This window comes from Cryptomeria japonica, chromosome 6 (assembly GCF_030272615.1).
Source record: "Cryptomeria japonica chromosome 6, Sugi_1.0, whole genome shotgun sequence".
In the NCBI taxonomy this organism is placed as follows: Eukaryota; Viridiplantae; Streptophyta; class Pinopsida; order Cupressales; family Cupressaceae; genus Cryptomeria; species Cryptomeria japonica.
This window is the reverse complement of record NC_081410.1, coordinates 35,052,832-35,124,920: the sequence shown is the minus strand read 5'-3', so window position 1 is coordinate 35,124,920 and position 72,089 is coordinate 35,052,832. Positions and strand designations below refer to the sequence as shown.

Here is a 72,089-nt window from a genome sequence, read left to right as displayed (position 1 = left end):
TATGGAACGGGCCTTGCTTTCTCTTAGCAGCCCTCTGCATGCACCGACAAATATACTATCCATCTTCATGCATCCAGAGGTAGATTACTATTCTAAAGGCGGGGTGGGGTAACCCCCGTTAGTGTGAACCGGGTTCACTAAAATAGTATTAAAGTAAGAGAATGTAATGTTGTATTCACCACCCAGAATGACCCAACCAATACCACCCCTACATGGAGATACTATCTCCTCCCACCGACCCTCAGCAAGGTGGGACTATAGTTTGCTAGAATAAGCTATATATATATATATATGTGAAATATGTTGAGAGATATTTTTCTCGAAGGTGTTTATTTGACTTTAGGGTGTAAAACAGGTTAGCAACCACGATGCAACATGGAAGACATTAAATATTTTAATATATAGTTATATTATTATATTATTATTATGATCCATACCATAATTTTACTCTAATCATATAAAATATATAATATTAGGACCATGGTTAGGTTTAGGCTTAGGGCTAGGGTTATTGTTAAGGTTATAGTTAGGTTTTAGGGTAACCTACCCATATGATTTAGGGTAACTATAATTGTAACCCTGACCTTACATTAAATCTAACCATATCAAGATTAGGGTTTGGGTTATAATTCAATTAGAATTAGAGTTAGGGTCCAATTTAGGGTTAGAGTTCAAGTTGTAGGTAGGGTTTAATTCTAGGGTTAGAGTTTAGCTTAGGTTAAGTTATGGTTAGGTTTCAATTGTGGTAAGATTATATTTAGGGTTAAGGTTACGCTACAATTAGGTTTTCTATTATAAAATAATGCTTGGATTCAATTATATTTAGATTAGTGGTAGGGTTAAGGTTAGATTAAATTAGGGTTAGGTTATGATTAAGGTTGTTACTATAGTATAAATCTTAGGATTATGGTTATGTTTATTGTTCATATGGTTTGAGTTATAGTTTAATTTACATTATGGTTCAAGCATAATTACAGTTTAAGTTAACATGAGGTCAGGGTCGAGTTAGGGCTATCCTACAATTAGGCTTACTATTATAGGCTAAATCTTGGGATCAATTATATTTAGACCAGGCTTAGGGTTAAGGTTAGCTTAAATTAGTGTTTGATTTAATGTTAGGTTACAATTAAGGTTATTATTGTAGGATAAATCTTAGGGTTATGGTTATGATTCAAGTTATATTCTGATTGAATTATGGCTAAAGCGTAATTTGGGTTAGGGTTAAGATTAAGTTAGGGTTGGGGTTCAATTAGAGGGAAATATTTGAGTTAGGGTAAAAGTTATAGTTAATTATAGTTAAGGTTTAATTATGGTTAGGTTTTGATATGGTGAGGTTTAATTATAGTTTGGGTTTGATTATGGTTAGGATGTAATTATAGTATGGATTATATTTCAATTAGGGTTAGAATTAGGTTAATGATTTAAATACATCAGGTTTAGGATTAAATTAGGATTAGGGTTCAAGTTGTAGTTAGGGTTGAATTCTACGCTTACATTTTATTTTAGGGTTAGGTTTGAATCAGGGTAAGGTTAGGTTTAGGATTAAGGTTGTGGTACAATAATAGTTACTATTCTAGGATAATGCTTGGGGTAAGGGTTGGGTTAAATTAGGGTTAGTGTTAATGTTATGTTATGATTAAGGTTTCTATCAAGTAGGATAAATTTTAGGGTTATGGTGAGGGTTAAAAATTGGTTTGAGTTATAATTTAATTTGCATTATGGTTCAAGAAAATAATTAAGGTTAGTGTTGACGTTAGGTTAGGGTTAAGGTTAGGCTCCAATTAGGGTCATTTTTGTAGCATAATGCTTGGGTTCATTTATATACAGATTAGGGATAGGGTTAAGGTTAGTATAAATTAGGGTTATAGTTAATGTCAAGTTATGATTAAGGTTTCTATTGTAAGATAAATCTTGGGGTTATGGTTAGTGGTTACTATTAGCGTTAGCATGATAATTATGGTTATGTTATAATTAGGGTGCAATATTAATATTGGTTAATATTTTGGTTAGGGATTGAGATAGGGTTAGTGATCAAATTATGGTTAGGGTTAGGTTTTGGACTATAATTATAATAAGGGTTAGAATTTGGATTATAATTATGATGAGGGTTAGCATTATGAATAGGGTTTTGGTTACTATTAGTTTACAATAAAGGTTTTTATTGTAGGATAAATCTTGGGGTTATGGTTTGGTTTAAAATATGGTTTTAGTTATAGTTTAACTAGCATTATGGTAAAATTGTAATTAGAGTTAGTGTTAAAATTAAGTTAGGGTTAAATTAGGGTTAAGCTACAATTAAGGTTACTATTGTAGGATAATGCTTGGGTTCAATTATATCTATATTATAATTAGTGTTAAAGTTATCATTAATTAGGGAAATGTTTAATATTAGGTTAAAATTAAGTTTATTATTCTACTTTAAATCTTCAGGTTATGGTGACCGTTTAAATATGGTTTGAAGTATAGTTTAGTTATCATTATGGCTAAAGTAGTATCAAGTTACACTTAATTATACGTTAGGTTTGGGGTTAAATTAGAGTGAAATATTTGAGTTAGGGTTGAAATTATAATTATTTATATATAGGTTTCAATTATGGTTAGGGTTTCATTATAGTAGCTATTTAATTATTGTCAAGTTTTGATTATAGTTAGGATTTAACCATAGTATGGATTAGGGTTCAATTAGGATTATAATTATAGTTATGATTCAATTAAATTATGGTTACGGTTAAATCTAGTATAACATTCAATTTAACCCTAATTCTAACCCTGTTTATAGCCTAATCTAAAATTAGTCCTAACCTTAACTAATTCCTAACTCTAACCACATAAGAAAATTATACAACAATGAAGATATTTTAATTTTTATAAGAAAATGATAATAAGTGTTATGAATGCATTATACTTACAATACTAACCCTAATTGTAGCCGAACCTTAACCCTAAATCTAATCTTACCTTAACTGAAACCTAGCCCCAAAAGTTAACTCTAAACAAAAATTATATCCTACCTAAAACTTGATGCCTAATTTAACCATAACTAAACCCTAATAATAAATTGAATCCTAACACTATTTTAATCCTAACACTAACCCTAACCCTCAATAAATTCCCATTGAATTATAATACTAACCCTATTCCTAATTGAACCCTAGCCCCAACCCTCACACTACTTCTAATTATAGCCTAAAACCCTAAATCTAATCTTACCATGACTGCAACCTAACCCTAAACTAAGTCTTAACCCTAATTGAACCTTAATCCTAATTTAATTCTTGCCCAAATGCTAAATCTAATTAAAATCTAATCCTTATTTAACCATAACCCTAATGTCATTGAATCATAAGCTTAATTCTAACCCTAATTTAAATCTAATTTTAGAACTAACTATATTAACACCTTTATCATAATCAAGCCATAACATTCATAATATCCCTAATCTAGACCTAATTAAACCCTAACCATAACCTAAACTTACTATAATTAAAACCTAACCATAACCTAACCCTAAAATTAACTATAACCCTAGAATTAAGTCCTAACCAAAACTTGAACCCTAATCTAACTATAATTGAACCCAAATCGTAATTCAATTCTATCCCAAACCTTAAACCCTAATTGAAATATAATCCTAATTTAACCCTGAAACTCATGTAATTGGATCATAACCCAAATTCTAAGCATAATTGAAATCTACTACTAATCCTAACTATAATTAAACCCTTATGATAAACAAAACCTAACCTTGACAGTATCCCTAATCTAGACCTAATTGAGCCTTCACCATAACCTAATCCACAGGGGCTTCACTTAGTCAACTTGATTTATATCAAGTGAATTCATGGCATATTAAAGAATCCCTCTATTTTAAAAAAATATTTTCCTAAACTCCTCTTTTGTCACCCCCTCCCAATACATAGCCTGCATTAAAAACACCTCTATTTTTACCAAATATTGCATTTTTTCATAGCCTGAATTGAAAAACCCTCTATTTTCACTAGATAGGCAATATATTAAGCTCATTTTTCAAGATATTAAACTCCCCAATATGAAAACACATGATATAATATTTCCTAGCCAGTGAAAACACCATGACCTAATCTAACCATAATTGAAACCTAAATATAACCTTATAATTAGGACCTAACTACAACTTGAACCCTAATCTAATCATAATTGAACTTGAGGCCTAAACTTAGTGCTAACCCTAAATTAACTCTTATCCTATTTAAAATCCAATCCCAATCTAACCCTAACCCTAATCTACTTGAAACCATCATCCTAATTCAACTCAAATTCTAATTTATCCATAACCCTAATATAATTGAATCATAAACATAATTTAACTCTTATCCTAACGATAAATATAACTAAACCATTATCATAATCAAACCCTAATCAAAATTGAACCTTAAATCTAAATAACTATAAGCTTAACCCTTAACCCTGATCCCTCTAATTGAATGTCAATTGTAACCTAGGCATAAACTTATCTCTAACCATATAATTAAACCCTAACAACATCATGAACCTTAATCTAACCCTAGTTAAACAATAAACCTAATATGAACATGAATCCTAACTGAACCCTAATCCTAATTGAATTTTAGCCCAAACCCTAACCCTACTTAAAGTTCAGTCCCAATTTATCTCTCTCCCTAGTGTAATTGAGTTGTAACCCTATTTTTAACTCCAATTGAACTCTAATACTAAACCTAACTATAATTAAAGCCCTTCCATAATAAAACCCTATCCTTGATAATATCCCTAATAAAGATCTAATTGAACCCTAGCACTAATTGAATCTTTTTGTTAACATAGCCATAGGCCTAATTAAACCTTAATCCTATCCTTAAAACCAAGCTTTATTATATAATCCTAACCCTTAGAACATGCTTTATCATTAAACCCTAACCATAATTGAATCCTAACACTAACTCTAACCTTAATTGAACTCAAATACTAATTTAACCCTGACCCTAATGTAATTGAATAATAAGCCTAATTGAACTATAGACCTAATTGTAGACACCTAAAAAATGTCTCATTAATCATATACTAATTTATGCATCTTATTAATTAAGTAATTCTTTAATTATTTATTTAAGCTAATATGTTCTTCTAAACTAATATGTTCTTCTAAACTAATTCAAATCATCACTTTCTGTGTGCTACTAATCATTCAATTTTTATCCTTTAATCAATTCATCATTAAAGTCTTTCTCAAATATTAATTATTTAATTAATTATGATTAATTTTGTTAATTAAATAATCCTGATTATTTAATTAATCCTATTTATAATGATTGAATAATTTTATTTAAATTGTTTAATTAATTAACTTATTCCTCCAATTTCCCAAATTTGAATTTTAACTCATTCCATCTAATTTCATTTTCTCAAATTCACATTTCATCAAATCTAAATTTCAATGAATTTTTGTTAATCTGATGTGCATTTCAGTATTCAAAAATCTAAATTCAAATTCAAATCAAAATCAAAATGAATTTCAATTCAATCTCCTACAGCTCATGTTGAAAGTCTTAATTGATTGATCAAATCAGTTAACTAATCAGTTAACTCTCCAATCCCCCCTTTTCACTCCAAATCACCTTTTTTGACTAATCAATCAATTTAGGCTTCTCCTCAATCAATCTAGTCAACTAGCTAATCAATTCAATTATCTCTCTAATCTATTCAGTCTATTGATCAATCAAATGAGTTAACAAATCAATCTATCTTGTTAACAGATCAATCAATCAAAATTAGTTGAACTATCAATTAGCACTTTAGTTCCCAATCTCACCTCATCTCACCTAAAAATCTATAAATTCAACCTCATTTCCTAATTTCAATCTAGAATCACAGAATTATATTCTTCAAAGCAATTGTCTATCTTATGCAGTAAATCCCAGTGCAACACTTGGGAGCCACCTACATACACAATTTAGAGAAGAGCAATGGTAGCATTGTTACATCAGTTTAGGGAGTTTAAATTAGATTTAATTTTTATTATTTAATTGATTTAACATTCTTTCATTGTCATTTAGGATTATTTCTTATTATATTAGAACTGTGATTCGCTCTTATAATCTAATAATGTTATTTATGACTGAATTTACCCCTAAGAAATAGTAACTATAACTAAACCCTTATGATAACCCAACCCTAAAATTTACCCTAACCATAATTAAACTATATCTTGAACATGAACCCTTATCCTAAGGTAGCTTTAACCCTAAACCCAACATAATCTCGACCCTATCCCTAATCTAAACCTAAATGAACCCAAACTATATTTGAATATTTATGCTGATGTATCCCATAACTCTCACTAAATCTTAACCCTAACCTTGAAACTCTGATGTATTTTTATTGTTTGAAATATTTTTCTATTTATTAAATAATTTTGAAGTAAAGAGAGTCATAAACATTGAATGATGTTTATTACTAATTTTTAATAGTATGAGTTATTTTTTAATTATTTTTTATAATATATCTAACCGATTTAGACATCATTGTCTACATGATTAAAAACTAATGATATTGTGATTAGTTTAGTTCCATTTATGGTGTCCATACGCTAGGGGTTTTAAAAGCCATAAGTTAACGATGATAAAAAACTATTACAAAATAATAAAGTAATACCTTCAACAAACTTCAGCATATATGAACTTTTCATGAATAGAATAATAACAAATTCATTCATTCAGGTCAACTAATGATGGACCTACAGATACATTCTTTCCTTAAAACACATAATTTTTGAAAAGCTAATTTTTTCCATCCTATAAAAAATATTTTTTATAATTTGGCATTAGAATAAACTACATATTTCACAACTAGAAACAAAATACTATAGTTCATATTTTTTACACCATGTTAATATTATATGTGCTAATGCTTCAAAATACTACTCCAATAATAAAAATCTTTGATTTTCAAGAAAAGACTTCCACTTTTGGTAATAAAATAACCCATTATCATGAACCTACTTGAAAGAGACTTTTTTCGCTCTTTCTCTTTCTCCATTATCAACTAGAGTATATATTTCTTGTGGTAGTTTACTTTTTGCATAGACAGAAACTTGCTACGAAGAAAGGTTACAAACACTCTAGCATCCTATTTAGTAGCTTGAGACACTTAACCAAAATATATTTTATATTGATGATGCAAGATACTTATGTATGCTAGTGATGTGTTCCTTCATTATAATAGGAAATTTCAAAATGCTAACAATAGATTTCAAAATTTTCATCATAAAATTATTAAATAAGAGAAGGGTGAATGTGAAAGAGCTTGCAAAACTATAGAATGAGAGTTTATTCTCATTTATCCATGAGTAAAAAATAATTATCAATTGGGCTTGCTTATAGATGCATGTATATATAAATAACTACAATTTACAAACATAAGCACCTTCACAATGCATGAGAGAAGAAACAAGGATATTTCACCAATGAGAAAATAACTATATTAAGATTCAATAAACTCTAAAAAAACTCTCTCTAGATATTTGGGGTGTGATGAGGTAGAGATAATTGGTATCTAATTACCAACTACAAATATTAGATGCATTGTTGAATTATTAAGTACTATGCAACTAATTTGTAATAAAGTGTTATGTCAGCTCCTATGTAAAAATTAAGCCTATGTAAATGGGATAAAAGAACATTTCTCCAACACCCCCCTTAAATGTAATATAGAGAGAAGACTCTTATGCAATATGTAAAGAAGATACAAGATGGGTCCTGACAAAATATCATTTTAGGTACCTACATGCAATGCAAACGAAATAAAATATTTCACGTTGAACTTGAGAAAATGAAAAAACCTAATGGGGCAAAAATCCTCGCTAAAATAAGAAATAAATAAATGATGATGCAAATTATGATCCATGGAGGAATCAATGATACTCCCCATCATGTATATACAATCATGTACCCCTCACAAGAAGTAAAAGGAGAGACATGATATTCCCCTCATGATGAAGAGGCTCCAATGCCAATGAAGTAAGCATGAAAAGAAAAGATGATCATATGACTACAAACAACACATCTCCCATTTGGAATAAATAATTCCACCAAATGATGAAGAAACCACTCAAAGTCCAACTAAAATAAGGAAAGAAGTCTCCAAATATAAATATCTAAAAATTTAGTAGAAGTCTTAAAGCTTGAATAAGCTACAACATAATCATTATGAAACTCAATCAAGAAATGTGGCAAATCAAATGAACGAGGAAAATATTGAAATTCAATCACCAAATTAAATTAATGTGAATCAACAATTGTATTGAAACTATCATTAAATATGAGAGAAAACACCTCAAATATGTTTCCAAAATATATAAGATCATACTCAGCAAATAGGTTTGAAATACCTACCAAATAGTCATCCGACAAAGAAAGATATTAAAAACTATGATCAACCTACTAATGAGTAGAGCTCAAAACTGAAAATAAAGAATGTGGAGGAGTACGAAACTCAACACTAAAATCAAGAGTACCAATATTCAAGTGACCAAAATTTTTGCGTGACAAACATGATTCACACTTGATGGAAGGGTGTGAACGTTAGCCAACAGAACATCGTCATGAAAAGAATAGTGAGTAAAGGAATGCAGTCAAGATGATTGATACACAAAGAACATTATGAAAAGATCACTCCCCCATGTGAAGATAAACTTTCCCTAAAATATTCATGTATGTATTGTCACCCATCAAAATGTTTGATTAATTACAAGGTTCAAAAGAAGAAAACATATCCATAGAAGATGTCATATGATGTGATACACTTGAATCAATGAGAAATCTCCCATTTTTCAGGAATAGTGGACTCCAAGAGTGTTTTACCTTTCACCCAATTATAAATCTTGTGTTCTTTGATAGTGTAGATGAATATGCTTTCGATTGAGAAGAATTAAAAAAAGGAAAAGCACTAATGAGATGTTTTTATTTTGAAGAAGGTGTGTTAGTTTATCAATATTCCTATTACATAACCTACATTCATAATATCCTCATATCTTGCAATAAGAAAATTTCATAGTCACCTTTTGTGATGATTCCTCTTTAGAAAATGTCTTGGACTAAGGGTATGTTGTGAAGGAGATTCCTTAACTTACTCATCTAACTTAGAATCCTTATTCTATTTGTTTCTCTTGCCACTTGAACCCTTTGGAGTTGGATATTTTGTAAGAAATGCTTGATACCTTGGTGGCATCAATGGCCCCATTTGTGCCAACTTTTCTTGTTCCCTTGTGAGTTGATCTATAAAACCTTCAAGAGAAGGCATTTTTTGTGCACTACTTAGAGCATCCATAATAGCCTTAAATATAGAAGAAAACACTAATAATCATGACCTAGCTAATATTGATGCACTTAGAATCCTATTCTACAAATAAAAGAAACCTTCAAAAATAAATAGAGAAGCTACAAAAGATAAGCTATTTTACCAGTCAAATGAAAAATTCATTCTTATCAATGAGATATCATACACTATATAGACCCCATGCATATAAAGTAGATTACGAGAGAGAAGAATACACATGTGATAAGGATAGTTGTCCAAATTAGGAAGAAGAGTAGGTATAACCACTCTTAGAAACAAAAAATGATATACTTAACTATATATAATGCTATACAACTAAATAGTATTTCCTAAGTAAACTTAAAAAATTGTGCATAGTTAATGTGCACACCAAAAAATAGGAGAGAATAGATAGATCCAACTATTCATCCACTTTACTAACCTTGTATTCTATCTAATTTTAAATAATTACACTTTTTGAAGAATTCCTTGATATTATCATAATATCTAGAATTAAGATTCATTAATTCATTCTCCAATCAAAATTTTCTCATCTTATATGGCCTTCCAAATAGTTCCTCTAAGATAAATTCCAAATATCATTGGGATGTGTACAAGATAAAACATGATAACAAATATTAGGAAAAATGGGTACAATAAGAGTACTAAAACCTTCATCTCTTCTATCAAACAATTTTCTCTCTTCTATAGCACTTATGGGTTCGGGATTGTGTTCTAATGTGATTCACTTTCATTTGAAATTTGAACACCAAAACTTCGATATCAAATTTCTACTTATGATAATTGTATGGAGTTAGAAGTTATACCATAGGAAAATCCATTGAAAAATAAGGGAGCATAGAAAAATATCACTCACAATAGAAACAATTAAACCCTTCATCAACAAGAAATTGGGCAAAACGAAATTCTAAATTCAACAAGTAAAAATCAGGATAAAGTAATAAAACCACTAAAAAATACCTGTACCAGTGTGAAATTAATGGAGTTGCCTTTCTATTGATACCTGGTTTATTCAAAATTCCCATCATATGCAAATGTTATGAAAAAATGAAAGAAATGCCCAAATTAGACACTTTTGAAGATCAATGAGGACAAATGAGGTCTTAAAAATTATTAGCTAGTCCCTCTATGCAATCATGTCCAAATGCATATTATTACATTGTGTATGTTAATGTGTGTGTAAGAGATAGATGGATTCAATGTTCTTCATTCTTATTTAAAAAAGTATAGGTATAATTTACTCAAAAAAAAGATATTTGAATTTTCCTAGGAACCCTAACTTGGATGATTGTGTTGTTACACTATCAAGTTGAGGAAACATAATGATCCAACAATAAGGTTATTCTTACATTTTTATGGGACACTATAGCATCGTGCAAACATCTATTCATGGTGCACCTTTTTAGGAAAAGTGAACTGAGAAACCAAGTTAACTTTTAATTTCTCTAGGGATTACTTATTTTGACTAGATCATAATGTAACTACAAAAGATATTCTCCTAATCTAAAGGGAGTTTTTACATAGCATTCAATTATAAGGTGAGAAGTGGGTCATTTAGGAGTAGCTATATAAAATTCTAAATTTATCCCTAAAGAATATTAGGAACAATTTCATCATTATCATCATTGTTAGAACTAGAAGAACAAAATTTGGCTCAAGAATCTATGGTTATTGATTTCAATCATCAATATCTAACAAATCTACAAAAGAAGTACAAATTTGAAGTATTTATTTGGAAGGACTTTCCTAAAACTTAACACTTCTCTTAATGAGTATCTCATGTCTAGTTGGGTGGAGTAGGTGATAACCTTTTACACCATATACATATCTTATAGATATGCAAGGTTCAGACTTTGGTTCCACTACCATGCATTTCCTTGATATAATGCATGCATTTGTTAGAGAGCACATGACTTTGAAATTATCAACACATGTTCTTATTCTTATCCAAGCGTCAAAGGGAGTGATTCCTTTTAAATATTTTTCAATATAACAGGAACATTTGGTTGCTTCTACCTAGAATTGTGGTATAAGGGGTCTTTGGAGAGTGTTGACTATTGTTAGTCATCTCTTTTAAGAATCTATTTTTATGCTCTACAACACCTTTTGTTAAGAAGTATATGGAAATATGAATTACATTTCTATTCCATTTAATGTAAAAAAATCCTCAACATTGATGTTTCCATTGTCACAAGGGGTCTTTGGAGTGTGTTGAATGTTGTTAGTCATCTCTTTTAAGAATATATTTTTATGCTCTACAACACCTTTTTTTGAGAAGTATATGGAAATAGTAATTACATGTCTATTCCATTTAATGTAAAAAAATCCTGAACATTGATGTTTCCATTGTCACACTTATCATCATTTCCAAAAGCTTAATGATATTTCTTGGTTATTTTTCAACAAGTTCCTTCAAACCCATTTTTTTTTTTTAAACTTCAGATTTCTACCAAATCAAGTAGACCTATGGAAATGTGGAAACGTAACCTATGAAAGTGAGAGCATATTTTTCCTTATTAAGAGATGTAGGGAAAAATTCCTAAGATACATGACTCTAAACTAACTCCAAAACTTGTGTTTCACTCCATTCTTTGACCTTATAAATTTATCTTCATAATGCTTCCCAAGAATGCAATCCTCTCAAAGACCTTTAAAATAAATGACTTTAGGAAACCTTGTGACCATTTCCTTAAGAATTAGCTTTTGAAGTTAGGTAGTTAAGATGGCCAAATTTCTCATGGCATGATTTCCTCACTTCATTTGAATGAGTACACAATATAGTGGGAAAAATATTAGGAGAAGAATGTGAGAAGGTATAAAACTTGGCTTGATTAACTATCCTTCCCAAATATATCAAATAGTTGCTACACGGATCTCTTATCTTTAGTTAATTAGTAAAAAACTCAAATCTCATGTCATTTCCTTTGAGTGATCTAATACATTGATAAGAGATTAGATAAAAGAGAAGGCACAATTAGAAAATTTGTGAATATCCCACATTCACTTCAACATAATCTCTCCTTCCAATAGATGTTGGTGTGGCATCACCCAAGATAATGGAAGAAATGATAGAGGGCTCCAAGGAAGAAACTAAACTTGTGTGGAAGCCATGTGGTGTAAACCACCCTAGTCAATTAATGAATATTGAGCTAATGAAGATCTCATAGTAACTAAAGTCTTTTGGACCTTAGGTTTCTCTTTACTTTTTTCCTTTTCTTATATAAATTCTTGAGTAGATGAACATGAGTTGATAGATTCAGAGAAACCTATGTTAGTCTTCACAAGAAGATGAGAGAAGTAGCCTATATGTTTCTTCATACACTTGTGTTATATCATGCCTAGGTTTCTTGCAATAGGACACTTTAAATTTTCACTTTTACGTTTCCCTTTGTTTGAAGAGTTCTCATTGTCATATTAAGAGGTCTCAATTTTTTTATCTATCTTAGTCTTCTTGTCCTTCTAAGTTTGACTTCTTTCCTTTTAACTTTTAAAGCATTTTTATTCTCATTGCACACATAATATTTTTAACCTTGTCTAAAAATAATAGAATGAACTAGGTGATTGACCTTTCCATCAAATTTATATTATTTTAATTGTAACCTATGTGAATTTAAATTGGAAAAAAATCCTCTAGAGTATCAAATGTCTTAGGGCTTAAACTTATGAGCTTATTCTCTAATGTATAATATGGGTGGAGTATGTTGGTATTATGGATATGTTGCATTAGTTTTGTCATTGATGTCAACACTTATCAATACTTATCCTTATGGAGATCTTTGGTTATGTTGAACCGGCACATTTTGTTCACCGGCAAGTTCAATGACTTATGCACACTCACTGGTATTTTGTTCACCAGTAGGTTATATTCTTCACCGGCACAAAGGATGACTTTTTATCATCTGGAGATCACTTGGTTATGTCGTAGACATGGTTTGGACACTTCGTTTTGAGATTTGGTTATTGGTCTAATCAGGTTGAGATATTTGTTGTTATTGGCAAACTGGTCTAGGTTATGGACCAGCACGCATTATCTATTCCAGATCAGCACAACACATTATGGAGATGGTGTAATCAATTAATATTATTGTTGATCTGACATGATGCATTGCATCTTGACTTAATTGTAATAGATTTTATTGTAATGTTCTTAGTACATCGACCTACACATTTAGTCTTAGGTTTTTCTATATATGCAAGATCTCATTTGTGAGATTAATGTAGTAATAAACAGGATAATAAGGTATTGTAAGGTTTTGATATTCGGAAAATGCAAATATAAGCAGAGCTACTCAGGGAGACATCATTTGAAGATTCAAGGAAGGTTTGAAGGAGATAATCAGAGCTTAGCCGTAACTGAATCGAGCATTGGAGATGCTACCTTGAGAAGTAAATTATCATTGGATTTAATCATCCAATTGTAGTCAGTGTGACTCCCATATTGTGATTGAGCAGTGAGATCTAGGCAGCAGGCCTTTCTACATGTGCAGACCCCATTTGTATACACATACTATCTGCAGTAGTATCATTTGATTGTGGGTAAGGTTTCCCACCATTGTTTTTCCCCTCATAGGGTTTCCACGTACAAATTTATGTGTTATGTGTTGTGGATATTGTTTCTCTTTTTGTTTCATCCATTAAGTTTCACCAGTGCTGTTATTAACTGTTAATCTATTTACCGACATTAAGTTTGGTTTATTGGTATTAAGTATCAAGTTTGGTAAAGTTATATTTGGGTTGAAATTATTAGGCAACTGATTTTCCCCCCCTCTCAGTTGCCTTCGGGTCCTCACAATTGGTATCAAAGCTAATTCCTCCTTTTATAGAAGTTTAACAACTTGAGGAGATTCTATGGCAACTAACTATTACAAGAAGGATAGTCTGAAACTTGATGAAACTAACTATTGTATATGGAAGATCAGAATGGAGACACATCTGAATTGCATTGGAAAAGACATGGGATGTTACATAGAATGGTTATGTTGGTCCTACACAAGGTCAACCTAATCCACCTACATTGGCTAAGGATCAAGAGAATTATTGTGAAGCAAGAGAAGCACTTTTGAGTGCCTTGTCAAATCAGCAAATCATGGGATTATCATACCGATCTACTGCTAAAGCTATTTGGGATAAATTGGAGACATTGAATGAAGGTGATTCCATTGTCAAAATTGCAAAACTGGAATGCCTTTGGGTCAGGTATGAAAATTTGAAAATGGAAGAAGATGAAATAATTTTTGCTTTTATGAAAAGGGTTAATGAAATTGTTTTGGGAATACAATGTTATGGAGGTTCCTTAAGTGAAGATGAAATTGTTTCTAAACTTTTAAGAGAATTGCCACTGACATACAAATTGAAAGTAACTGCTATTAATGAGTTAAGAACTATGCCTAATACATTAGTATCTAGAGATACCTTGGTTGGAAAATTTTCAGCATTTGAGCTTGAGCAATTTGGTCTTGTTGCTACAACTAAGATAGATTTAGCTTTCAAAGTATCATTAGTTGATAAATCTCATTGGAAAGCACTTTATGCAAGAGAACTTGAAGACATCAGGAGGGAAAATGAAGAACTTGAAGAGCTTGAAGTACTATTTGCAAGGAAAATGCCTAAAGGTCCTATTGGAAGTAAGTATGAAGATAAAGAACCTTTCAAATATTTTAATTTTAATTAAATTGGTCATATGGCATCTAGATGTCTGGACAGACATGCAAGATTAAGAGAAGAAGCTAAAAGAACATATAAGCCTAACCCTGAATATCAGAGATACAGATTTAAGAAAAATAGAGACAAATCATGTTACTATGTTGATGAAGGAGTTACTAATGATTCTGTTGAAGAACCAGGAGACAATGGATGGGATTTTGTTGCAATAACAGAAGATCAAATGACGCCTACTATTCCACCGGTAGAGAGGGCCTTGGCAGCTAAAATTGAAGAAAATGATGAATGGATTATAGATTTTGGATGTTCACATCACATGATTGGTGATAAAAGTAAATTCTTATCTTCTTAGGAATACAATGGAGGTCTAGTAAGATTTGGAGATGACAAAGCTTGTTTGATCAGAGAAAAGGGCACTATATCTTTTGATGATAAGCACAATACTAACAATGTTTATTATGTTGAAGGTTTGAAGCATAATCTTTTAAGTGTTGGACAATTAGTTGAAAAAGGATTTTAGTTACAATTCAAGAATGGTAAATGCAAAATCATGAATAGAACTGGTTTGGAAATTGCAACCAGTAATCAGTCTAGAGGTAATATCTTTCATTTGAATAACATTGAAAAGACATGTTTGATTGCACACATTGATGAAAGTTGGTTATGGCATAAAAGACTTTGTCATGTAAATTTTGATTGCATTGTGAAGATTAGTTCATCTAAGGCAGTAAGAGATTTACCTAAGATTGTAAAACCTTATAATCCTATATGTAAAAAATGTCAAATGGGAAAGCAAGTTAGAACAACTTTTAAGAGTATTTCTGAGAAAACCAATGATGTTCTTGATTTAATTCATACTGACTTATGTGGTCTGGAAAGAACAAGAAGTCTATAGGGAGATAGATACTTTATGCTAATCATCGATGATTATTCTAGAATGTGTTGGGTTACATTTCTTAGGGAGAAATCTGAAGATTTTTGGGAAATTCAAATTATTCAAGGCACTTGTAGAGATTGAAACCGGCAATAAAATCAAATGTTTAAGATCATATCAAGGAGGTGAATTTACATCTAAGGAGTTTAATACATTTTGTGAAGTGAATGGAATTAGAAGACAACTATCAGCACCCCAGACACCTTAGCAAAATGTAGTTGTGGAAAGGAAAAATAGAACTATTCTGGATGCAACTAGAAGCATGATATCAAAAGCAAATCTACCTCATGTGTATTGGATAGAAGTAGTGAATACAGTGGTTTACACTTTCAACAAAGTTCACATCAAAGGTGAAACTGGTAAGACACCCTATGAATTATAGTTTGGTAATGTTCCTACTCTTAAGTACTTCAGAATATTTGGAAGCAAATGTTACATTAGGGGAGATGAGTATATTGGTAAATTTGATCCTAGAAGTGATGAAGGAATATTTCTTGGGTATTCATCTAAGAGAAAAGCATTTAGATGTTTTAATAAGAGATTGCAGAAAATCATTGAGACTACAAATGTGAAGATCGATGAACACTTTAGAAGAAATTCAAAGTCTATGGATTCTAAACGGGCACTTGAGATAATCACAAATGAACCTATACAGAGTGCACCGGTATAGAATGTTGATCCAGTCACACTGGCATCATCAGAGAATTCCACAGAGACTGACGAACAACAAGAAGTGAATACACCCAGGTATGTAAGACCGAATCACTCTGAAGTCAGATAATTGGGAATAAATATCAAGGAGTTATGAATAGAGGAAGACTATCAAATGAAAAGGTATGTTTAATTTCTCAAATTGAACCAGCCTCTATTATTGAGGCATGTGAAGATAAAAATTGGATTAAGGCAATGGAAGATGAATTGGAACAAACTGAAAAGAACAATACATGGACATTAGTTCCCCGACCTAAAAATAAAAATGTAATTGGAACTAAATGGGTTTTCAGAAAAAAAAATTAATGAAGATGGTAAGGTAATCAGAAACAAAGAAAGATTAGTGTGTAATGGATATTCACAAAAAGAGGGAATTGATTACAATGAAACCTTAGCACCGGTAGCTAGAATTGAGGCAGTCAAATTATTTCTTGCATTTATAGCACACAAGAACTATAAATTATATCAAATGGATGTTAAATGTGCATTTTTGAATGGTGATCTTGAAGAGGAAGTTTACATTGAACAACTTGATGGATTTTCATTGACAAATGATAAAGATATGGTTTGCAGGTTAAGGAAAGCTTTATATGGATTGAAGCAAGCTCCTAGAGCTTGGTATGCTAGATTCAACAAATATCTTATGAAACTTGGTTACACTAAAGGAAATGCTGACAGAAACTTATATTTCAAAGTGACTAATGAAGACATTTTGCTTATTGAAGTTTTTGTTGATGACATAATTTTTGGAAGAGAAGATGGATTGTGTAAAGAATTTTCCAACAAGATGTAGGAAGAATTTGAAATGTCTATGATTGGGGAGATAAAATTATTTTTAGGATTGCAGATTTCACAAACTGATAAAGGTATATTCTTATGTCAATCAAAGTACCTGAAGGAATTATTGAAGAAATTTGGTATGGAAAACTCTAAACTGGTAAGTACTCCTATGACTACAACTAATAAACTATCATTAAAGGATGATTCAGCTCCTATTAATCCGACAAGATACAAATCTATGATTGGAGGTTTAATGTATTTGACACAAACAAAACCTGATATAATGAATGAAGTGTGTATTGCTTAAACATTTCAGAGTAGTCTTAGAGAAAATCATGAATCAATAGTGAAAAGGATTTTCCGGTATTTACAAGGAACAACGAATCTTGGTTTATGGTATCCTAAAGATGAAAATTTTGAGTTATGTGCATACACCGATGCTAATTGGGCAGGAGATGTAGATGACAAAAAGAGAACCACCGGCGGGGAATTCTTTCTTGGTAGCAGAATGATTTCATGGTTGAGCAAGAAACAGAGTTGTACATCATTATCAATAGCAGAATCAGAATATGTTGCAGCAACAACTATTGTACTCAGGTATTATGGATTAAGCAAATCTTGAAGGACATAAAGTTAAAATGCAAAAAACTTATAATCATCTATTGTGATAATTCAGTAGCAATCGATATATCTAAGAATCTGGTATTTCACTCTAAAACTAAACATGTTTCTATCAAATACAATTTTCTAAAAGAAAATGTTGAAGCAAAAGAATTAAGATTGGTTAATGTGAATACTAAAGAGAAGATTGCAAACATTTTTATCAAGCCTTTGCCTAAGGAAAATTTTGAATATCTCAGAGAACAACTTGGGGTCATACCCTCACCGATAGAGACTTAGATAGTTGATGCTTGGCATAAAATCGACATAATTTACAGTGAGATCTTTTCCGGCTTTGATGGAGGAGAGCTACTTCTCAGGGGGAGTAGTTAGATAAGTTGGTAATTTTAGTTGGTTCTATGAACTCGTTGTATCTGGTATTTGTATTTCTTTGGCATTTGATGTCAAAGGGGGGGAGATATCTATAGAAAAACACATTATCCTTTTGGGAGAGATTATTCATTGGGGGAGAGATATACACTCTCTGCATTTGTATTTTGATTTCTGGTATTGATCTATTATGGAGATTGTTGGTTTTTGGTTTTTGGTATTTTTGGTTTGGCACTTAGATGGTTTTTCCATCTCATGTTGACATCAATGCCAAAGGGGGAGATTGTTGGTATTATGGATATGTTGCATTGGTTTTGTCATTGATGTCAACACTTATCCACACTTATCCTTCTGGAGATATTTGGTTATGTTGAACCGACACATTTTGTTCACAAACAAGTTTAGTGACCTATGCATAGTCACCAGTATTTGGATCACCAGCAGGTTATATTGTTCACTAGCACCAAGGATGAATTGTTATCATCTGGAGATCACTTGGTTATGTCAAAGACATGGTTTGGACACTTGGCTTTGAGATTTGGTTATTGGTCTAATCGGGTTGACATATTTGATGTTACAGACAAATTGGTCTAAGTTATGGACCAACATGCATTATATATTCCAGATCAGCACGACATGTTATGGAGATGGTTTAATCAATTAATATTATTGTTGAGCCGACATGATGCATCGCATCTTGACTTACTTGTAATAGATTTTATTGTATTATTCTTAGTAAGCCAACCTACAAATTTGGTCTTAGGTTTTGGTATATATGAAAGATCTCATTTGTGAGGTTAATGTTGTAATAAAAAGGATAATAAGGTATTGTATGGTTGTGATATTCGATAAATACGATTGTAAGAAGAGCTACTCACGCAGACATCATTTGAAGATTCAAGGAAGGTTTGAAGGAGATAATCAAAGCTTAACCGGTATTGAATCCAACATTGGAGATGCTACCTAGAGTAGTACATTATCATTGGATTTAATCATCCAATTGTAGTTAGTGTGACTCCCATCTTGTGATTGAGTAGTGAGATCTATGCAGCTAGCCTTTCTGAATGTCCAGACCCCATTTGTATACACATACTATATGCAGTAGTATCATTTGATTGTGGGTAAGGTTTCCCACCGCAGTTTTCCCCTTACAGGGTTTCCACATACAAATCTCTATGTTATGTGTTGTGGACATTGTTTCTCTTTCTGTTTCATGCATTAAGTTTCATCGGTACTATTATTAACTGTTAATCTATTTACCGGCATTAAGTTTGGTTTACCGGTATTAAGTATCAAGTTCGGTTAAGTTATATTTGGGTTGAAATTATTGGGCAACTGATTCACCCTCCCTCTCAGTTGCCTCTGAGTCCTAATAGAGTATGCTTAAAAAAATTGTTTGGATGAGTCTTCAACCTTCAATGTGGTTCCTTGGTTCTTTCCTATGGTCCTTAGTCACATTTCAAGAGCTTTCTCCTACTAAGTTTCAATATCTTTGAGAAGAGACCTATCTTCTTTGCCATTGACATCATTGGACTTTCTTTCACTCCCTTATGACCATACAAGTTCAGCTTACCATAGGTTCAGCCCCCGTCTCAGGTTTAAGGCCACCTTACCTATATTTAGGCCTATCTCCTTGTAGCCCTACCAAAGTGGTTTTTTTAGCATAAATAACAGTACAGACAGAATCCACCAGAAAAGTGTACCTTTTTCAAATACTCATTTGGCCATATTATGAAATATCTCAAATTGGCTAGGGGTTCATTTGGAATAGTATCACCTAAAATTGTCTAGTATACTTCAAATGTACGTAATTAGACCTATTTTCCAAAGAAAGTGTGTGATTTTGCTTTCCAAAACACCAAATATTTCTTCTAGGGTCACAAGCTTTCCATGTGGAGTATAAATGTGAAACTTATAGTACTAGCTTACATTTATTCTTTCAATAGGCCATTTTGGTATCTAGGTTGTGTCATGTCATTTGAATCATGTAATAAGGTCAAATAAAGACCATTTTCAATGCTTTTGGTCTCATGAAGGGTCCTTTAGTTGTAGTTGCAAAATACATGTAAAAGTTGTTTGGAAACTTTGTCAATTTTGGTTTTTTAGGGAAGATCAACCATCACCTTTTGAAATTCTATTGGAAATAGTTGGGATTTGGTGGAAAAATGTTTAAATAGCCTCAAAAACATTGATGCAAGGTTTTTGAAAACTTTTTATCCACAAAAGGCAATAAAAACTTTAGATTTTTGTGTTGTTTTCCATAAATTTGCTACTATATGCAGTGGTATTGTTCTATATAGATTTCTATTGTCATGACATGAGTTGGATGTGATATTATTAATGATTTAAAATTATTTTGTGTTGATTTGGTAGATTTTCATTTAGTTTGTAGCATTTGGGAGCCATTTTGGTGTAACGGGGTTGATAAACCCTAGTTGTGAGGGTTTTGGTGTCAAATATGCCAAAATTAGCCATTTCATTATTCTAACCTCTACAAGTCAGTGGAATGGGTGTAAATAGGGAATTATAAATGTTATTAGGATTATAAGTGTATGGTTTGGAGTTTGGGGCAAGTTGGTGCATGTGGAGGCCTAATATCCTCACGTATTAGGCTAGTGAAGATAGGTAAGGAGAGGGTTTTGTGTTTGGGTAGATTAAATATGCAATCCAGTGCTACAAGTTGCACATTTAGACTTTACATGGAAAGCTTGTAACCTTGGAAGGAATATTTGGTTTTTGGGAAAGAAATATCACACACTTGCTTTGGAAAATAGGCATAATTAGGGGTATTTGCAGCATACCAATCGATTTTAGGGGATACCATTCTGAAGGAACCCCTAGCCAATTTGAGATATGTCATAATATGGCCAAATGGGTATTTTAAAAGGTACACATTTTTGGTGGATTCTATCTGTAGTATTAGTTATGCTAAAAAAAACCACTTTGGCAAGGCTACAATGAGACCCTAAACCTAAGACAAGGGATAAATATGTGTTAAGTTGCACATGTATGGTTGTAAGGGATCCAAAGGAAGTCAAATTATGTCAATGGAAAATTAGATAGGCCTCTTTTAAAAGATATTGAAAGTTAGTGGGAGAAAGCTCCTGAAATCGGAATGAGGACCATAGGAAAGAAACAAGACACCACATCCAAGGTTAAAGACTCATCCAAATAATTTTTTTGAGACCACTTAACCCATTTTTTGTTTCATTCTCTAATTCATGATTCTTCATTTCATCTAGCTTTCCTAAAAAAATCTGGAGTTGTCAAAACTTCATTGGGACTGTTTAAAGCTTCAATATGAAAGAGGGGTTCTTGAGATACTATAAGAGAAAGAAAACCAAATCTTGGTCACACTTGTTGAGCCATTTTATTTTTGCCTCAACATCAATATTTCAAACTATAGTGCCCATTGTTACCCTATAAAGACTTTTTTCTAGTATATGATTGGAATGTTCGATCTAATCTAGCATGGTGTTATTTCAAGTAACAATGGTTCTTTTATCTATATGCCATTGATTGTAAATTGGTATTCAAAATAATGTTTAAATTGGATTTTTCAATTGACAAAAACACAACTAGATTGGTAGGGAAAGGATATAAGCAAATTGAAGGAGCTAATTATGTGGAAAACCTTTTTCTAGTTACAAATGATTTATAACTATAAAAAGGTACTATATTTTTTGAAACAAGCCCCATGAGCATGGTACTCAAAATTTCATAAGTACTTTCTTCAAAAAGGATTACAAAAATATGATGTTGATCCAAATCTACACATTAAGAATTTTGACAAAGGAGGTATATGCCACACAATCTCCATACTTTGTTGTAAAATGAAAGAAACAAATGATTTAAAACTAAAAAAGGTACTATATCATTTTAAAAAATCCTCATGAGTGTTGTACTCAAAATTTGATAAGTAGTTTTTTCGAAAAGGATTACAAAAATGTTATGTTGATCCAAAGCTATACATTAAGATTTTTTACAACAAGGTAATATTCATTTTTTTATACGTTGATGATTTTATCGTTAAGGGGAATAGTTAATTACTAATTGAAGATGTGAAAGAAGATATGAAGATCCATTTTTAAGATTACTTCATTACTTTCCTAGAATTCAATTGTGGTAAACACCTAAAAAATATTTCTCTCTCAAATAAAGTATACCAAAGAAATTCTCACAGAACTCCAAAAGCAAGACATCATTAAAGCCAATGGAGGAAAGCACTAAGTTGATTGAAGAACCAAATGGTAAATAAATTAAAGAAGCTATGTATAGGAGTTTGATAGGAAAATTTTTTTACTGGAGTGCAACTTTTGTTGTTGGAATCTAGTCTAGATCCATGCAAGGCACACAACTCTTCATGAATGATATCTACTTAAAGATCTTTATCATCCATTTGTTAGACAATAGAAAAATTATATTCAAACTCTCCAATTTCTACAAGTATATGTTCATATGATTTATTGATTGTATTCTTATTGCTTTAAAATTTTATACAAGTTCATAGTTACCATATGATAGTTCCTTTTTTTTTTCGTTTCAGTAATTTACCTTTTTGCCTCAACATTTATCATACCTTCAAATAAACCAAGACTACCAATAGCTAGTCACAAAAAAAAAAACTTGAAAAACAAACAACAAGAGAACAACAAGAAAATAGTTAACCAATAAAAGAAAAACTGAAATAGAAAATAAGGATGAAGAAACAACAAGACACTAAAGCATGGAGGACTAGTACAAGGATTTACAGTCCTTAGTTAGAGTATCCAACAACTCTCCCAATTAGAATTCTCAATAGTAGAGCCATGGTTCTTTGATATTTTAGTAGCTACAAATGACCCTTAATCTCTCTTCTTATTTTATTTCTTCTCCAATTTCTTTTTATTAGTCATCACAGTAACCATTTTTTTATGCATTAGCCCATTACTAATCATGACCAACCTATCCAAACCATGGTAGTATAATAAGATGTTAACAACAATAGAAATTATAAGTATGGCTAGCAACTATTTTTAGGACTTTTGGACTGATTTAAAACCCATTATATATGACAATGTTTCTTTTTACGTATGTATTTTTATTGTTTGAAATATTTTTCTATTTATTAAATAATTTTGAAATAAAGAGAGTCATAAACATTGAATGATGTTTATTACTAATTTTTAATAGCATAATTTATTTTTTTAATTATTTTTTACAATATATCTAACCGATTTAGACATCATTGTCTACATGATTAAAAACTAATGATATTGTGATTAGTTTAGCTCCATTTATGGTGTCCATACACTAGGGGTTTTTAAAACCATAATTTAACGATGATAAAAAAGTATTACAAAATAATAAAGTAATACCTTCAACAAACTTCGGCATTTATGAACTTTTCATGAATAGAATAGTAACAAATTCATTCATTTAGGTCAAATAATGATGGACCTACACATACATTCTCTCTTGAAAACACAAAATTTTTGAAAAGCTAATTTTTTCCATCCTATACAAAATAACTTTTATCATTTGGTATTAGAATAAACTATATATTTCACAACTAGAAACAAAATACTATAGTTCATATTTTTTACACCATGTTAATATTCTATGTGCTAATTCTTCAAAATACCGCTCCAATAATAAAAATCTTTGATTTTCAAGAAAAGACTTCCACTTTTGGTAATAAAATAACCCATTATCATGAACCTACTTGAAAGAGACTTTTTTTGCTCTTTCTCTTTCTCCATTATCAACTAGAGTATATATTTCTTGTGGTAGTTTACTTTTTGCATAGACGGGAACTTGCTATGAAGAGTAAGGTTACAAACACTCTAGCATCTTATTTAATAGCTTGGGACACTTAACCAAAATATATTTCCTATTGATGATGTAAGATACTTATGTTTGCTAGTGATGTGTTCCTTCATTATGATAGGCAATTTCAAAATGCTAACAATAGATTTCAAAATTTTCATCAAAAAATTATTAAATAAGAGAAGGGTGAATGTGAAAGTGCTTGCAAAACTATAGAATGAGAGTTTATTCTCATTTATCCATGAGTAAAAAATAATTATCAATTGGGCTTACTTCTAGATGCATGTATATATAATAGACAAAATACTTCTTGATAAATGGGAGTTTGTTTTCATAGGTTTGTTGGTGTATCCACCCAGGTTCTACAATTTACAAACATAAGAACCTTCACAATGTATGAGAGAAGAAACAAGGCTATTTCACTAATGAGAAAATAACTATATTAAGATGCAATAAACTCTACAAAAACTCTCTCTAGATATTTGGGGTGTGATGAGGTAAAGATAACTGGTATCTAATTACCAACTACAAATATTAGATGCATTGTTGAATTATTAAGTACTATGTAACTAATATGTAATAAAGTGTTATGTCAGCTCCTATGTAAAAATTAAGCCGACGTAAATAGGATAAAAGCACATTTACTCCAACACCCCCCTTAAATGCAATATAGGGAGAAGACTATTATGCAATATGAAAACAAGATACAAGATGGGTCTTGACTAAAAATCATTTTAGGTACCTACGTGCAATGCAAACACAATAAAATCTTTCACATTGAACTTGAGAAAATGAAAAGAACCTAATGGGGAAAATCCTCTCTAAAATAGTAAATAAATAAATGATGATGCAAATGATGATTCATGGAGGAATCAATGATACTCCCCATCATGTATATACAATCATGTACCCCCTACAAGAAGTAATAAGAGAGACATGATATTCCCCCCATGATGAAGAGGCTCCAATGCCAACGAAGTAAGCATGAAAAGAAAAGATGATCAAATAAATACAAACAACACATCTCCCATTTGGAATAAATAATTCTACCAAATGATGAATAAACCACTCCAAGTCCAACTAAAATAAGGAAAGAAGTGTCCAAATAAAAATATATAAAAATTTAGTAGAAGTCTTCAAGCTTGAATAAGATACAACATAATCATTATGAAACTCAATCAAGAAATGTGGCAAATCAAGTGAAGGAGGAAAATATTTAAATTCAATCTCCAAAGTAAATTAATGTGAATCAACAACTATATTCAAACTATCATTAAATATGAGAGAAAACACCTCAAATATGTTTCCAAAATCTATAAGATCATACTCAACAAACAAGTTTAAAATACCTACCAAAACACTCATCCCACAAAGAAAGATCTAAAAAAATATGATCAACCTACTAATGAGTAGAGCTCAAAACTGAAAATAAAGAAGGTGGAGGAGTACGAAGCTCAACACTAAAATCAAGAGCACCAATATTCAAGTGATCAAAATTTTTGCGTGACAAACATGATTCACACTTGATGGAATGGTGTGAACATTAGCCAATAAAACATCAACATTAAGAGAATAGTGAGTAAAGGAATATAGTCAAGATGAATGATACACAAAGAACATTACTAGAAGATCACTCTCCCATGTGAAGATAACCTTTCCCTAAAATTTTTGAGTATGTATTGTTACCCATCAAAATGTTCGGTTAATTACAAGGTACAAAAGAAGAAAACATATCCATAGAAGATGTCATATGATGTGATAAACTTGAATCAAGAATAACTCTCCCATTTTTAGGAATAGTAGACTCCAAGAGTGTTTTACCTTTCACCCCATTACAAATATTGTGTTCTTTGATAGTGTAGATGAATATGCTTTCGATTGAGAAGAAAAAAAAGAAGGAAAAGCACTAATGAGATGTTTTTCTTTTGAAGAAGATGTGTTAGTTCATCAATATTCCTATTGCATAACCTACATTCATCATATCCTCATATCTTTCAATAAAAATATTTCATACTCACCTTTTGTGATGATTCCTCTTTAGAAAATGTCTCAGGACTAAGGGTATGTTGTGACGGAGATTCCTTCACTTACTCATCCAACTTAGAATCCTTATTCTATTTATTTCTCTCACCACCTGAACACTTTGGAGTTGGATATTTTGTAAGAAATTATTGATACCTTGGTGAAATCAATGGCCCCATTTGTGCCAACTTTGTTTGTTCTCTTGTGAGTTGATCTATAAAACCTTCAAGAGAAGGCATTTTTTTGCACTACTTAGAGCATCCATAATAGCATTAAATATAGAAGAAAACACTAATAATCATGGCCTAGCTAATGTTGATGCACTTAGAAGCCTATGCTACAAATAATAGAAACCTTCACAAAGAAATAGAGAAGCTACAAAAGAGAAGCTATTTTACCAGTCAATGGACAAATTCATTGATATCAATGAGATATCATACACTATACAGACCCCATGCATAAAAAGTAGATTACGAGAGAGAAGAATACACATGTGATAAGAATAGTTGTCTAAATTAGGAAGAAGAGTAGGTATAACCACTCTTAGCAACAAAAAATGATCTACTTAACTATATATAATGGTATACAACTAAATAGTATTTCCTAAGTAAACTTAAGAAATTGTGCATAGTAAATGTGCACACCAAAAAATCAGAGAGAATAGATAGATCCAACTATTCATCCACTTTACTAACCTTGTATTCTTTCTAATTTTAAAGAATTACGCTTTCTGAAGAATTCCTTGATATTATCATAATATCTAGAATTAAGACACATTAATTCATTCTCCAATCAAAATTTTCTCATCTTATATGGCCTTCCAAATAGTTCCTCTAAGATAGTCCAAATATCATTGGGATGTGTACAAGATAAAACATGATAACAAAGATTAGGAGAAATGGGCTCAATAAGAGTACTAAAACCTTCATCTCTTCCATCAAACAATTTTTTACTTTTCAATAGCACTTATGGGTTCAGGATTGTGTTCTAATGTGATTCACTTTCATTTGCAATTTGAACAACAAAACTTTGATATCAAATTTCTACTTATGATAATTGTATGGAGTTAGAAGTTATAGCATAGGAAAATCCATGGAAAAACAAGGGAGCACAGAAAAATATCACTCACAATAAAAACAATTAAACCCTTCGTCAACAAGAAATTGGGCAAAATGAAATTCTAAATTCAATAGGTAAAAATTAGGATAAAGTTACAAAACCAGTAAAAATTAACTGTACCAGTGTGAAATTGATGGAGTCGACTTTCTATTGATACCTAGTTTGTTGAAAATTCCCATCATATGCAAATGTTATGAAAAAAGAAAGAAATTCCTATATTAGAAACTTTTGAAGATCAATGAGGACACATGAGGTCTTCAAAAACATTAGCTAGTCCCTCTGTGCAATCGTGTCCAAATGCATATTATTACATTGTGTATGTTAATGTGTATGGGAGAGATAGATGGATTCAATGTTCTTCATTCTTATTTTAAAAAATATAGGTATAATTTACTCAAAAAAAGGAGATTTGAATTTTCCTAGGAAGCCTAACTTGGATGATTATGTTGTTACACTATCAAGGTTGAGGAAACATAATGATCCAACAATAAGTTGATTCTTGCATTTTTATGGGACACTATAGCATCATGCAAACATCTATTCATGGTACACCTTTGGAGGAAAAGTGAAGTTAGAAACCAAGTAAACTTTTAATTTCTCTAGGGATTACTTATTTTGACTAAATCATAATGTAACTACAAAATATATTCTCCTAATCTAAAGGGATATTTTACATAGTGTTCAATTATAAGGTGAGAAGTGGGTAATTTAGGAGCAGATATATAAAATTCTAAATTTATCCCTAAAGAATATTAGGAATAATTTCATCATTATCATCATTATTAGAACTAGAAGAACAAAATTTGGCTCAAGAATCTATGGTTATTGATTTCAATCATCAATATCTAACAAATCTGCAAAAGAAGTACAAATTTTAAGTATTGATTTGGAAGGACTTTCCTAAAAATTAACACTTCTCTTAGTGAGCATCTCATCTCTAGTTGGCTGGAGTAGGTGATAACCTTTTACACCATATACATAGCTTATAAATATGCAAGGTTTGGACTTTGGTTCCACAACCATGCATTTTCTTGATATAATGCATGCCATTATTATAGAACACAAGACTTTGAAATGATCAACACATGTTCTTATTCTTATCCAAGCGTCAAAGGGAGTGATTCCTTTCAAATATTTTTGAATATAACAAGAATATTTGGTTGATTCTACCTAGCATAGTGGTATAAGGAGTCTTTGGAGAATGTTGAATTTAGTTAGTCATCTCTTTTAAGAATCTATTTTTATGCTCTACAATACCTTTTGTTGAGAAGTATATGGAAATGTGAATTACATGTCTATTCCATTTAATGTAAAAAATCCTCAACATTGATGTTTTTATTGTCACACTCATCATCATTTCAAAAAGCTTAATGATATTTCTTGGTTATTTTTCAACAAGTTTGTTCAAGCCCAATTTTTTTTTTAAAACTTTAGATTTCTACCAAATCAAGTAGACCTATGGGAATGTAGAAATGTAACCTATGAAAGTGAGAGCATATTTTTCCTTATTAAGAGATGCATGGAAAAAGTCCTAAGATACATGACTATTAACTAACTCCAAAACTTGTGTTTCCCTCCATTCTTTGACCTTATAAATTTATCTTCATAAGGCTTCCCAAGAATACAATCCTCTCAAAGACCTTTAAAATAAATGACTTTAGGAAACCATGTGACCATTTCCTTAAGAATTAGTTTTTGAAGTTAGGTAGTTAAGATGGCCAAATTTCTCATGGCATGATTTCCTCACTTCATTTGAATGAGTACACAATATAGTGGGAAAAATATTAGGAGAAGAATGTGAGAAGGTATAAAACTTCGCTTGATTAACTATCCTTCCCAAATATATCAAATTGTTGCTAACGAATCTCTTATCTTTAATTAATTAGTAAAAAAATCAATTCTCATGTCATTTCCTTTGAGTGATCTAATACATTGATAAGAGATTAGCTGAAAGAGAAGGCACACTTAGAAAATTTGTGAATATCCCACATTCACCTCAACATAACCTCTCCTTACAATAGATGCTGGTGTGGCATCACCCAAGATAATGGAAGAAATGATAGAGGGATCCAAGGAAGAAACTCAACTTGTGTGGAAGCCATGTGGTGTAAACCACCCTAGTCAATTAATGAATATTGAGCTGATGAAGATCTCATAGCAACTAAAGTCTTTTGGACCTTAGGTTTCTCTTTACCTTTTTCCTTTTCTTATATAAATTCTTGAGTAGATGAACATGAATTGATAGATTCAAAGAAACCTATGTTAGTCTTCACAAGAAGATGAGAGAAGTGGCCTATATGTTTCTTCATACACTTGTGTTATATCATGCCTAGGTTTCTTGCAATAGGACACTTAGTATTTTCACTTTTAGGTTTCCCTTTGTTTGAAGAGTTCTCATTGTCATATTTAGAGGTCTCAATTTTTTTATCTTTCTTAGTCTCCTTGTCCTTCTAATTTTGACTTCTTTCCTTTTAACTTTTAAAGCATTTGTATTCTCATTGCACACATAATATTTTTAACTTTGTTTGAAAATAATAGAATGAACTAGGTGATTGACCTTTCCGTCAAATTTATATTAATTTAATTGTAACCTATGTGAATTGAAATTGGCAAAAGAATCCTCTAGAGTATAAAATGTCTTAGGGCTGAAAATAATGAGCTTATTCTCTGATGTATAATAGGGGTGGAGTATGCTCAAAAAAATTGTTTGGATGAGTCTTCAACCTTGGATGTGGTGCCTTGGTTCTTTCCTATGGTCCTCAATCACATTTCAGAAGCTTTCTCCTAATAACTTTCAATATCTTTGACAAGAGGCCTATCTACTTTTCCATTGACATCATTGGACTTCCTTTGGCTCCCTTACAACCATACAAGTTCATCTTACCATAGGTTCAGCCCCTGTCTCAGGTTTAAGGCCACCTTACCTATATTTAGGCCTATCTCCTTGTAGCCCTACAAAAGTGGTTTTTTGAGCATAACTAACAGTACAAAAAGAATCCACCAAAAAAGTGTACCTTTTTCAAATACTCCTTTGGCCATATTATGACATATCTCAAGTTGGCTAGGGGTTCATTTGGAATAGTATCACCTAGAATTGTCTGGTATGCTTCAAATGCACATAATTAGACCTATTTTCCAAAGAAAGTGTGTGATATTGCTTTCTGAAACACCAAATATTTCTTTGAGGGTTACAAGCTTTCAATGTGGAGTCTAAATGTGAAACTTATAGCACTACCTTGAATCTTTAATCTACCCAAATATAAAACTCTCTCCTTACCTATCTTCACCAGCCTAATACATGAGGATATTAGGCCTCTACATGCACCAACTTGCCCCAAACTCCAAACCCTGCACTTCTAATCCTACTAACATGTCTAACACCCTATTTACACTCATTTCATTGACTTGTAGAGGTTAGACTAGTGGAATGGCTAACTTTGGCATGTTTGACACCAAAACCCTCACAAGTAGAGTTTAATTTGACAATGTTTCTTAAAAAGAATTACGAATACAAAATTTCTTTGTTAATACGAAAAAATCACAACCTAAAAAAAAAAATTGTATATTTTATGTAAGACAAAAATTAAATATACCTTAAAGATCTAGATAATTCTCCCCACAAAGAAGAATGAGGAAAAAATTATATGATTTGATTGAAATAAGAGAATCCCCATGAAACGCAGTAACTAATAATCAAAGAAAAATATATAATATTTAAAACAGAGCCTATTGCTCTGATAATTACTTATATTCGTCATTTTTCTTACGTAACAATTGTTCATAGTGTTTTCCTCTCTTAAGGCTTAAAATTTCCATTCTAAATTTTATAAACTAGAAAGCTGGTTCTGTCTATTCTAGTGTTTGGGCAAAATTCAAACGCATATCCTAATATCCATAGCCCTTAGACCTCTGAGTTCTTACTGCAACGTGCTTTTCATGAAATGTAAAGAAAATTGAAAAAATTAGAGGTGCCTATATAAAACGTAGAAGAAAATTACTTTATTATAATGAAATATAAAAGATTGTCTATATATTAGTGCCGATCCTAAGCATATGGAGGGAGAATCCAAAACGTACGTCTTCTTACAGTCCCTACACCATAATACTAATAATCTACTACGATAATAAAGGTGGGACAACATCAAAATGTTTACCAATCTTTGGCTGAGTAGAAACATGCAATAGAACTATGGATTATCAGAACCAATTTCTTGGGATGCTTGAGCTTTATCTAACCTTTTTCTCTTCTTTTGATTTGGAATGTTTGATGGAGTATGAGAAGAAGAGGTATGAGAAAAGATATCCACATACATGCCAGACTCAACGTTGAGAGGGAAGTTGAGAATAGCTCTGGAACCACGCATTTGGAAAGCCGCACGATCATATGCCGCTGCAGCTGCTTCTGCCGTATCAAAACTACCGAGCCAAAGTCTTGAGCCCTTTTTTTCTGGGTCTCGAATCTCTGCAGCATATTTACGGCGAGACTTAACGAGCTTCACTCCCCTGTAATGCTTTTCTTCTCTTTTGTTTTCCCTTTCATTTTCTTCTTGCAAGAAGCTTGGCCTGCTATTTGGAGAATATCGTTTCTCCTCGTCGGCCAAAACTGTTGCGGCTGTTTGTAAAGGGACACTCGTGGTATTACAAGAGTTGAATTGATAACCAGGCAAATAGTGTATAACGGCACTCCACAAATTGCCTTCGTCCTCTGTTGTTGTGCTCATCATCACCACGGCTCTTGTTTTTTTTCTTACGGATCTTGAATGATATTGCTGGGGCGGCCTATGTTAATCTAAAATATTGTGTGACAATCTAAGTGTGCTTTTCTCGTTCATTACCTCGCAATTTCGTTTTAGAAGACTTTTATCACTACAAAATATTGCGTGACAAACACGATTTCGTTACACTTTCCTCGTGTTTTACTCGAGGAGGATATGATTCCTACTTACCCATCATTACGTTAGAAGTTATCTCTTCTTACCCGATGTAGAATATATGTAATTTTTTGTATTCGTTAGTCAATTATTGTATAGAATTTAAATTCTTTGAAAATGATATGATATTTAGTTATTCTATATTTTCTTAAAAGTTCACCGTTTTTTGTTTTTTTTTTGGTTGAAAATAAGAATATATGTCTCTTTTCTCTTTTTTTTGGGGGGGCGGCGGCCGCTTTAGTTTGTTGAAAATAAGAATTCATGTGTTTTTTTGGGGGGGGGGATTGGTTTAGTCAATTGACATGTAGAATAGAAATTTTATCAATTATTATATAAAATTAAAAATAATTTATGTTGGGAATAATGAGTGAATCAAATTATTATCATTATTCGAAGACGTATAAAGTTCAAGAATGGATGTAAAAATCTCTATCAATAAAAATTAGAAGCATTAAATTTGACAATCTTGTTGGTTGTCATCCTCCCACTTCAACATTTTTTTGCTTTAAGTTTTTTGGGTACATATATTTAGCTTTAGTTATAAGAAGAATGTGTTATTTCAATCTTCTTATTGCAATTTTTTTAGAAGGCATGGACATTGATGCTAAATCAATTTTTTCATCAATAATAAGAATAAAAATGAATAGTTTTTTGGTGGTTGGTGATTTGGTGGGTCTTTTTTGTCGAAAATCGTATGTAGTAGACTATTTTTGAAATTTCAATTATATGATAATATTTATTTGGGAGTATGAGTTTTTTTTCTTTAATAAAGAGTTTAATGGAAATATTAAAAATATAATATCAAAAATATAATAATATTTAATAAATAATTTAACATTTTTTTTTTTGATAAAAGTGGATGATACCACTAAAATTATTAATTAATTTAATTTTAATTACAGTATATCAAAATATAATAATGATTTAATATTTAAAATAATAATAATATAATGATTTTTTAAGTAGAAAAATGAACAAATATGATGCCTTTCATCATGCTTTCCTTATATTCTTCTATTGATAGGTATGTTAGTTTTTGTTAGAGTCAAATGTATTATTATTTTGATCAAATTTTAAAGTCTTGTCAATATTTTGATGTTGCGTGAACAATATGAGCTCAATTATATATATCATAACAGTTTTTTTTTTTTTAAGAAAGTGATGTGATAAATTGATGTGAATATGAATTGTGACATATATAAAATTGTATTATTGACTTTAAATGATTTTGCATATTTGAATGACATTACTAATATCAATAAAATCTATTCATTTAGACATGACACAAATTAAATTATATATTTAATTCATTATGAAAAGATATATACAATCTTATCATTAAAATAGATGATAAAATATTTTTCTATCTATAGAGCTACATAATTAAAAAATGGATATTCAATCTCAAGAAAGTTGAAAAAAGATAAGGAGGCATATCTTTTTTATTAGATTCTGAAACATAACTAGATGAAGGGAATTAAAATAATAAGTTCCCTTCCATTTCTTTATATATATATTGTTAATCCATGCATTCTACTTGCAATTTTCAGTAATATTATATTTTCTTTGTTTATAAAACTTAAAATATTTATAAATTGGAAAAGTAAATGAACATACGAAATTAATATATTATAAGATAAAAATGTTTTTAATAATTAATAGATAGTTTACTATGAAATCTTTGAAAGGATTGACATATCTAATTACTGTCAAACCTAGTTGTTTCTCATTTAAACCATCTAGATTTAAGGCTCTTTCACTAGGTTTGAACAATTTGAAAAACTTGACAATAGGGAAGCATACATAAATAAATATTTTTAATAATTATTAACAAGAATTTATTCATTCACTAAAGTCATGTGACCTTATGAGTTTTCAATTGAATTATCTTTAAAAATAAGCAATTCTTAAAATAAATGGACTACCTAATATGTTATCATTGCAAAAATATTTACATTTTTTTTCAATTGAATGCAATATGAGATATAATGAAATTAAAGAAAAAAAATTGAGTTACATCACTTACTTTTTGTTTCTAAGTCGTATTTGAAGAGATTTGGTTCTTAATTGGCATGAATTTAGTACTAATATTTTTTTTCTCTATTTTAGTTAGGTATGACTAGAAATTTTTTGTTACACAACTTTTGTTACCATCAATGCATATGTAAGTTCAAGCTTAAAATTGTTTTCATAAATAATTATAATTTTTTATAGATCTATGATTATGATATTTACAATTTGACATAATCTTTATTCTTGTCATGTCTTTAGTCTATTCAATTGTTATATGAACAATCTCAAGAAAATAATGATGCAAGTTTTTCTTATTTATTATAATGTCATGTTTAATGTGAAACCAATTTAGATAATGCCATTACAAAAAGAGATATGAAAAGGAAATATATCTTTCTAAATTATTAGTATATTACGATGTCTTAAATGCATTACATTTTATTTTAAAGAGCTTCAATAGACTATGTTGGGGAATGACAATTGTGTATTTCCTAAAGACAATAAAATAATGGAAAAATGGTCATGTTAGAAATATCCAAAGCCATGTAATCATCATGCTTCATATTGAGGCATCCTAGTTTGGCCCATGAAAGATGTCATTTTTAAATTTCATCACATTATTTCAACCGTTTGACATGTCATACTCTCCACACTCTTGGTAATGAGAATAAGTTAGTTCATAGGCTGGCCAATCTGGGTTACTACACTAATTGTATTCAAACATGGACTACAACGCACAAGCTCCTAGGGGATGTTCATGCCATGATGTAGAATGACATAAGCACAAATGTGGTGTAAATATTTGAGGAATGCCATTCTAATTATGGTTTTTTCCATCAATTTCTATAATCATTACATGATGATGAGATTGTCTTTTATATTATGGAAAAGAATACCTTTTCTAATACTACTGTTGTTTTTCTTTTTCTACTGTTAGGTTTGTATTATCTTTTTCTAAATTTTATCATTATGGATTTTTTTATAACTGTTTCATGGAAAAGCTTAAATCATATACATTAAGCTTATATTTTAAGCTTAAAAGTGTTAACCACTTAAAATTGACTGACATTTTTTTGACTTAATATACTGCTTAATGTATCACACTAAGAATACATTTCTAAACTTAAAAATGTTAAACAATCAGAATTGACTAACATTCTCTAGATTTAATATGTTGCTTAGATTGTGGGCTTTAACTATGATGAGATCGTATCGAGACTCAGCCTAATAATAGTTGCGTTCTTCCTCAGACAACGTCTTCTACTTTGAGACATGACAAATCGACTTACATCAGTCTGCCTGCCTTTTTCTTCTTCGACAACAGTGTTTCCGGAGCGGGCAGTTGCCTTGCATTTATGTAGCCTCTTGGTTCTGCTACATTTGCTTTGGCGACCTACACAAACACCATCAGCAATCTTTCATGCCACGACCTCAGTCTTATGAAAGAGTGGCTTGATCAGACTATGCAACATTGTAACAGAAGTGATCTAAAATTTTGGCTATCTTTCTTTACAAAGTTTGCCGCAAAAGACAGAGATTTCTAGGGCTTCTCTTACTTGGCAAGAGACAGCTCAAATTACTTGCTTACAGCAAAACTGGTCAGCCTTGTTGTTTTGTCTGCTCCAAGCACCGGTATCACCTTCAGATGGCTTCCAATAATAAGAATTGCTTTAAATACCTCTTCTACAAACACTTCACCAGTTTTTTCTGGCTCTCCAAAATCTCGAGGAGCATCAACCATTAGCTCTGATACCAAATTGAAGGTAGAGCAGAGAAAAAACAGAAAAGACAGAATTCTATTCGATGATTTAAAATCATTACAAAAGCCTCTTATTTATAGAGGTCTTACAACTGTTTACAATACTAGAAATTCAAAGCACATGCTGAGACTATTGACTGGCTGTCGATGGAGGAAGTTTCTGACTTCTATATTAATGCCAAACAGGGAGAGCTAATATAAATAATTAACTTCTCTAACAATAGAGATGTTAAAGTAAATTTAATTCCAAAATATGATTTTTGATTGTATTGATTCGAACCAACTATCACACTATGATTTTTTATTGTATTGATGATATGATTTTTTATTGTATTGATTGCAAAACACCTGTATACATTCCACAGGTAGGTTATAGGAGGAAATTAAATGTCAATAAAAGTAATAGTAAAGAATGTGTAGCAACCATAAAAACAGAGTTAGATAATACATCATAAGCTGATAAATTACATGGCAATAAAATAAATCTAAATATGCTTTGCTTTCTGCCCAGTAGTGGAGTGGTTATTGTGCTTAAAAATTTATGTGCGTCTATAAAGGAAGAATCTAGAAAGAAGGGGTAGTTATGGGCAAGTGTCTTATGTTGGAACATTACGGATACAATGTAGTGAATGAATAATGTTGTCTGAATAAACATTTCCACAATGTTTATTTATGGAAGATGATCACAACGATTATCTAATAATAATTATATACTGACATTTTAATCTTCATTACCCAAAAAAAACTAATAGTAATTTGAAACTAGATTTCAAATATTTATTTTCATGTTGATATTAAATTTTGAAAATTTTAATATAAGTATTTGAATTACATGTTGATATTCGATTTTTATTGATTTATATACAAAAGTGATTATTGAAGATCTCTGTCTTTTTGGAATTAGTGATGAGTCTTTGGATATCATAAAATTTAGAAGAAATATAAGCAAGTCAAGTTATATTAGGGTAGATAAAATGATAAAGTGGATCTTTTGTTTAATGATCTTTGACTTGACTGGCTTATGACATTGAATAAATATCATTTTATCTACTCTAATGATCATTGATTTTGTCCAGATTTATTGTATCTTTGAATGCTCCTCCAAAAGATAGTTTGGGATGAAGTATGGTTTTCCTTAAAATCTATTGTAACAGATTCACCTATTTTTGTACTGGTTTGGAGATAATTGAATACTAGCTAATGTGGTGCTTTCGGCCAAGCTTCATTAATGATTAATGGTTAATTCTAATATTTGGGTGGCATCTCCCTAGCAATGACATACTACTGAGGCATTAAAATGCCAGACACATCCCATTATAGGGCTCTTGTTGAAATGAACGCGAAGAGAATGTCGGGGGACATGTGGAGTATTTATGCAAGTTCAAATTCAAGAAGCCAACTCAAGGATCGATTGGACTGCATCTAGGAAACAAAGGCGAGGCTGATGTACAAGTGCTAATTCATTCAAAAAAGGTGTGAAGCTCTTATAGTTAAAAAAATTTAGGATGAAAAAAACCAACATTAAAATGGTTTAAAATAAATTATATTTGGATTAAAGATGGATTGGTCATTTCAATAGCTATCTCAACAATAATTAGAATTTACTATTGGTTCAATTCTTTATTGATTTTTGAAAAGTTAAATATTGTATTAAAATCAAGTTAGGCTAATTGATATTTGAAAAGTTAAAAATGATATTAAAATCAAATCAAGTTAGGAATGCCAAGCATATATAGATTGGATTATGGGGGTGTTGAAGATAAACAATACCCTTATCATAGATGAACTGACTACACAGGGGATATGAATTCAATAATAAAGCATTTGAGTAACAAATGAAAGGTCTTAGATTGTTCTAATTGATCCATGAAAAGACCAACAAAAATTACAATAGAATATTAATTAAAATAAAATGTTCAAAAAAGAATAGAAGAATTGCAAAAGAATGTACACCATATCGAAGAATGAAATTGACATTAATGTTCAAAGCTTGGAACTTCTTCATCAAAGTACTTGTTACTAGGAAGAGGTGAGCATAAAACTTTGTAGACTAGAGAAACATGTTTCATATGTTGCTTCTCTCAACTTTTAAGTAATTTTCCATTTTGATTGAAAAAGGAACAATTTATTAAACAATTTTATTAGATTTTTTCCTTCATCTAGGAAGTAAGTATTAAGAAGTTATTAAATTTTTAAAACATTTAACTTATCTAAATTGGTTTATATATCCTTTTAAAAAATCTTTGAAAAGGTTATCTTCTAATTTTTAAAAAGATATCAATTTAGTTTCTTTTTAAAAATCTTTTATAATGTAATATTTTAATTTCATCACAATTCAACAATTCATTAATTTGTCAAGTTGTTGCTTCTAGATTTGATTGTCTCTTTTTTTTTGCACCAATGTTTCGGATAACAGTCCATGATCCATCATTAGAATGTAAGAGAGTGCCAAGATGACACTCTCTTACATCCTGACAATGGATCATAGATCCTGACAGTGGGTCATGGAGTGTGATCTGAAACCTCTTGGCACTCTCTTACATCTTGAAGATGGATCATGGAGTGTGATCTGAAACATTGATGCTAAAAAAGAGAGATAATCAAATTGAGAAGCAACGACTTGGTAGTATAATATTTTTTTAATGATATTTTGATTTACAATTTAATATTGTTTTTGTAATGAAGATGATTTGAACTCAACACCATCTAGATGCCTACAACGTAGACTTTACCATTGACAATACTATTTTATATATATTTTTATGTTGTAAGATAGATTTAATATATGTATGAGAGAAAATTTTATAACAAATTGATTATTTGAAAATATGTACATACTCCGTTCCTACAACGTAGACTTTACCATTGACAATACTATTATATATATATTTTTATGTTGTAAAATAGATTTAATATATGTATGAGAGAGAAAATTTTATAACAAATTGATTATTTGAAAATATGTACATATTCCGTTTCCCTTCAGATTGTGTTGCCGTTGCACTTTCCGTAGCTCTAAACAGGGTAACAATAAATTGAGATCATATTGGAAGGGAATGAAAAATTAGAAATGGAACAGAGCCTGAGAAGAAGGGAAACGCAAAATGAGGTCTATCCTATGATTCTTGAAAACAAGGTACAAGTGAAAACTACTCGAGCGAAATACACAAAAAAGAGAGTTAATAATTGCATTGATGGATAACAATGATAGAAAGCAGAAAACTCTACAGAATTAGGAGAGAAGGGACTCAGCACTACAAAAGTTTTAATCGTTCGTTGAGAGAATATGAAAATAGCCATAAATCTCTGGAAATATGGATTAATCTGAACCCAGTTCTTGGGAAGATTGACCTTCATCTTTCTCTTGTGTCTTCCATTTCTTCGATATGTTAGACGGAGTGTGTGGAGAGGAGGGTTGAGAAAACGGATCCACATACTGTCCGGACTCAACGTTTAGAGGGAAATTGAGGATAGCCCTTGAACCGCGGATTTCGAAAGCCTTACGGTCATATGCCGCTGCGGCCGCTTCTGTTGTGTCATAGCTGCCAAGCCAAAGTCTGGAACCCTTGTACTCTGGGTTTCGCATCTCTGCACTATATTTACCGCGAGCCTTAACGAACCTCACTCCCCTATAATGTTTCTCTCCCTCTTTATTTCTGTTTTCAGTTCCCTCTGAACCCAAGCTTGGCTCGCTTTCTTCAGAAGCTTGCTGTTCCTCCGGAGCGGCAGTGGAAGGGGCGTTCATTGTGTATTCTTCCCCGAGCAAATACTGACCAATTGCATTCAACACTCTCCTTTCGTCGTCCGCTGGTGTGCTCATGATCGCTGATTAAAAGATATTAATGTATAAACTCGTGTTGCATACATCTGATTTTTTTGGCATTTTGGAATTTATGGGGTGAGAAAGCTTGGTTTAACACTCCTGATTGTTCACATTCACCTTTCATTTCTATTAAAGGTTATTCAGCAAAAAACTGCCCTACAAAGGTTGGGAAGGACCAGAAATAGTAGGGTCGGCACGCATATATTATGGCAGAGGGGTCCGCAGCTGCACAGTATTCAATTGTGGTTATAGTATTCATACTTGAATTATTCAGTCTTCTAACACATTTATATTGTATATTATAAATAGATAGTTCACATGTAAAAATAAGCAGATGTAGATATGTTGGAAGGGAGGAAAATCAAACCCACATCAACATCTTATAAAAAGGTGAAGCAAAGGGGAACAAGGCATTGAATGGCTTGAAGAAACATCCAAAACATTAATGTAGGATAGGATATTGAAATTTGATATTGGATGGTCATGAAATGTGTACTAGTTTGGTCAAATACACAAAGGAGTCTTAGAGCAAGTAGATTTTTATAGTATAAATTTGGGCACCAATAATCTACAAAGAAGCTAGAGTGGTTTTTAAATTATTTTTTCATTTGATGTGCTATATATTGAAATATCATCATTTTAAAATTTCTCATAGTTTGGTTAAATTTTACAGTACTATAGAATAGCACAATGACTAGACCACTACTAAAATTACATTTTTTTGTGATTTTTTAACATCAAATAACTAATAACGATATGGTGGATGAAAATGAATCACTTAAATGCAAACTTGACCAAGAGAAACTAATTTGGAGTTTTTGACATCATTTATTTGTCATGAAAAAAAAAAAGGTCAAATGCGCAAAGGGGCCTTAGACCAAGTGAATTGTTGCAATACAAATTTGGGAACCACTAGTCTATATAGAAGCTAGAGTGTTTTTTAAATTATATTTTTATTTGATGTGGCATATATTGAAATCTTATATTTTGATTGCATATTGTAATATAGTATAAATCAACATGAGCGAAGACCAAATATTGGATAGTGAGGCTACCATTTGTTAGGATGAGGGAAAACTATAAATAAGATTGAAGTTAAATTATATTTTTGGAGATAGGAATAAAGAATAAATCTATGTTAGTGAGAAACAATAAAAGAGTAGCAGTAGACTTACTATCTATAAATTCGTACTTTGAATGAAAGTATTTTTTTTTTTGTTGCCAAATGATTAACTAGATTGAATATAATTAATTAGATGGAGACAAGTACTGGAAAACTAATGGGATGAGATGAAGCAACATTAGCTATTTAAGTCTTTGTTCTCACTAATAAGGTCCAAATCAACACTAAATGTTAAGAAGAGTGGAGAACGTAATAGAAATGGAATGATTAGGTGATGCATATAAAGTTTTGACTAGCAATTGGAAAGAAAAATTTTATAATGAAGGCTTGAATAGAACATGATGTCACAACCCATAATGAAACTTACTTTTTAATATTTATAATTTAATTGATTTTATATTATCTAATAGTTATAAATTCAATTTTTGACATTTTAAATAGATGAATTCGTATTAATATATAATATATTAATATTAATAAGGCATAAGGAGTACCTTTTTAATTGTCTTTTATCACTGCAATATAGTAGCCAGTCACTGGATAGCATAGTCGTTTCATTTTTCTTGAAGAGAACCTAATAATTCAAAAAACACAACGTTACCAGGTCGATTCATTGAAAGCAAAACCAAAATAGAGGAAACTGGGTACTTCGGCATTCTCTTATCTTTGGTGGAGATACACATGCTAAGATTTTGTAAGAATATTCATCCATGAATGGTATTGAGGCATGAAGAGTGGAGGCCTCTACACAACAACCAGTGAGTGGAAAGAAGAGCCATGTCAGCAGGAAGAATGTTGCATAACTGGTAAACTTAGAAAGGTAAGTAGTCTTTCTTCTCAATGTCACAATACTTTTTCAAGAGCTATATAATATACTTTCCAGCTTTAATATAAAATTAATCTAAGACCAATAGGAAGGAATAATTTTTGTAGTACCAAACGTTGTTCATGGTATATAACTTGCATTAAATCAAGATTGTCCTCCTAATATTGTATGTGTAAGATCCTTTAAATAATTTATCTGATGTTATAAGAATTGAATCTGAACTTAAGACACGATCATTAGAGCTATCATATCGATTTAAATAATATCCATTCTTGCCTTATCTTTCTATTCATCTTTATCCTCATAGCTCTATCAAGATTAAGCTCTTGCCATCTAAAATTAATGTTTACATAAATCAATCGATTAATTGCTCCAGTATTCTGGTAATATTGCTCAGTAGAATCTGAAGGATACTGTGATGATCTGCAGATCATCAATACATAAACAAAATTTAGAGACTCCAAAAATAAATTCTTCATTAATCTTGACAACAGAATGTTTATATATACAAGCTGGAAAAAATTGAATGATATAACAACTATTCTAATTGGATATAACCGAATGGTTAACAACAACTAATCATCAGTATAATTTTTATTATATTACATTCTCCTCCATAATAAACATTGTAAGAAAAATAGAAAATGTTTATAAATAGAAACAAAATGTTCATTAACCCTTTTCCCTCCATTGTAAATATTGGGAAGAAGACCAAGTGTACTCTGAAGTGTGTGAAAGTGATCACTAATGGAAATATCAGCAAGTTGCGTTGCCGTGGGAGAATATACAAGTTCAACCAAGCTTTATTAAACCAATTCATGAATGTAGTGATGCTAGATGTCAATGTGTTTAGTCTCGCCATGAAACACTGGATTTTTATTCATTTGAATAGTACTTTGATTGTCAAAATATAACATTGTACGACCAACCTGAACATGTAGTAGATCTTGCAACATTATCCTCAACCAAATAGCCTAACAAGTAGTAGAAGCAGAAGCTTTGTATTCAGCCTTTGAGTAGAGAAATATATATTGGTTTTTTTCTTAGATTTCTAAGAAATCACTACATAACCAAGACTATATGCATAACTAGAAGTAGACTTTTGATTATCTATAGAGCCCACCCAATCAAAATATCCCACAAATTTAACCTCCTTGAAATGGTAAAAAGAAATACCATAATGAAATATTTCTTTAAGATACCAAGTAGAATCCTTTTAGTAGCACTGCAATGTGTTTCCTTGGGTTTAGACATGAACTTTGAAACTAAACTTACAACTTATGTAATATCTACTCTAGTGGTGGTCAAATAAATTGAAGTTCCAACTAAGTACCTATAGAGAGTAGGATTTATACAAGAAAAATCATTCAAGTTTTTCATTGAGTGGAGTGTTTGATTTGAGGAGAGTCCTTCTAGTTCTTCTAATACCACTTCTTCATCCATCATCACATTTGAGAATATGCATAATGATGATTTTTTTTAGGGGATTTTAATCCTCCTAATTATGATGAGGACTCTTCTTCCTCCACTATAGATGGCAACACTAATGTTGAGAACTCACATTCCTCTCCTAGTCATCATTCAAAGGTTGACAATTCTCCTCTAGACTCTCCAATATCAAAACCTCTATAGGCTTGACAAACATTGGATTCAATAGGTGATTGGGTTAGTGATCCATCATATACTAGAAGAAGAAGTTTGCAATTTCAACAAGCTCCACATCTTTTCATTACTTTAGGTTATGATCCACGATCCTTTCAGAGAAGATTCAAATATTACCCAGTGGGATGCTACAATGTTGGCATAATTTAATTTCGTAGAAAGGCATCACAACATGAGATTTAGACCATCTTCCTAAGGGAATGAAACTTTGATTTCCTTATTGTTGGTGTAATCTATGTCTCATAATTAGAGTTTACTTAAGTTGACTTAGGATAATGTATTCATTGTAGTTTACATATGAGACACTTATGAAATTGCACATCTAGGGAACATGGTTGTAGGAGAAGTTCCACCTTTCGTGATGTTACCTTGTTATTACACTCCACCTTCGATGGTTGATCTACCTTTAATGGAATATTCTATTATTTATCCTATTTAACCCTAGCTACCTTTGCATCTAATTGGGCCACATGTCATGATTGTGTGCTCTCATTTCCCTATAGCCTTTACTTTATAAGAAGACTCATTTACATTGTATGTAATCCAATTAAAATTTAGTTGATTAATGCAATTAGAAATTTTGCATCTTGATGAGAATGTAGTTTATTCTTGTCTATTTTGTTTTCTCTTGATTTTTCGCTATTCATTAGCCTCTATATTTTGGGTTGCTATAGGCAAATTCTCACATGGTGTCAAAGCCTATAGGGTGCCATGGATAGTCATTTGAGATATTTTTGATGCAGTTTGGGGTTTTGTATTTTGGAGCTTTCTAATGCAAGTTATTATTGGAGTTTGTTGGGTCAAATCTAAAGTCATCATTGGATTGAGGAGATTTGAGAAAGTCAAAATTGTCTTTTGTTTCATCCAAATCTGTCATCGAAGGCCAAATCTAGAGACATTTGAAGCTGGAGGGTGGTGACTTGTCCCAAGAGCGATATACAATTTTATCCGACGTTGTAAGAATTGAATCTGAACCTAAGCCACGATCATTAGAGCTATAATATCGATTTAAATAATATCCATTCTTGCCTTATCTTTCTATTCATCTTTATCCTCATAGCTCTATCAAGATTAAGCTCTTGCAATATAAAATTATTGTTTAAATAAATCAATCGATTAATGCATGCTAGCTAAATCTTAAGAAATTGCTCTAGTATTTTGGTAATATTGCTCAGTAAAATCTAAAGGTATTAATCATTAAAAGAGATAAATTAAATACTGCACGATGATCTGCAGATCATCAATACATAAACAAAATTTAGAGACTCCAAAAATAAATTCTTCATTTATCGTGACAACAGAATGTTTATATATACGTGCTGGAAAATACTGAATGATATAACAACTATTCTAATTGGATATAACTGAATGGTTAACAACAACTAATCATCAGCATAATTTCTATTATATTACATTCTCCTCCATAATAAACATTGTAAAAAAAATAGAAAATGTTCATTAACACTTTTCCCTTCATTATAAATATTGGGAAGAACACCATGTGTACTCTGAAGTATCTGAAAGTGATCACTAAAAAAGGGCTTTGTGGAAATATCAGCAAGTTGTGTGGCAGTGGGACAATATACAAGTTCAACCAAGCTTTATTAAACCAACTCAGGAATGTTCTAGATGTCAACGTGTTTAGTCTCGCCATGAAACATTGGATTTTTACTCATTTGAAAAGTACTTTGATTGTCAAAATATAACATTGTACGACCAACCTGAATGTGTAGTAGATCTTGCAACATTATCCTCAACCAAATAGCCTAACAAGTAGTAGAAGCATAAGCTTTGTATTTAGCCTTCGAGTAGAGAAATATGCATTGGTTTTTTTTCTTAGCTTTCTAAGAAATGACTACATAACCAAGACTATATGCATAGCTACAAGTAGACTTTTGATCATGTATAGAGCCCACCCAATTAGAATATCCAACAAATTTAGCCTCCTTGAAATGGTAAAAAGAAATATCATAATGAAATATTTTTGTAAGATACCATGTAGAATCCTTTTAGTAGCACCGCAATGTGTTTCCTTGTGTTTAGACATGAACTTCAAAACTAAACTTACAAATTATGTAAGATCTACTCTAGTGATGGTCAAATTAAGAAACGTTGCAACTAACTACCTATAGAGAGTAGGATTTATACAAGAAAATTCATTCAAGTTTTTCATTGAGTGGAGTGTTTGATTTGAGGAGAATCCTTCTAGTTCTTCCAATACCACTTCTTCATCAATCATCACATTGGAGAATTTGCATAATGAAGATTGTTTTTTAGGGGATCTTAATCCTCCTAATTTTGATGAGGACTCTTCTTCCTCCACTTTAGATGGCAACACTAATGTTGAGAACTCACATTCCTCTCCTAGTCATCATTCAGAGGTTGATGATTCTCCTCTAGACTCTTCAATATCAAAACCTCTATAGGCTTGACAAACATTGGATTCAATGGGTGATTGGGTTAGTGATCCATCATATACTAGAAGAAGAAGTTTACAATTTCAACAAGCTTTCACATCTCTTCATTACTTTTGGTTATGATCCACAATCCTTTAGGGAAGATTCAAGTATTACCCAAGAGGATGCTACAATGTAGGCATAATTTAATATCGCAGAAAGGAATCACAACATGAGATTTAGACCATCTTCCTAAGGGAATGAAACTTTGATTTCCTTAGTGTTGGTACAATTAATGTCTTATAATTAGAGTTTACTTAAGTTGACTGAGGATAATGTATTCATTGTTGTTTGCGTATGAGACACTGATGGAATTACATATTTAGGGAACATGGTTGTGGGAGAAATTCCACCTTTGTGGTGTTATCTTGTTATTACATTCCTCCTTCGATGGTTGATCTACTTTAGTGGAATCTTCTATTATTTCTCTTATTTAACCCTAGGTACCCTTGCATCTGATTGGGCCACATGTCATGATTGTGTTCTCTCATTTCCCTATATCCTTGACCTTATAAGAAGACTCATTTACATTGTATGTAATCCAATTAAATTTTAGTTGATTAATCTAGTTAGAAATTTTGCATCTTGATGAGAATACAGTTTGTTCTTGTCTATTTTGTTTTCTCTTGATTTTTCGCTATTCATTAGCCTCTAGATTTTGGGTTGCTATAGGAAAATTCTCACATGGTGTCAAAGCCTATAGGTTGGCATGGATAGTCATTTGAGAGACTTTTGATGCAATTTGGGGTTTTATATTTTGGAGCTTTCTAATGAAAGTTATTATTGGAGTTTGTTGGGTCAAATCTAAAGTCGCCATTAGATTGAGGAGGTTTGAGAAAGTCAGAATTGCCTTTGGTTTCATCCAAATATGACACCGAAGGCCAAATCTAGAGCCATTTGAAGGTGGAGGGCGGTGACTTGTCCCAGGAGCAATATACAATTCTGGAGCACATTGGAACAAATTTGTCATCACCATCATGTTCAGAATACCCAAAAACCCCAAGATCGCTTATCTATTTGTTGAAATTAACCTCCATCACCAGAAACAAAAAAATCCCTCCCTTGCTATCGTATGAACATAGTTTGTAGTACGTGTTCTCCAATCGACAGCCAAGGGTGGGTCAATTTGTTTTTACATTTTTATTGGTGACATTCCAATCAGAGGCATCTTCATCTGTAGTATTCTACAAGGCATCTTTTTGGTGGCACCATCTTCAGGTTTCCATATTTACATTGTCATGGTGTATTCTCTTCCTAGAGCTATGTTTTATACACACTAATATAAAGTTCCATTCTTCTTTGTACTTTGTCATTAATGACATATTTTATGTAATTATCTTCTAGTTCGTAGATTAGGAAATATATTGTGAAACTTGGTGCATGGCTCTAGTTGAGACTTAGATTGTACATATTTGTCCATGGCTCTATTGAGATTTAGTTTGTAACAATCTACCACTGATGTGTATCCATTTGATGCTTAAGTAGGTGTCTCCATGTCTAATCTTCATTTTTTTTGCATTGAGTGATTCATTGGTCATTCTTCATCGATATTGGTACGTGGTTTTGTCACACTTTGACATTCTTGACACAACATTGGCTCTCTATATTTCTGATGGAGAGGAATTTTTAGTCAACATCATTGGATCATTTTTGCCGGAGATTCTACTTTGAGGAGGGGCTTCATGGTCTGTCTTCCTCTCTCTTATGGGGGGGAATTTTTCTTCACATGACGTTTCGTTCTTCTCATTCATCATTGAGAGCATTTTGTGCTTTTATCTCTATTTTTTTGGGGGGAGTAAGATTTTTTTCCCATTGGTTTTTTTCCTCTTTCTCCATTTGTGATAGATTGCATTGCATTTGTACATGGGTACCTAATATGGCCTAGTTGTCGAGACCCATCTTTCATTGTTATCTTGGGTCTACATTCCCATAAGTTGTACTTAAGGGAGGGTGTTGGTGTAATTTATGTCTCATAGTTACACTTTACTTAGTTGATTTAGGATATTGCATTCATTCACTTAGGGAATTTCACATCTAGGGAACATGGTTGTATGAGAAATTCCTTGATTTTTGTGGTGTTAACTTGTTATCACATTCCACCTTTTGTGGGTAATGCACCTTTAGTAAAATATTATATTATTTCATGATTATAGATAAATTAAGTACATAGAGGCCACATGTCATGATTGTGTGCTCTCATTTCCCCATAGCCTTTCCTCTATTAGAAGACTAATTTACATTGTATGCTATCCAATTGACAATCTAGTTGATTAATCTAGTTGGAAATTTTGTATGTTGATGAGAATACAATTTGTTCTTGTCTATTTGGTTCTCTCTTGATTTTGTGCTATTCATTGTTGTCTAGATCTTGGGTTGCTATAGGCAAATTCTCACACTTATATGTCACATGAGCATGTTCAAAACCACCCATTTTATGGCTCTTCTTGAATGGAATGTGAAGCAAGCCTTGATGAACATGTGGAGGATTATGCACATGGAAATTGAAGAAGGTAACTCAAATATTTGTTAGACTTAAACTAAACCAAAGGTCAGACTAATGTACAAGTGCCAAATCATTAAGAATAGGTGTGAAGCTTGGATAAAAGCAATAGAATATTCATAGGCAATTGTTAGCACAAAGCCACTCTTTAAAAAAATTGAGATGAGAAAAGGCATGTTAAAATTCATGAAAGTAAAATACATTCCCATTAAAGAGGGATTGGTCATTCAATTAATTACCTTAATAGAAATAGAAGCTTCATTCTACAAAAGTTCAATAGTATATTAAAATCATGTTAGGTTGGGAAATCCATACATAGATAGAGTGGTTTATGATAGTGTTGGACATAAGTCATACCTTGATTATAGATAAATAGCATACATAGGGGTTAGTATTAATCCAATGGTGCATCATACAAATAACAAATGAAAGATCATAAATATGGAGATGGAGAGCAGAGATGTAGGAGATAAATGTGCTAGAGTTTTAGGAGAGGGTGGATAAGGGGATGAAGATGCAAATGAAGCAGATAATGGAGATATGGTCGGAAAGAACTCTACAACTATGGGTGTTGCCTTGGCCGTTGAGGGTGTGGACCATTCAACTCTGGCTAGGGTCTTTTTCACTTGGATGGCTTTCTCTTTCGCCATAATGAGTATGTATTCTATCTTGTAGAGTGCAGTAGGGGTTGGATAGGGGTTTTGCTCTTATACATGTTGCGATTTGGGCAGATTTGAAGGCTTTCCTTTTGTCCCCCTTCTTTGGTTGTTCTTGATCTATGAAGGGTTAGGCAGGTTTCTTCGTGCATGCCTCACTTCTAAGGCCTTTTGACTTTTCTGTGGTCTTTTTTGGCCTTATCGATTTCTCGCTAACATATATCTAGTACCTTCTAGTTTGGTTTGCCTTATTCTTAGGGGCTAGAGTTCCTTCTTCCCCCGAATTTGGGTTTGCATGCTTCCCTGTTTTTCTTTATAGCTGCTCAGCAAAGGATCCTAGTGTTTTGCTCATTTCTTTCTAGGGAGCTAGGATTCCCATGTTTGTGTTTTTAAAAACTAGGTATGGGATTTTGTTGCACCCTTGCTATGGTGTCCATGTCATCTTTCTTAGATTGACAACCTCTATTCTTGGGTCAGCCATGTTTTCTTTTGGTTTGTTGTTGGGTTCATACTTATGGGGTGTATTGGAAAGAACCCTTTTCTTGGTACTGAAATTTGCTCCAATTGTGCCTCCACCTTCGCTAGCATGAGCCCTATGGTAGTAGGTTTTTCCAAGTTTGAATCTAATGGACTTGATTATGCTTGTTCGCTAAAGGAGGACTTTGCCTTTATCTTGAAAGGTACGGTTTCATTCAATGAGTATCTTACTATTGCTATCTCTATGGAGGTTAGATCCATTGCTAGTAGTGGCCCTACTTAAGTGGTGCCATTTGTTGTGGTTTGTAAGGGATTCAACTAGTAAAATTTTTAGGGGTGCCTTACAAAACACTTTGGTCATTTATGTTCTAATTCATTCTCTATTATGGGAAGAGCGATGGGATTGTATTGTTTCAATATTTTTGTGTGGCTTCCGAAACAAGTTGTTTTTGAGATCTTGGTGTTCCCTCTTCTTGTCTAAGAGTCTCTATTCAAGGTGGTCCTAAAAGTAAATGGTTTTATGGAGCCTTTCAAAGCTTGTTGGTTGTTCATTCTTCCCTTCAAAAGGCTCTCTTCAAAAAAGTCTTTTACCATTTTTTTGTTTTGGTTGTCTCACTACTTGTGAGACACTCCCTCTTTCCACCTAGTTGGTTGTTATGTAAAGGTGCAGGCCTTCTCTCAATTTACCTAGTATTTAAACTAATTTAGAACAAATGAAAGTTCTTAGATTTGAGTTCTAAATGATCCATACATATCTCAAGAAAACTTACAATAAAATATTTTACTAAAGTATATAAAAAGTAATAGAGATATTGCAAAAGGAGGTACATATATCATATTTCCCATGGCTGCGTCTATTTTGGTTCCAAAACAGACCTTTTGTACAGCGTGTTAGCGACAGGTTAGTCAATCGCAGCCGTTAATTGCAAAATCGACGGTGTAAAATGCACGACTAACACGCATGTTAGTTAATCCGTACTGTCATTTTAGAGCCAAAATAGATGCGTCCTTTCCCGGTGGCGAGTTAACCCCGTCAAGGGATTGCCTATAGGCAAATAAATTAATATCATATTGGAAGCGAATGAAAAAATTAGTAATGGAATTGGAAAATGATGTTTATCGTTTGCTTCATGAAAACAGAGTACAGGTGGGATCTGCTTGAGCCAAAAATACAAAAAATGCGTAAATAAATGCGTTGATGGATTTTGACTGTCTCTTGATACCCATATCATCCGTTGAGAGAACTATGGATTAATCTTAACCCAGTCCTTGGGAAGTTTGACCTTCATCTCTCCCTTGTGTCTTTCTTTTCTTCGGTATGTTAGGTGAAATACGTGAAGGGAAGGCTTTCACATACTTTTTGGACTCAACGTCAACGTTGTGAGGAAAATTCAGGTGAGCTCTATTACCCTGGATTTTGTACGCCTCACGGTCATATGCTATGGCGGCTTTTTGTATTGTTCATGTTGTTCCTCCGGAGCGGCAGGGAAATGGGCATTCATCATATCGTTGTCTTCATCCCCCAGCAAACGCAACGAGGTCTATCAACTTCTCTATTTTGTTCGTCTGCTGGCGAGCCCGTGTTCGCTGCCGCCCATTCCTCTGTTACAAATGTAACAAGATATTAAGTTACAAATTCGTGTTCTTGTAGATAACTGATGCTCGACTTGAGAAATCTGCTAAGAGATCTTGCAGTTTGATATTTCCGTAAATCATGTAGTTCAGCTTCAGCTTAAAACTGGTGTCCACTGTCATGCATCTACTCTCATTGCATTCATAGTTTTATTAGGAATCGTAGTTTTTTAGTCTAGTCTTTTTTTAGTTAACTAGAGTTTGTTTCTTGCGAATAAAATTATTTTGTCCAAGTCATCGGACTGTTAGCATGTTGTAACTGTTTGTTCTTTTTAGTTAAGATATTTTGGCATTTCAAGCAAAGAATGCATGCCTTATTTTTAACGGTGAATGCTCTGTTTTGAACGGTTAAAGGAACTCTATATTTAGAGGCCTTCCCCAAGGACGTGAAATATATAAATGAGAGGCTGATTGTATTCTATGTACGCTGTAATTAAAAAACAGGGCATCTCTGTCTTTTCTTAAATTCTGAGTATGACTGATAAATTCTTTAACTTCATATTTGATCACTTTATCTTATTGTTGTTATTGCATTATTCTTTATGATTATTAGTTTGCTATCAGCTGGGCATTAGAAACAGGGGTTCGTTTGGAATCTACAATTGGTATGAGAGCAGGTATTTTTATTGGGTAAAAGTTTGTTTGCTGTTAGAATTTTGTCAAACTGAACCATGTTGAATTCTAACAACTTTCCCGTTCCTGAATTTAATGGAAATGAATATGATTATTGGTGTATAAAAATGATGACCTTCTTGGTAGGAAAAGATATGTGGGACATTGTTGAAATGGGTTACAAGGAGCCAGATGACTAGAATTCCGTAACAGACAATGATTTGACAGACAAGAAAGAAGCCAAGAAGAAGAGTGCTCAAGCATTGTTTCACATTCAAATAACTTTTGATAAGAGCTTATTTCCCAGAATTTCAGATGCAAAGTCAGCTCAAGATGCTTGGAAGACTCTGAAAGAAGCTTACGAAGGCAGTGATCAAGTCAAGGTAGTAAAGCTATAGACATTGAAGCGATAATTTGAGAATTTAAAGATGCATGGGACTGAATGTGTGAGTGACTATTGTGTCAGAGTTAAAGATGTGGTTAATAAGATGGCCACACTTGGTGAAATTGTGAATAGTGAGGTTCTGGTTAAAAAGGTGTTGAGGACTGTCACCCCAAGGTGGAATCATGTTGCCATTATCATAGAAGAAAGCAAAGATTTGAAAACCCTTCATTTTGATCATTTGGTTGGATCTCTTATGTCTCATGAAGAGAGATTGAAAGATTCATTTGGAGAAAGTGATGTGAAAGCCTTTTCATCCAAATTGCAAATCACAAAGAAAGATGAAGCCAACAGTGGCACCAAGAACAATCATGGTCAAGGTAGAGGCCAAAATCAGAATCATGCAAAAGGAAATAGAGGAAGAGGTGGCTCAAGAGGACGAGGCAGTTTCAAAGGACAAGGTAGAGGCAATTTTGATAAGAGAAATATTCAATGTTACCATTGTAATAGGTATGGTCACTTTGAAAGGGAATGCAAATTAAAAGAATGTAAAAGTGTTAATTATGCTAAAGAAAGTGATGAAACTCCTCTAGAACATTTATTTTTATCTTACTCTAAAAGTGAAACTAGTAGTAAAGATATTTAGTATTTAGATTTTGGATGCTCTAACCATATGTCAGGGAATGAGAACTTGTTTTCAACAAAGGATGAGAGTTTCAAGTACAAGATTCAGCTTGGTGATTTTAAATTTTTTGGTTGTCTGGCTTATGTTCATGTTCCTGATCAAAATAGACAAAAGTTGGATGCAAAAAGGGAGTCATCCATTTTTATTGGGTATAGTGAGGAAGGAAAGGCTTATAGGCTTTATAATCCTCTCACTAATAATCTTATTGTCTCAAGAGATGTGATTTTTGATGAAGGGGGAGTTTATGGTCATCATCAAAAAGACCATATTGAAAAGAAAAAATCTATTTTGAATGATGCTATTATTGATGATATTGATCATGAGCAACCCACTAATATTTCTATGTCAAGTGCTTCAAATCCAGCAAGCAGCCCCTCATCTTATTCTTCAGTTCCAAAAGCAAGTTCAACTACAAGCCCAAGTCCAAGCCCAACTTCAAGAACAAGCTATACAATAAAGGTAAGAAGATTGAGTGATATCTATCAAAAGAGTGCAAATCAAGCACATGAAGAGACTCCAATAGGTGAGATAGTGAAGTTTTCTTTATTAGCCAAGGTTGATTTTGAATCATCATGTTTTGAAGATGCATGTACTAATGCGATTTGGATGCAAGAAATGCAAGCAGAGATAGATTCCATTCACAAGAATGATACTTGGGAGTTGACAAAGCTTCCACATGACAAGAACAAGATTGTCACCAAATGGGTCTACAAGACCAAGTTTAATAGTGATGGAAGTGTTGAAAGACACAAGGCAAGATTAGTTGCTAAAGGCTTCACACAAAAGTATGGAATTGATTATGAAGAGACATTTGCATGAGTAGAAAGACAGGAGACCATTAGAATGTTGATTTCATTAGTAGCTCAAAAGAAGTGGAGCATACATCATATGGATGTGAAGAGTTCCTTCTTGAATGGGTACTTAGAAGAAGAGTTATATGGGACAAACACAAGGTTTTAAGGTGGAAGAAAAATAACATCAGGTCTAAAAATTGAAGAAGGCCTTGGATGGCCTAAAACAAGCACCAAGAGCATGGTATGCTAGAATTTATGGATACTTTCAAGAAAATGGCTTCATGAGAAGTAAGAGTGAACCTACCCTTTACTACAAACAAAAAGGTAATGATATTCTTATGATAATTTTGTATGTTGATGGTCTATTGTATATGGGTACTAGACCTACGATGAAAGATGAGTTCAAAGTTTCTATGATGAATTTATTTGAGATGAAAGATCTAGGACCCATGAAATATTTTCTAAGAATGCAGATTTATCAAAGTAAGGATAAAATTTTCATTTGTCAATCAAGGTATGCAAGGGATATGATGGAAAAATTTGAAATGGTTAAATGTAACCCATCTTCAACTCCAAGTGCTCATGGAGTTGTGCTGTGTAGAGATGATGGTGCTTAATTAGTTGATGAGACAGAGTACATAAGTATTGTTGGGTGTTTGATGTTTCTAACCCATACAAGGCCTAATATTGCTTATTTAGTTTCACTTATTTCAAGTTACATGACATATCCATTAGAGACACACATGAAGGTAGCGAAAAGAATTTTGAGGTATGTGAAAGTCACTATAAATTTTGGTATTCATTACTACTATTCTAAATAATTCAATCTTCTCAGCTTTAGTGATTCAGATTGGGAAGGTAGTTTGGATAACCGTAAGTCTACATCCGGAAATTGTTTCTCTTTTGGTTCTCGTTTCATTACTTGGAGTTCAAAGAAGCAAATCATTGTTTCCCTCTCATCCACTAAAGTGGAGTATGTTGCAATTACTTCAGCAGGTACAAAATCCCTTTGGCTTAGAAATTTTTTTGAAGAAATTGGAGAGAAGTAGATTCAACCAATAGTGATTTATTGTGACAATGTAAGTGCAATCAAATTAGTAAAGAATCCAGTCCATCATAGTAGGACCAAGCATTTTGATTTGAAGTATCATTTCATTTGTGATTTGGTATAGAAGAGGGAAGTTGAATTAAAACACATCATCACTAAAGATCAGTTAGTGGATATTTTCACCAAGGCGGTTGCAAAAGTTCAGTTTCAGACACTTCGAGATCAAGTTGTGAGCCCTCTCAGCATCAAGGGGGGGTATGTAGATAATGGATGCTCGACTTGAGAAATCTGCTAAGAGATCATGCAGTTTGATAATTCTGTAAATCATGTAGTTTAGCTTTAGCTTAAAACTAGTGTCCACTATCATGCATATCCTCTCATTGCATTCATAGTTTTCTTAGGAATCATAGTTTTTTAGTCTAGTCTTTTTTTAGTTAACTAGGCCTTGTTTCTTGCAAATAAAGTATGTAAACTGGCATAAAAAAATTTGTCCATGTCATTGGACTGTTTGCATGTTGTAACTGTTTGTTCTTTTTAGTTAAGATATTTTGGCATTTCAAGCAAAGAATGCATGCCTTATTTTTAATGGTGAATGCTCTATTTTGAGTGGTTAAAGGAAATCTATATTTAGAGGCCTTCTCCAAGCACGCGAAATATATAAATGAGAGGTTGATTGTATTCTATGTACGCTGTAATTAAAAAATAGGGCATCTCTATCTTTTCTTAAATTCTGAGTATGACTGATAAATTCTTTAACTTCATATTTGATCACTTTATGTTATTGTTGTTATTGCATTATTCTTTATGATTATTAGTTTTCTATTAGTTGGGCATTAGAAACAGGGATTCATTTGGAATCTACAATTCTATACTCTTGATCTCCTAGCATTTTGGTATTTATAGGGTGGGGAAGCGATGATAACCAATGGTTTTAAAGAGTTTCCTCTCAAGTTCATTTAATATTCTCTATTGTTCATATTCACCTTTCATTTCTTTTGATGATTATTCATCGAAAACTGCCCTTTAGGGCCAATAATAAGGTTTTGCTAGGAGGTGGAGGTGTCTATTAGGGGGCAGGGGTCGCTACATAGAGTGTTTCATTATTGTTATAGTATTTATGTTTATATTATTTATTACATGCAAATCAAAAAATAAGCAAATGTGGATGTGGATATAGGAAAAAGGGAAAAAATTCAAATACATATCAACATTCTATAAAAGGGTGAAGCAAAGAGAAATCAAGGCATTGAAGGGCTTGAAGAACCACACAAGACATTCATGTAGCATAGGACATTGGAATTTGATATTGGATGGTCTTGAAGTAGTTTCATAAAATTTTACAACACTATAGATTTGCACAATGACTAGAAGTAACAAAATTACAACTTCTTTGGATTTTGATAACATCAAAACACTTAAAGATATGGAGGATGAAAATGAATAATTCACATGCACACTTGAATAAGGAAAACCAATTGTATTTTTTTAGATCATTTATTTATGTTAAAAAAAATGGTGTCAAATACACAAGGGGGCCTTAGACCAAGTAAATTCTTAAAGTACAAATTTGGGCACCGATAGTCTACATAAAAGCTAGAGTGATTTGAAATTATATTATTTTTTATGTGATGTGGCATATGTTGAAATATCATTTTTTTTATTCCATATTGTAATATACTATAAATAAACATGAGTCAAGGCCAAATATAGGCTAGTGAGGCAATCATTTGTAGAATGAGAGAAGCATCACCACATTATTCAATTCATAAATTATTTTGACTTAAACTATATTTTTGGAGATCGGACTAAAGTATACATCTATGCTAGTGAGAAACAATAGATTAGTAGCAATAATACCCCACTACCCACAAATTCATATCTTCAATTGAAGTCATTTTCATTGGGTTTGTACAAATAATTGAGAGATGAACATTTAGCCCAGATGAAATTCATACTGTATAGCTTGGTTATATATAAACAAAGTACATAGGGATTAGTAATACAATGGTAAAGCATTTGAGTAAGAAATGAATGGTCACAAATAGGTAGACAAAGGATAGAGATAGAGGAGACTAAGGTGTTAGGGTTTTAGGAGAGGATGGATAAGGGGATGGGGACATGGATGAAGTTGAGAATGAAGATACATTGGACAATGAATCTACAATTATGGGAATTGCCTTGGCCATTGAGTGTGTGGGTTGTTTGACTCTAGGGTTAGGGTGTTTTTCGATTTGATGATTTTCTCTTTGGATGTAGTGAGTGCATATAATGCATCCCCTAGAGTTTGAAAGTGGAGTTTAGATTAGAGTTTTAATGTTATGTGCAATGAATTGAGTAGATTTAGAGGCTTTCCTTTCCTCCCTATTCTCTAGTTGTAATGGATTTCTGAAGGGCTTGGTGGTTCACTTTGTAAGTGCCTCACTTCTGAGGCCTTTAGACATTTGATTGGGTTTTCTAGTCCTATTAGCTTCTCCTTAGCAAAAATTTACTACCTCACGGCTTGGATTTCTCTATTCTTGGGAGCTAGGGTTTCTTCTTCCCCCAGATCTTGGGTGGCATGCTTCTCTCCTTCATTTTAGATTTTCTCGGGCATAGGATCCTGTTCTTTGGCCATTCCTTTGTAGGGAGCTAGGGTTCCTACCTTTGTAATTTCCAATGACTCTCGATGGACTTTTGTTGCACCCTTGTTGTGGTGTTTGTTCCCTCTTTCTAAAATTGGCAACCTCTACTCTAGGGTTGGTCATGTTTTATTTCTATTTTCTATTGGGTTCATCTATATGGGATGTACTGGTAGGAACCCTTTGCTTGGTGCTAAAGTTTGGTCTAGTGGAGGTGCATTGTACCTAGGTTTCTTCCAATGGCCTCGGTTATGATTGCTTGTTAGAGGAGGACTCTACCTTTATCTTGAAAGGTGTGATTTCACTCAACAAGTATCTTAACATTGCTAGACTTTTGGAGGTTTGTTGCATGGCTAATAGTGGACCTATTGAAGTGGTTTTAATTGTTGTGTTTGTATGGGAATTAACTAGTAAAAATTTGAGGGATTCCTTACAAAAACCTTTGGTCATTTTTGTTTTAGTTCACTCTTTTTTGAGGGGAATGGCTAGGTGATTGTACAATTTTATTGTTTTTGGGTGCCTTTCAAAACTTGTTTTTTTTGAGATCTTGGTGGTCCCTTTACTTGTTTGAGAGAGTGTCTATTCAAGGTGGTCAAAAAAGTAAATGGTTTTAGAGATCCTTTCAAAACTCTCTTTTTAAATTTTTCTCTTTTTTGGTTCTAGTTGTGTCTCTGTTTGTGAGATCCTCCCTCTTTCCACCTAGTTGGTTGCTATGTAAGGTGAAGACCCTCTCTTGATTTACTTAGTCTTCAAATAAATTCAAAACAATTGAAAAGTCATAGATCTGAGTTCTAATTGATCCATAAAAATCTTAAGAAAAATTATAATAAATATTTTATAAAAGTATATAAAAAATAATAGAGAAATTGCAATAAGAGGTACATAATAATATCGAGGGATGAAATTGACGTCAATATTCAAAGCCTATAACTTATTCAAGATGAGTGCATGTTACTTTAAAGAGGTGAGCATAAAACTTATTAGACCTTTGTTATCACAAACACAATGCCCAAGACCAGTTTCACTACCTGTTATGTACTTTCTCTTTGTTTTTAAGGAATTCTCTATTTTGAATGAAAAATGAATAATTTTTTTGATGATTTTATTAGCTTTTTCCCTTCAAGAGAGAGACAGGGATTAGTTAATTTAGTTTTAAAATTTTAAACTTATCCAATTTGATGTATATATATTTTTAAGATATTTTGAAAAGATTCTCTTCCAATCACCAAAAAGATATTAATTTAGTTTCTTTTAAAAATATTTAATCATTTAATAATTTTTTAATTATATTGGCATAATGAATTGAGGAACCTCATGAGTAAAAATTCCATGCAATTTAAAATGGCCTTCATCTGTTTTTAATATATAAATAATTTTAGTAATCTATTTCTTTTAAATTAAACTTTTTATTTTTATTTTCCAAATATTTGATAAATATTAAAAACTATTTTATAGCATTTTATCAATATTTCAAAAGCAATTTTATAATGAAAAACATAAATAAGATAATAAATAAATATATCTTTAAAAAAAACCTTATTTAAAATATTAAATAATAAATTGTATATCCTTTCTAAATGAACTTTATGCACATCAACTTTTATGACGAGAAGAGCCTAAAACCATTACATTTATATCATCAAGATAGATGGAATGAATCTTACAAAATGTGATATTAATTAAAAAAAACATAGATCTTAAAACTAAATAATAGAAAGATCAGTAAAAAGTAAAGAACCGACTAAAAGTTAACTATTATTAAGGAACTTTAGTCCCTTAGTTGCTCGACTTATTTATTCAAAATATCTAGATGGTCTTCAAAGGAAATCCCCTTAGCTAGGATAGAGGAACTAGCATCACCTTTAACCATATGAAGAGGATCTTGATCAAATATTTAGGTATTTTCTAAGCTTGGTGTTGAAGGCTACCTAGGGCTGACAACAATGCATCTCTTCTTAATAGGTTATTTTCTTTTTTTGTTCTAACTATTATTGGAGGAATTAAATAGTGGGAGCTATGTTCTTGACCAATTACCTAAAATACTTCATTATCTCCCATATATTCTTCATGAGAACCTCTTGATTCTCCTTTAAATTTTCAACTTTAGACTCCAACTAAATGTTCTTAACCTAAATCTAAATTTTTTAGTCTCCTGCACAATGACTCTCTAGATTTCAAATGTGTCCTAACATTTTATTTATTTTTTCATATGCCCAATTATGGAGGCCTTCCTTCAGCCATTCTTGAGTTTTCTTCAAGACCAACTTTTCAAGAATCTAAATCTTACTATTTGCCTAACCTAGTTGGGCCATCTACCACTTAGAGTGTTCAGATTCCTATTTTAATTTAAAGTATCATTTATATAAGATTTTGTGTAAAAGGAATAGAATTGAAATAGATCATCACTCAAGAAAGGTTAATAGATATTTTCATCAAGACAATTGTAAAAGTTTAGTTTTTGATTCTTTGAAATTAGATTGTGAGACCTCTCAATATCAATTGATAATTGATTCTAAAATGTCATTCAAAGACCGTGCAGTTCCACCATAACTCATTACTGTCAAAACACCATTTGCATGTTGTTTCTTGTGCTATGGACTGTTTGACAATTATTTTTAGATTTACTTTGCATTTTGTTTTAGTTTACTATTGACAAGCATTGTTTTCATTTGTTATATAACAACTCTTTCATTTGCCAACGAATAATAAATACATGAAAAATGTAGATTTTGAAAATACATGCAATAAACACAAATTGAAATAGTAACACAAAGAAGACTTTATTCAATCAAACTGAAATGCATTACATTATGCCTTAATTGATTTTTTCTCCAACTTGACATACTTTATTCTTACCTACCTAAAACAATAGTGACACAACAATTATATAAAATATTACATGCATAAAGTTGATTCACAAGCTCTCAAAAGAACTCATAGACTCACAAGGAAATAATAGTTCATTGCATTAAAAATCTTAAATTAAGTATCAGCTAAATATGTATCTTTCATACATTACGTAGCTCATCCTAATTTTCACAAGTAAACATGAAAAGTTATTAACTGTTATCTAAAATTAAATTCTAAACATGCAAAACTACTAACGACAATCAAGAAAGTGGAAATGACATAGTAAAACTATGAGTGAATTGTGTGCATGATGTTGTACATCAGCATCACATGCCAACAACAATGCATGATGAGAATGTAGAATCTAAAAAACACAAGAATAAAGAAACACATAACTAAAGAAAACAGAGGAAATAGAGCATTGTTACAACGTAGAAACATAGATTAGTTTAAACACACAAAAGTCATTATTCATGATGGATTCATTACATATTGTTTCGATACAGATGTCTTTCTGTATGAATACAACTTAGAATATGACATCTCTATATAGAGAATACAATCCTAAATAAAAGATTAAAGCTACACTTATACTGCACTTATTTGTTTCATGCATTACATCCATTGTATTTTGTAACTGGCAGATCTAAGATCAATGCAAACTAAATCGTGTATTAACTCACTATAGAACTGAGCAACGAATTGCAACACGATGGTGATGATGAATCAAACTAGAGGTTGTGGTGGAACTACATGTTCCCTGAAATTCATCAAAGCATCAATTGTCAACATACTCCCCCTTGATGCTGAGACTCACAATATAATCTTGAATCTTTAATGAACTCCCCCTTAATTTTTACCATGAATGCTTCAAGACTCAAATTCCCTTGCTAGTGACTATAGTCTTTTCTTTTGTCTCTTTCCGATATCCATAACCAAGTCTTTAGACTTTATCCAATATTTTCTTTACTTTATAACTTCTAACCATCTCTTGATCTTCAAATCTTTCCTTTCTTTTGGCTTCCTCCAACTGCTATGATAGTCCTTCAAATCTTCAAAACTTCAATCTGAATCTTCTTGCAAACTCACTATTTGTAGACGTCTTGCTAGACAATATTTTCCTTTGACTTGAACATTCAAACCTTTTATGATATATTTGATGAACTTATAAGACACTGAGAGGGGGGGGGGTGAATAAGTGCAATTAAAAACAATACAAATCTGATTATTAATTTCACCAACTTAAAACTCAATAGGCATGTAAGAAATAACACCAAGTATGCAATCACCACATAAAGCATAAACCACATGACACAAGATCCACTATCTGCAGTATAGAGATCTAACCAGTTAAGGTCTATAACACCCGGCTAGGGGCACACCCTGTTAGAAGTGTCTAAGCTCGGTTAAGAGCTTTTACAAAAAGGTCTATGACAACCATCCTTGTTAGGACCTACCCAAGTTACTAGGATTTGCAAACATAAGTTAATGTGTCACCTGGTTAGAGGATTTAATGATCAGACCTGCTAGGATTCGACTGCACCATGTTAGGAGTGACCTTGTACTATGATTTTCTTGCTGCAACTATTAGGGAGACAACAAGTAGAAATGATCTTAGTACAACACCTTCAGTGTCTGATAAGATCCGCTTCAGAACATTACAACATCACATAGACTTCATCTCTGAACTCCTTTGATCATCACACTATCAAAAATACAAAATTTGCTTATTGATTTCTTATGGATTCAAGCTCATACTCTCTTCTATATTTCATACTTCATCACATACTATAAAAACATCATCAAGCTGGCTAGAACCTTGTTATAATTCCCTAGGTTTAATGCATCTAGACAATATTGCATTGTATGCTTTAGTTATGTCAGCCATCGACATAACAAATCCAATTTTGTGTCATTTTACTGATCTGAGTGATATTCATCACTACCGGTTAAGTCTCAGTCAAAATACCTGCTATGTCAATCACATCTCATTTATCTAATCGAATCAGCACGTACGGTCATGAACATAACTCTATCTGCCATCCTTCATTGCTATTGTCAAGCCGCGTCACCCCATGCTTCATATATTTCCTGTACCAGTTGTTGGATTGTAACTATGTTTGCCATTAACTAGTTGAAGTCATAATTACTGGTTCTAATGAACTTGTCTCTGCTAACCAATTAAGCCTTGCCGATGGAATTGTAGGACATAGATCACTTAAAGAAACATAGTTTCCATCAATGAAAACATACAAAATAGTCATCATACATAAATCTAATCTCTATTCACAATAGACATATACAAGTTGCATCAAGCAAACAAACATTGCCGGTTGATCAAATGATAAAATGCCAACAAGGTCTCATTCATATATGAACTTTTATACCTAGTTTTTTTTTTATCATATCTGTAACTATTTTCCAGCTTGATCCATAACTCCATCCATGATCTATTTTCATGCAACCTATCATAGATTCCTTATTCCAACATGTCTTTTCAAAATGATTCATCAATCTGCATAGGGTACAATGATGTAGATCCCAACAATTCTTTGCTTTATCTATTTCTCTATGACAATACAAACACTAAATTCTTTTAGTTGGTTTTCTTGAACTTGAAATACTATCAACTTAAGATTTATCTTTCTTACCAAATCCGAAACCTTCATACTTTGGTCTCCTAACAAGATAAATGGGCTGTCAAATTCCTTTCCCATCCTTTCCTAGTCCTCTTCCTTTATATCCCATTTTCCGCATCATCTTTCAACCAACATTATTTTCAAAATAGCTTTTGTCATTAACATGACAAATCACACTTGGAGATTTAAGCATATCCTTACCTTCAATCTAACCATCTTCACCTGAACAAACTTTAGGCTCATCTTCTATATTTCATACCTCATCGCACACTATAAAAACATCATGAAGTCGGCTAGAACCTTGTTATAATTCCCTAGGTTCAATGCATATAGACAATTTTGCATTGTACGCTTTAGCTATGTTGGCCACCGACATAACAAATCCAATTTTTTGTCGTTTTACTGATCTGAGTGATATTCATCACTATCGGTTAAGTCTCAGTCAGAATACCTGCTATGTCAATCACATCTCATTTATCTGATCAAATTAGCACATGCGGTCACGAACATAACTCTATCTACCATCCTTCATTGCTGCTGTCAAGTCGCATCACCCCATGCTTCATATATTTCCTGTACCGGTTGCCGAATTGTAACTATGTCTGCCATTTACCGGTTGAATTCCTAATTACTGATTCTGATGAACCTGTCTCTGCTCACTAGTTAAGCCTTGCCAGTGGAACTGTAGGACTTAGATCACTTAAAGAAACATAGTTGCCATTAATGACAACATACAAAATAGTCATCATACATAAATCTAATCTGTATGCACAACAGACGGGGACAACATAATTTTTGTTAGAAAATGATGATCTGAAGATTATTTCAAACAACCAGGACAACCAGGACAACATAATTTTTGTTAGAAAATGGTGATATGAAGATTATTTCAAACGACCAGGACAACATAATGGCTTGAAGGGGAGGGAAGTAGGGAACGAAGGAAATGAAGAACGAGGGATGGAAACAAGCAGGGAAGGAAGCACAACCACCAATACTCATTTTACCTACCCAACCTTACCTACCTTAACACCACCTACACTTACACCTACACTTGCACCTACACAACTATTTATATTACAGCAACTCAAAACTCACCGCTACCATACTCAATCTATACCAGTTGCATCAAGCAAACAAACATTGCCGGTTGATCAAATGATCAAATGCCAACATGGTCTCATTCATATATGAACTTTTATACATAATTTTTTTTTTATCATATCTGTAATTGTTTTCCAGCTTGATCCATAACTCCATCCATGATCCATAACTCCATCCATGTTCTATTTTCATGCAACCTATCATAGATTCCTTATTCCAAAATGTCTTTTCAAAATGATTCTTCAATCCGCATAGGGTACAAGGATGTAGATCCCAACAATTCTTTGCTTTTTCTGTTTCTCTATGACAATGCAAACACTAAATTCTTTTAGTTGATTTTCTTGAATTTGAAATACTAGCAACTTTAGATTTTTCTTTCTTACCAAATCCAAAACCTTCATACTTTGGTCTCCTAACAAGCTAAATGGGCTCTCAGATTCCTTGCCCATCCTTTCCTAGTCCTCTTCCTTTATATCCCATTTTACGCATCATCTTCCAACCAACATTATTTTCAAAATAGCTTTTGTCATTAACATCACAAATCACACTGGGAGATTTAAGCATATCCTTACCTTCAATCTGACCATCTTCACCTGAACAAACTTTAGGCTCATCATCCATACCTATCGATTGATCAAGGGAACAAAGAAAATCTTATGTGCCACATGATACATCACAAATTAATGGCTTTGATTTCAAAAGCTCATTTTCTTTTTCCAATGACTTCAACTTCTTTTACAAATCTTCATTCAGCGTCTTGACTTCATCAAACAATTTTAATTCTACTTCTAATTCTTTATTTTTAGCTTTAATATTCTACATTTATTTGTCAAGCTTCTCAATTTCAAACAAATACTCACATCTTTCTTTTGTAAACTCCTTTAAATTTGCTATCAACTGTGAATTACACTTTCTAATTGCCATCAATTCTTCCTTTACAAGATATTTTTCACAAATTAGATTTGCATTTTGTTTCCTTACCATTTTACCCATCTTTCCCATTGAAACAAACAATTTGAATTTACCTGAGATCAATTTGTCTTTTAGAAATGCATGTCTTCTAACTTCAACAATCTTCAATTTTCTATGATTCTCAAACCTGATCCACTCTCCTCTGATGGCAGTGCCTGACAACTTCTATTGACTAGAGACAAATAGAGAACTTTCCCCTACTATAGCAGCTTCTAAATTTCCCAAAATCTTTTGCAATTCTCTTGTTGACTCCCCACTAATGCACTTTATGATACAAATTTACAATACTCCTCTACAAACCAACGATTAGCTTTCCTTTAGTTCAGCTTTGCACATGCTACGATCTCACTCTCAACAACATTGACATCGACTTCAACCTTTTACTGGAGGCTCTTATTGTAGAAAATCTATTACAGTTACCGATTATTGTCCTCCTATCTTTGATAGATTATTTGAGCAACAAATATTGGAAAATAACACAACTGCAATTTCACAAACTCATAAAAAATGCGCAACACAATGAACACAATATTTTCGGACAATTGTCCCTGGAAAAACCCCGAAGGGATAATCAGTACTTGAAATGATAAATATATTAAACTTCAACAAATTAAGATATACAAATACTACTTGCCTCTTACTGGCAGAGCTCCGATGATCTCCTAATCCTCCTGCTGATATCCCACCCTGCTACTATCCCAACGCTATCACTGTGCCCTTGCTAACACTGCAAGACTACTTGCTAACACTGCAAGTTCTTCACACAATTTGTTGTTTTCCAAATGCCTCCTGACCCCCTTATATACAACCCTCGTTGGAAAACCAACGACCGAGATTAATTCTCAATCAACGGCTGAGATTAAAAACAACTAAACAAGCCTAACCAAATTGGTTGCTAGAAGTTTCTAGAAAGAGTCAAATAATTAATAAAAATTGTTTGAACTCTAACTACATTTGTTAGCAAACAATTATTTACTAATTATTTAGCAAATCGACAAACAACTGTCCAAGCTAACAAACTAACAAACTAACACTCCCTCTTAGCGAGGAAGTTGTTCTGCATGACACCCAACTTCTCTCTGAAGAAGATGAATTTTTCCTTCCCCAATGCTTTTGTCAGAATGTCTGCTACCTATTGATCTGTAGGTATAAACTGTAGCTGAACAACTCCACACTGTACACAATCTCTGATGAAGTGATACTAGATGTCTATATGTTTCGACCTATCATGAAACACCAGATTCTCAGTCAACTTAATGCAACTCTGATTGTCACAGTGTATCACTATAGTCTCCACCTTCCGACCAAACAAGGCTACTAACAACTTCCAAAGCCATATAGCTTCACATGTCGCCATGCTAGTTGCTATGTATTTCAACTCTGCAGAACTCAGAGCCACAGACTTCTGCTTCCTACTGAACTAAGAGACAACTCCTGATCCTAGACTGAAACAACACCCTGAAGTGCTCCTCTTGTCTATTGTACTACCTGCCCAATCTACATCAGTATAGCTCATCAACCTGATTCCTTCACCTCGAGCATATCTAATCCCATACTCGATTGTACCTTGCAAATAACGTGGCACATGCTTTGCCGCTGTCCAATGCACTCCCTTTGGCTCAACCATGAACTGACTAAGAGAGTTAACTGCAAAAGCTATATCTGGCCTGGTGTTGACCAAATACATGAGAGAGCCAATCAACTGCCTGAATAATGTGGGATCTACATCCTTCTCCCTGGATGTATCTACCTTCCTCCAATTCATGATCATAGGTGTAGACATGGCTTTGCAATCTTCCATCCTAAACCTTTTCAAGATTTCAATGCAATATTTCCCTTGTCCAAGGAAAATCTCTCCATCTATCTGCCATACCTCCATGCCTAGAAAGTAGTGCATAAGTCCTAAATCCTTCATCTCAAACTCTGCTTCAAGGTCCCTCTTGCACTCTTCTAAGAGCCCTAGTGAACCTATTAGAAACAAGTCATCCACATATAGAACAAGAATGAGAATCTCACCCCCAACCACCAAGTAGTAGAGATTAGCATCCGCCTCACTCTTCACAAAGCCCATTTTCTGCAAGTAACTATCAATGCATTCATACCATGCTCTGGGAGCCTGCTTGAGTCCATACAAAGCTCTCTTTAATCTACACGCGTGGGTCTCTTTGCTATGTGCTACAAAGCCTTCTAGTTGTTCTATGTATACCTCCTCTTTCAACTCACCATTGAGGAATGTTGTCTTGACATCCATTTGATGGATATGCCATCTCATTTGTGCTGAAATTGAGATTACAGCTCATATAGAAGTATACCTGGCAACTGGAGCAAATGTCTCCTCATAGTCTATTCCCTCCTTCTGAGAGAACCCTTTTGCCACAGGGTCAGTGCAAGAAGATGAGTCCACTTTTTGGCCAAAAAGTGGAAGTGTTTCACCTGATTTTCAGATTTTGTCTCATTTGAGCTTAAATTTTGAAACACTTAGAGATTGAATCTTGGAAAAAGTCAGTAATATAAAAGATAGCCCTCTGAGTGTACTTTCCAAATATATAATTTATTTTAATACCCACATAATAAAAAATAACTTTTTGAATGGAGTTCTGAAAACTATGTTTTAAAAATGCTTGTTTCAGGACCATACCATGCATGTGTACGACCTACACTTTTTGACACAATTAAAATTATTTTCTCAAACCATTTTGGGAAATGGTTTGTAACACACTAAAGATTGATGAGCATATTTTTCTGTATTTTTTTTTCTAATATTTTTTTTTTAATTAATTTTTTAATCGCCGTAATTATCTTTTTAAAAATTTGACGTGTACGACCCACATAATTTGATGTAAACTTAACATTTTTTGATTTTTTTTTTTTTAAAATACAAAAGAATTTTGTGTAGATTGATGACATAATTTTTTTTCCAAAATTCTTTAAAATAAAAAAGTTATTAAATTAACAAAATTAGTTAATATTTCAAATTTATGGACCCGATTTAGTATAAATTAAATGAAAAATAGTTAAAATAATCAATTTTTAAATAAATTTACATATTTAGAATCTAAACAGTATAATCTGAAATGGGTTTTAATTTCGTATAAAAATTCTCTGATTAGAGGCGCGTAAACTATTTCTGAAGTTCATATTTGTGCTTTCATTCATGGAGATTTGAATTTGCAGGTCCATGTCTTAGGTGTGGCCATCCCAGGCCTATCCCGGGCCTAATCCCGAGCCAAGTAGCGGGTTGTGGAATCAACTTCCACAAAACGGGTCCCCGTTTTCAAACAAGGGCGGCTTGTGGAAAAAAAAGGAAAAATGCCATTTAGAAATGGGGGCCCGCTTTTAAACAAAACGGGCCCCCGTTTTTAAAAACGGGCCCTCGTTTCTAAAAAATGGGCCCCCGTTTTGTTTAAAAGCGGGCCTCTGTTTTATAACAAAACGGGGGCCCTTTTTTTTTGCTTCGGACCCCCGTTACCTTTCGGCTCGGGAGCCCGAAGCATAAACGGGCCCCCGTTTTTTTAAAACGGGCCCCCGTTTATAAGAGCGCATTTTCCAACGCATGGACTTCCACGAATTTGTGACTCATTACCTTACACTTGCCCCACAAACCTTGCCTTATATTTCTCGATGCTACCATCTGCACCATGCTTGATCTTATAGATCCAATGTGATCCAACCACAACTCTATCTGTTGGTCTAGGCACTACCTCCAAAACATCATTCTGCATGATTGAAGTTTACTCCTCAACCATAGCATCTTGCCACACTTGATGTTGTATAGCCTCCTGATAGCTAGAAGGTTCACTATCTACCAACTAACTAACTAATGCAACATAGTCATCAAACTTGGCTGGTTGTTTTCGTTGTCTACTACTCCTCCTAGGAGTACCCACTAACTCCTGAGTATTTCTTTGTGTCTGTTGAACCTCACGGTTGCTGCTGCCAACTGTAGAGGATGAAATATCAACCTCCATGTCTTCTTGATGCATCTTTTCTTGCACCTGTTGCTCCATACTCTAAGAACTCTCACCTCCTGAGCCTATGCTTGTACTAGTAACTGTACTAGAGCTTTGCTGACCTTGATTCGGTTGAGTGATCCTTGGAGCTTGTGTTGGCTGCTCACTTTGATCATCTACTGACGAATCTTTGGACCTTCTAAATGCCTTGTCCTCCATGAACTTGACATCACGTCGAACAATAATCCGCTTGGTCCCTGGAATGAATATCCGATATGCCTTTGAGGTTTCACTGTACCCCACAAAGTACCCTCTTCCTGCAGTTTGATCTAACTTGGTACGTGTATCCTTTGGAATGTGACAATGTGCCAAACTCCCAAAGATCCTGAAGTGACTAACATCTAGCTTCTTCCCAGTGAATGCTTCCTCTGGTGTCATCTTCCCTAGCGCCTTAGGTGGAACCCTATTCTGTATGTATACTGCTGTACTACATGCTTCTGCCCATAAGTAGTGGGGTAGGTCCTGATCATGTAGCATAGCCCTTGCTGCCTCTGATATAGACCGATTCTTCCTCTCAGCAACTCCATTCTGTTGCAGATTGTAAGGAATAGTCCACTCTCTCTTGATTCCTTCTCTGGTACAAAACTCTTGAAACTCATTCCCTTTGTACTCGCCTCCATTGTCTAACCGAAGAATCTTTATCTTCCTTCCTGTCGAGTTCTCCACAAGAGCCTTGAACTCTTGGAAGCGATTGAAAATTCATCCTTGGTCTTCAAGAAGTATATCCAAGTCTTCTTGGAGAAATCATCAATAAAGGTAACAAAGTACTCATACCCTCTGAGAGATTTCGTCGACATTGGTCCACATACATCTGAATGTACTAGATCAAGAACACCCTTGGATCTAGTGTCACTCCTTTGAAAAGTTGCTTTCACAAACTTCCCCAACACACATCCCTTACATACATCATCATGCTCTGTGATCACCTCTGGAACACTTGTCACTGTCTCACGAAGAAAATTTAGTGCTCCATGATGTATATGACCCATTCTCCTATGCCATAGCTCTCCTCGATCTCTAAGATTGTTGCTTCTCATGAGTGCCTTAGGAATATCAAACTGCAGCCTATAAAGTTGATTGCTCCTAACTCCAATAGCTATGGGTGATTTCCAATCCTTATGCTTAATCAATACATGTGCCCCTCTAAAGAGTACATTGTACCCTTTGTCCTGAAGGACAGATATAGAAATCAAATTCATCCCTAAGCCTGGAACATGCAACACATCATGAAGAGGAATCATCTTACCATTATCCCTCTTAAACTGAACAGTCCCTTTCCCAACTGAGTTGAGTTTGGATATGTTTCCCATAGAGATCTGGATTCTGGTGCTCTCCTCCTTATAACTGGAGAAGTATTCTCTAACTCCTGTCATATGAAATGATGCCCCACTATCTATGTACTAAACACTCTGTGAGGTTGAGCTAACCATACACGCTATGAGTGCAAACTCATCTTCCATTCTATTCTAGAACTCATCTGCACTTGCTGAAGCTGCAACTTGCTTCTTGCCTTTCTTGTCATTCTTCTTCCTTTCTGGGCAATCACTGACATAGTGGCCAAACTTGTGATAGCCATAGCATTTGATCTTCGATAAGTCTTTCTTGTTCTTCTCACCTTGTGGATTTGATCCTTTGTTGGACCCCTTCTTTTCTTTTCCTTTACCTGCTTAGGCAACATTCTCCTATTCTACCTCACTTTTCTGACTCTTATTGTTGGCTCCATTGACAAGGCTTAGTCTACGCTCCTCCTGAGTGAAGTCACTCCAAAGTCAATCCCAACTTGGTAAGGTGTCTCATCCATTAACAACTTGAACAAAGACATCCCACTGCTTAGAAAACCCATTTAGGGCTATTTGTACCAGCTCATCATCACTTGGTTTCTCTCCAACAGCTGCTAACTCATCCTTGACAAGTCTGAGTCTAGTGAGGTAACTCGTCATGTCCTCTCCCTTATTCATTTGGGTATTCCTCAGCTTTTCTCTGAGAATCAGCTTCCGATTAGTGGTAGCATTCTGGTACAGATTCAGAATGGCATCCCACATCTTCTTTGCAATATCTAACTCTGCAATATGTGGAACTATATGGTCCTTGACACCATCAAGGATTAACCTCCTCACCTTGGAATCATCTTTCTTGTATGTTGCAAGCTGTGTTGCATCTGTAGGTACAATCACAACAGTGGTAACATATTCCTTGATATCATTCTCTTCTTGCAATAAAGAAATTCTGGCTTTCTAGACACCAAAATTAGAGGCTCCATCCAATCTGTCGTGATCTCTTAAACCAACTGAGGCCATCTCAAAGGTTAAAGAAAATAAAAATTTTAAAGAGGTTAAACTAGGTTTTATAAACCCTCAGTTTCCTTTGCCTAGGGTAAATCTCTTCTACCCTTAACAAAGCTCTGATACTATGTAGAAAATCTATTACAGTTACTGATTATTATCCTCCTATCTTTGATAGATTATTTGACCAACAAATATTGGAAAATAACACAACTGCAATTTCACAAACTCTTAAAAAATGCGCAACACAATGAGCACAATATTTTTGGACAATTGTCCCTGGAAAAACCCCGAAGGGAAAACTAGTACTGCAGATGAGAAATATATTGAACTTCAGAAAATTAAGAGATACAAATACTGCTTGCCTCTTACTGGCAGAGCTCCAACGATCTCCTAATCCTCCTGCTGATATTCCACCCTGCTACTATCCCAATGCTATCACTGGGCCCTTGCTAACACTGCAAGTTCTTCACACAATTCATTGTTTTCCAAATGCCCCCTGACTCCCTTATATACTACTCTCGTTGGAAAACCAACGGTCTAGATTAATTTTCAATCAACGGCTAAGATTAAAAACAACTAAACAACCCTAACCAAATTAGTTGCTAGAAGTTTCTAGAAAGAGTCAAATAATTAATAAAAATTGTTTGAACTCTAACTATATTTGTTAGCAAACAATTATTTACTAATTATTTAGCAAATGGACAAACAGTTGTCCAAGCCAACAAACTAACAAACTAACACTTGTACCTTATCAAACTTTGACCTAAGTGGTATTGACTCCTTTCTCTTTACCAAAAGCTATGATCTGCGATCTCCATTTCACAATTTTTGCACACCTGGGCAGCGGAAAACTTACAGAGATTTTACTCCAAACTTG

General features: G+C 32.8%; 1 protein-coding gene across 1 annotated transcript; it reads right to left on the bottom strand.

The window, feature by feature from the left end:
- Positions 1 to 39,377: 39,377 nt before the first annotated feature.
- LOC131069950 (ethylene-responsive transcription factor 2-like) lies at positions 39,378 to 39,878 on the bottom strand. The gene has a single exon (XM_058005496.1). It carries the CDS (start codon positions 39,876 to 39,878, stop codon positions 39,378 to 39,380), a length of 501 nt encoding a protein of 166 aa, XP_057861479.1.
- Between the last annotated feature and the right edge of the window lie 32,211 nt (positions 39,879 to 72,089).

What these genes read in the sequence shown, in the direction of transcription:
- LOC131069950 (XM_058005496.1), bottom strand. Translation starts at nt 39,878, where the DNA reads ATGAGCACACCAGCGGACGACGAAAGGAGAGTGTTGAATGCAATTGGT.